The 62,021-nt window shown below is 36.7% G+C and overlaps 2 protein-coding genes, 1 long non-coding RNA gene and 2 pseudogenes across 19 annotated transcripts; 4 read left to right on the forward strand and 1 right to left on the reverse strand.

Moving 5' to 3' along the window:
- Positions 1-18,637: 18,637 nt before the first annotated feature.
- On the forward strand, positions 18,638-20,188 carry LOC133816607 (UDP-glucose flavonoid 3-O-glucosyltransferase 7-like; annotated as a pseudogene).
- A 6,654-nt stretch (positions 20,189-26,842) lies between these two features.
- LOC133797089 (uncharacterized) lies at positions 26,843-30,942 on the forward strand. Of its 7 annotated transcripts, none has more exons than XR_009875602.1 (8): positions 26,848-27,062; positions 27,755-27,852; positions 28,258-28,373; positions 29,594-29,678; positions 29,768-29,860; positions 29,954-30,040; positions 30,358-30,546; positions 30,656-30,942. It is a non-coding gene; the product is annotated as an uncharacterized LOC133797089 (long non-coding RNA). The 7 variants fall into 7 exon arrangements; XR_009875603.1 differs by having other exon boundaries at positions 26,849-27,062; positions 30,446-30,546; XR_009875599.1 differs by having other exon boundaries at positions 26,849-27,062; positions 29,957-30,040.
- Positions 30,943-45,022: 14,080 nt separating this feature from the next.
- LOC133797109 (uncharacterized) lies at positions 45,023-50,663 on the reverse strand. Of its 11 annotated transcripts, XR_009875607.1 has the most exons (11): positions 50,457-50,660; positions 49,672-49,765; positions 49,153-49,269; positions 48,584-48,679; positions 46,992-47,482; positions 46,770-46,877; positions 46,542-46,702; positions 46,151-46,243; positions 45,955-46,065; positions 45,380-45,593; positions 45,023-45,225 (listed from the first exon to the last, which is right to left on the reverse strand). XR_009875607.1 is itself a non-coding variant. In XM_062234925.1 (8 exons), exons 5-8 carry the CDS (start codon positions 47,001-47,003, stop codon positions 46,303-46,305), a joined length of 384 nt encoding a protein of 127 aa, XP_062090909.1. In that variant the 5' UTR covers positions 47,004-47,110; positions 48,584-48,679; positions 49,153-49,269; positions 49,672-49,765; positions 50,457-50,663; the 3' UTR covers positions 46,264-46,302. The 11 variants fall into 11 exon arrangements, 2 of the variants coding, with proteins under 2 accessions (XP_062090909.1, XP_062090901.1); XR_009875610.1 differs by having other exon boundaries at positions 45,023-45,593; positions 46,770-46,874; positions 50,457-50,661; XR_009875614.1 differs by having other exon boundaries at positions 45,023-45,593; positions 45,963-46,065; positions 46,173-46,243; positions 50,457-50,661.
- A 1,774-nt stretch (positions 50,664-52,437) lies between these two features.
- LOC133820101 (probable UDP-glucosyl transferase 73B6) lies at positions 52,438-53,691 on the forward strand (annotated as a pseudogene).
- Positions 53,692-58,995: 5,304 nt separating this feature from the next.
- LOC133820132 (uncharacterized) lies at positions 58,996-59,829 on the forward strand. Its single transcript, XM_062253439.1, has one exon. It carries the CDS (start codon positions 58,996-58,998, stop codon positions 59,827-59,829), a length of 834 nt encoding a protein of 277 aa, XP_062109423.1.
- The last annotated feature ends 2,192 nt before the right edge of the window (positions 59,830-62,021 follow it).

Below are 62,021 nucleotides of genomic sequence, written 5' to 3' on the forward strand. Positions count from 1 at the left end.
CCATAGTTGGATGTTTGCAACTGCACTAATCGAACTTTGCTCTCAATGAAAGCACCAAACTGTTGACGCGGTTCTTCGCCAACAGGTAATTTAAGAAAAGAAGAGAAAGAGATTAGTGCTAATAATGAACCGAAACAGATATGTGATCTTAGAAAATGAAATGGTGACTCAAGACACGGTTTTTAAGTGGTTCAAAGGTTAAAATCCTTCTACTCCACTAGTCAATATTATTGCTCTATTCTAAGTATATGATTACAGGGTATTTCTTACAAGAGATAATCCAACCTCTATCAACTCCCAGGGTCTCCATATTTATAGGAGAAGGCACCTGGGAGTTTGTAAGAAGGTCATCCCGTGACCTTCTTACCTATCATATCAACTCTGTGACATTCATGATTAATTCCTAAACCTGACACATAAGTGTGGTCAAATCAATAGGTAAGAAGATAATGGGTCGCACGGCCCAACCCAGTCATGGGTGTCTGAATACGCACGTTCCTGCTGCATGTCCGAGAAGTCAAGGGCATATCAGACATGTGATGCATGATATATGCACGTTTACCTTGCGTGTGTTGACTTTACAACGGGTCATAGCCTCCATATCCACCTCGTACCACGAGCTGGATACTTAACTCGACCTTCGGCCTTCAAAGACCGGACTCAAGTCTTAGGCAATCTTGGCGAACCCTTGGGTTACCGTGAGCTAAGGAGGTACGACCTTATGACGGCAGCTCCGATTTTGAGGGATGTCCACGAGATAATCATGATTAGGTCGCAGCTCAGCTCGCTAATCAGCCCGTGGGAAAATCAGGGCGTACACCTTATAATTTTCCATGTACTAAGAGAAGTCGATCAAGACTCGAATCTTCGAGACTCGAGCACAAGACCTAAGTCAACAACTTGGGACTCTCATGAGTTACATTACATTGAGTTGAATTAACGATCTAAGTGGCCTATTTACTAAGTGTCAATTTGGTGATAATAGTGTAATCATGGCAATAAAGTAGTGCTAGTTGCATATGTTTAAATGGAAAAATATTTACAATAGTGCTCGGAGGTTCAAGTATTAATTGTCTATACCCCAATAAACTATGGCACGCATGCCTACTAGGCTATAAATATACATGAAAAGAATAAAATTATTGGGGCCCTTGGCCTTGAGGAACCTCTGCCACTAGCTCGATCACAGGATCAGCTTCAGGGACGTGACTCGCTGCCACAGATTCCCTCTCCTGAGCCACCCCAGCCTCCTCCACTCAAGACACGCCTCAAGAATTGTCCTCATATTGGGCTCCTCGGTGAATGAGAGATCCATGTCTCTGTTGCTTTTCCACGTAACAAAGAGTGTATCATCGGCGATCACGTCGAGGTCCTTTTCTAGTTCCTCTACTCGGAGATGGAAGTCTTCAACCTCCCTCGTGGCAACTTCAGCACGATTGGATGCAAGGGCAATATCCTCCTTAGCCTTGGTCAGCTCCTCGGCGCGGGCCAAGGACTCTACCTGGCTTAGTCGGAGCTCCTCACAGGCCTTTGCCACCTCCTCCTCCACTTGGAGGAGGTGTCCTCCATAGTGGATATCTTTGACTACTCATTGGCCAACATAGTCTCCGTATCACGGACGTGGACCCTCATGTCCTCCACTTCCTTTTGGAGTCGCGATTGCTCCTCCAGCGGGACCACAGTTTCATGGAACCACTCTAGCTCTTCTCGAGCTTATGCCATCTCTTCCGAAGCCTCCATCAGCTCAAAGGAACGCATCATTACGATGCCCTGAGTTGTTGATTAGAAGCCGCAATCTGCCAAGTTAAATTATGAAATTAGTGAAAAAGAAATGATGAAATAACTTATACTGAGATAAAAGAATACTTACTCTCACGAATAAGTGGCGGCTGGCAGCTATCAAAGAAATTTCATTGTCATTGCCGCAATGAGCGAAGCTGCGAGATGGAATCTTTCAAAGGGACCCCGCTATCCCTGGAAGGAGCTCCGTGACGAGCGAAGCAGTCTTTCTTCCTACTCTCGACACGAGGAGAGGCTCCAGCTCCTCGTAGCTTGGAGAAACGACAGAATGTCCTCGCACAAGAACTCAGCAGGGAGTTTGATGTCCTCGCTGCCGTCATTGATACGGGCATTGTAGTAATCAACAACCCAATTATGCTTCTCCAAGTCTACCCCATCATAGTGCTCTGGGAAGACTATCAATTAAGTTGCCTTGACAGGAGGGGCGTCGAGCACCTTAGAAAAGATTTCCTTACCCTTCTTGGAGGATTCCCCATCTTGAAGGGAAAGGGGGGGTGGGAAACCTCGAGGCCATTGACCCCACATGGAGCAACCGTCCTTTGGGTGAGGACTGGTGGAGCAGCTGTAGGAATTGTTGGGGCCACGGGGGCTAGAGTTGCAGTAGCCGGAGGCATGGATGTCGTAGTTGACACTGTCGGGAGATCTATCTGAGTGGGTCCCGACACCCTCTAACGCTTCGACCTGACTAATTCGAACAAGCTCATGTTTCCTGCACAAAGGAAAAAACCCAGTTAAACCCTCGGAGGGGAAATAATGACAAATAAAAATGCATGAGAAACTAGTATACATCTCCTCAGGAGCCCCATCGCGATCAGGCTCCTCAGAATGGGCGAATTCATGGATGATCTGACCCGTCAAATTGGTCTCGTACTAACAAATCCAAGTGGCATACATATTCGTTATCTCGCCCAGAGGCACAAAACCTTGGGGGAGTCTCTTCCTCCTTGGATGACAGAGGAATATGTCGACGAGGTCCTGATAGTCTTGGTACTCCTCCTCGGACAACCGATGTCCCGAGATTTACCCACACTTGTGGACTGAGGGTGAAAATAAAGAATGGTCGGGACTAGTTCCCTCCCCTATGTGCTTAGCATAATGAATAACAATTGGGTATTTACCTTGGGGCATGGAAGATGACCTGATCCCCGCCTTAGGTTATGCCTCAAGCTCTTCATCTTCCTTTGCCTCTGTGACAGCCTTGATGTCGAGGATGCTCTCAGCATGCTCTTTCCGAAGGTGTTTCATATATTCGAATTGCGCCTTAACCGTCATATATTCCGTGTGGAGCCTCACCTCATGACGCGACTGCTTCGAGTCTTAAAATCTGGTGAGGACCATCAGGCTTATACTCTGCCCCTCCTGCAGTAACCCATACTACTGGAGATGGGCATCAGTGACAAGGAAGGTGAGGTCCAACTCCTCGTCGAGGAGGGAATTCATCGCCTTAAACCTTTCATCAAAAGAATCCATGAAAGGTGTACGGCGAAAAAGACCTAAAATGAGATGTTTCAAGACTAAGGATTAGTTATGGGCAGAACAATGTTAGATGAAATGACACGAGGACAAAAGAACTTACCAACTCTAGAAAAGTCCAGGAGTAGAGTGGGATTGATCCTCGTCAGGAAGCCATTCTCCCAGAAGAAGTGAACCTTGTCGTCTCGAGCGTGATTCTCATTTCTGCTCGAAGCCTTGTAACTTCTCGTGGGGATTGTGTGCTTCACTAGAGTGTAGTACCCATCTTGGTCCCTCTTCTTTGGACATTACCGAAAGCTGTAGACATATAGTATCTCATCTGGGGAAGGGGCAGGCCAATTTTGTCTCCTATAAAGAACATAAAGCCAGCCCAGCACCTGATATTCATTCGGGGATAGCTAGAATGAGGCTATACCGATGAACTTGAGGAAGTCGACATAGTACTGGTGCAATGGCAGCGTTGCACCAGCCTGAAGATGAGAGGCACTCTAGGGCCCAAGCCCGTGGATGCTCTCATACGCTCTCTCATCCTCCCGATACAAGCACACCAACATCTCATGAGTGTCCACTCCATAGTGGGTGAGAATCTTCTCCAGAACACCTCGATATCGAAGCTTGCTGGGCATGGCCTCCGGCTTAAATCCCATGGAGGTGTAGGTTTTGTTTATTGGCATCGGACCATCATTGGCTGCTTCCTCCGAGATGGCAACTCGAAGGGGTCTCATTGCTACCGAGGCAGAACCTCTTGCACCACGAGGGCTTGACTGCTGCTAACCACTCGCTTCCCTTTCTCAGGATGTTTCTCAACTTCTTGAACCATTTGCAGAATGTCAGTGTCGAAGGCATAAAACCCTTGTGTGAGTAGTTGGTAGAGCTCCTCGGACATTTGAAACAACAAACCAAGCAGTTAGTGTCTTGCCTCAAAGAAAGATGGGTCAAACTGAGAATCTCTAAGACAACTGCTCGAGGAGAAAAGTGAAGAAATTATAAGGACGAGGGGTGTACTAGGGGCCAAAGAATGGGCACCTGAGAACACCATCGGAAATTATGAACACTGCTGAAATCTGGGAATTTTCTAGATTCTGGTCGAATGCGCAGAAAGGCAAAAGTTTCCTAAGGTGTGCAATGAGCCATTTTGACCACTTCTAACTCCAAAATGTGCCTAAAAAGACCTATAGAAGGTCAAAACAACCCCTTAAATACCACAAAGGGCTCGTTCCTAAACACGCATCTAAACTCTCAAATTAAGCTCAAGGAAAACATAAAACCACTAAATACTTACTCGAGATGTAGTGTCGGTAGGTGCTGAAATGAGTTCGAACGCTGAAGAATCACTTTTTGTTCGCCTAGAAATAAGACAACTCGAGCCAACCATCCATAATTGCAAAGGAATCTCAAGAACGGTTGAAGGATTAGGAAGCTTGAGAGAGAAGAAAGAGTTTTGGAGATTTTGAATTTTGAATGGTAAAATTGTTTACTGAGAGGCGATTCTTGAGTTTTTATACTCATAGAACTTGGGGTGGAAGCAACCCCATCCCGACCGTCAGATTACCTATGGCATAGGTACTCGAGAACAATCCAACGGTCAAGATCCAAAAGGCATGGATCGCGATCATTAACATTGGAGAAGAATACCTCGGGTATGGAGAGAAATGAAACCTAAGGTACGAATTAGACATTTTAGGTAGTGGAGTGGACTCCTCATTAATTGCACGGATTGATGGACCCAAAAATAGGGAATCAACACGTGATGTGGCGTGGATTTCCAGAGTGATGTCAGGGAAGCTCAAATGTCTCCCCCCCCCCCCCCCCCAAGACCTTTTCAAATTACTCCTCAATCTAAGTCTCCAATGTCCGAGGACGAGCGAAGACTTGGGGGGCAAATGTTTTCAGTGTTTTTGCCACACAATACGTGGAAATTAGGAGTAATTAGTGACAAGTTATGAAGTTCTCGTAGTTTGGGCTCTTCTAGAAAATCCAATCGGGCCAAGTCATGAATGTCTCCACTTGAGGCCATGCCCCAGGGTCTACCCTCGAGGCGAGGATGTCTCCATGTGAGGACACGTCCCGAGCAAATGTCCAAGTCATGGATGTCTCCGAGTGAGGCCATGCCTGAGGTCTATCCTCGTGGGGAGGATGTCTCTAGGTGAGGCCACGTCCCGAGCCAATGTCCAAGCCATGGATGTCTCCTATTGAGGCCACCCCTCGAGATCTATCCTCGACGCGAGGATGTCTCTAGGTGAGATCATGGCCCGCGAGGCTCTCTTCACTCGCCCATCTCTCAGGTCCAGGATTATGGTCCTCGAACCTATAGTCGATGCCAGGTGTTAGTCACTACGGGTATGGGCCACCAGAGGATCATTTGACAACTTTTAGTGAGCCTCGATTAGTGGTGTCGAGTTCATACCCTCAACAATCAAAATTTCCCACAATGTCGCCTGACAAGGGAAAACATGCGCCGCATCCTGATACTGTTAGAGGCATGTCCCTCATAAAGCTAGTGAACAACTTTCTGCAATGAACCCTGAGCAATTTGCGTAGGTCGTAGTCTTTATTTAGTACAACCCTTTTTGTATTAACTCAACATTAAGACCCCAAGATGGGGGAATTTCGTATTAATGATGGATGACTAAAATTAATGACCCCAGCCTCTATAAATAGGGTTGGGGTATCTCTTTGTAAGGGGTTTGGATTTTTAGAGAGAAAAAAACTCAATAACTTAGTGCAATATATATGCTGCCTAAGAACCACCATTGAAGCTTGCAAAATCAAGCTTTAAGCTCACTAAATACTAGAGACACGTGGACTAGGGCTCTCTTATAGTCTGAACCACGTAAAACCGTTATGTTCTTCTACATTATTTTATTTATACTCCCAGATTAGGTTGATAGTAAAAAAGGCAGTCAACAGTGTTATATGAAGTTCTCTAAGTATATTTATACATACTTAGAGCACTTGATATAGAAATAATCCCATTGAGTGCAAAGCATCCCATTTTTGCAGAAAAATTAGTCTTTCAACAAAGAGAGAAAGGGTGTTTGAGAGAAAAGTGGGGTTTTTTATTAACAATTTTTCACAATTTCAATTCTATTTGGAAATCGATAAACGAGATTATTGAAATAAAAAAATAGAAATAAAAGAACAAAATAAATTAAGAATAAACACACAAATGTGAAATTCAATCTATTATTATGATTAATCAAATTTTATCATTATTCTTCTTATAATGATAGCAAGTTCACTAAATCAAATCTTATTCTTTCTCAAGTTATAAGAACTCAATTTACAGACGAATTTGTTACATCTCCATTATCATTTTAACATGTGAAAGACATTAAGAACAAAAACTCAAAAGCTACACAAATCATACAGGTATTCTCATCCAATATATATTTATGATTATTTAATTTTATTTATTTATAGCATATTCATTACCCACTTCTTAGATCTTGAATTAAAAACCGTAAATCATGTAAATAGTGATCAAGCATTCCAAAGCATTAAGCATAAATTAAACAATTTAACATAGAGATGAAGACGAAATCATAAAATCACCATAACTAACTATAGATGTTCAAGTGACTACATTTAAAACCATAGAATAGATGTTTAGTTCATTAGAACAATAAAAACAATCATTGAATTAAAATAAGAGTGCATAAAAAAGAAATAAGAAAGAAAAACTCTGAGATGAATCAAATTCTTTTCTCCAAAGGAATTCAATATGTTCCTCCTTGATTATGACTCCAAAAACTAACCTAAAACACATATAATTATGCTTGTATAGTGTTCCCACATTAAAATGTCAAAATGTCCATGTTACCCAAACAAAATTGCCCAAAACTCATTTTTCGGAAGATTTAGTGTGGTCACGCCCTTAAACTTTTGTTCCTCAAGAAAAGATAAAAAGAAAGATGAAAGATCTACAACTTCTATTTTTATGAGTTTTTCCAGAAAGTCAAGAAATCATGGTCAAATTTTTTTTTTTAATTTCAAACTTGCGTTACCAAGCATAAACGATGTGTGTTGAGCATCTTCAACTTAGTATTTTCTAAACATAATATCTTAAAACTCCACACACAATACTAAAGCCATCATATTCATATTATTTAACATGTTTCTTCTCATTTCACTTCATATTATATACTTGACCATTGAAACTTGAAACTAGTGTAAATCTGCATAAACTAAAATGAAAACACTCAAATGACATCTAAAATTACTCTCTAAAACTACTCTAAAATTCATCTAATGATTATTATTTGTGTTCTTCTTATTTTAATGATAAGTTATTATAATTCTATTGTTATAGTAAAATACAATGCACTTATTATTTTGTCTCAATTTATTTGAGATTTTTAATATTTTTATTGTCTCGATTTGAGTTGTAATTGAGTACCTAGTTAATAACATCCTAGCACCAAAGTCACTAGTGTGTGGTTGTGTGAGCTAGGAATGTCAATTTAATCAATGGGGTAGGGTCTCCACAGGTACCTGCCCCTAATGGGGCGGGGGCGAGGGACATGACCTCCGTCTCGAACATGCCATTTTTACATTATAATTTTATTTTAATTTACTTTATTTTTTATTATAAATATTATTAAAAATATATAATATAATAATTTATTTAAAAAAAAAGATATTTCTTGGTAATATAAAATATATTAATGATTCAATTTATTTTATCAATTTTAGAAAAAAAAAATTATGAAACGTGTTATGCAAACCAAGAACACACCACACCAGCTAACAGCTCCCAAAACAACCAAGAACATCAATGAATAATAACCTCCAGAACACAAGCACAATTAACATAGTTTCCTAGTGAGAAAATTAAGATCGCACTAGACTACTCCATGGCAGAAAACTCTATCTAGCTTTATTGATATATATATATATATATATATTTATATGAAAGTGTGTTTATAACTTAGTTCCAATCTTTACAAGAGACTAAAGGGTGCTATATATAGCCAACCCGAAAGTACAAAGAAAAAAATAACAATAATAACTGTCACTTAACTATCTAACTAACTCAAAGAAGGCTTAGGTACATTGATTGGTCATTACAACAATTCTCCACCTTGACCTATTAATGTACATTACCAATCAGTAAACAAATATAAAATATTTACAATTTAAACAAGAATAGGGATTCCTAAGATCACAATGCTCAAATATGTGTGATCTGTAGCAAGCCTAGACAATGTCTAAACTTGGTTGTTAGCAGTGATTTTGTGAGCATATCTGAGGGATTATCTTCTGTAGCAATCTTGTGTAATTGAACCCTTCCTTCTGCAATGATATCTCAGATGAAGTGTAACTTACATCAATATGTTTGGTCCTCTCATGAAACACTTGATTTTTACTTAGAGGTAAGCACATTGATTGTCACAATAAATAGTTAAATATTGTTCGTCTATGCCTAGCTCTCGAGTGATCCCTTTAAGCCATAAGGCTTCTTTAACAACTTTTGTACATGAAATATATTCTGCTTCTGTTGTTGAGAGAGCTACAATAGATTGAAGGTTAGCTTTCCAACTAATAGTATAGCCATTAAGTTAAAAAAAAAAAACCAGTTTGAGACCTTCTTGTGTCTAAGTCTCTTGCATAATCAGAGTCAACAAATCCCAATACACCTATTTTGTTGCAATCAGAACCATATATTAATCCTATGTCTGATGTTCCCTTTAGATACCTCATAAGCCACATAACAACTTTCCAATGTTCAAAACCTGGCTTCCCCATAAACCTACTCACAACAATAACACCATAGCATAAATCGGGTCTTGTGCAGACCATGATATACATTATGCTACCTACCACATTAGTATAGGGAATAGATTCCATTAACTTTTCTTCTTTATCAGTAGAGGGAGAATGAGAATTTGAGAGCTTAAATTGTTGAGCTATAGGGGTACTTACAGAACTAACCTTATCAAAACCAAACTTAGATAAAGTTTTAGAATATACCCCTTTTGAGATAGCTTCAATCTCCTTAGATTTATGTCTCTAGTGATCTCTATTCCAAGTATTTTCTGGGCATACCCCAAATCCTTCATGTCAAATTCCCTGTTTAACAGTTTTTTAACTTTGTCAATCTCAGTCATATATTTGCTAGCAATTAACATGTCATCCATATATAACAAAAGAAAGACAATTGACTTTTCATTTCTAACATACACACAGCTGTCATAAGCACTTCTTTCGAAGCTAATTTTAGTCACAAAATCATCAAACCGCTTATACCATTGCCTTGGTGATTGTTTTAAGCCATGGAAAGATTTTATTCATAAGAAAACTTGATTTTCTTTACCCTTTAACTCAAAACCTTCTCGTTGTTTCATCAGGATTTCTTCTTCAAGATCACCATGTAGAAACGTTGTCTTTACATCTAATTGTTCAAGTTCAAGATCTTCAGTTGCCACAAGACTTAGTAGCATTCTTATTGAAGTGTGTTTGACTATGGGTGAGAAGATTTCATTGTAGTCAATACCTTCTCTTTGTGTAAAACCTCGAGCCACAAGCCTTGCTTTATATCTTGGCTTTTCTACACCTAGTATTCCTTCCTTAAACTTGTAAATCCACTTGCAGCCTACAATTTTCTTCCAAATAGGTTTATCTACCAATTTTCAGGTGTTGTTTTTGTTTAGAGAATTTATTCTCTCATAGCTTTACCCCACTTCATCTTGCCAACTGACAGCTTCAGCATATGTCCTTGGTTCATCTTCATTTTGCTTGGCTACACTCAAAGCATAATGTACAATATCTGCAAAACCAAACCTCTATGGTGCTCTTATGTCTCTCCTTTTTCTATCTCTAACCAGTTGATAATCCTGAGTGTTGTCTTCTGTTTCCATGTGACTTTCTATTTTATCTTCAATTTCTTCTTCATGTTCTTCTAATGCAGCATGTTCCTCTGTAAAATGAATGAAAGGTATCTCCACCTCGACTTGAGTCTTCTCTTTTATTTCTAAATTTGTATGTGCATTAGATTTATCTGGTTTGAGTGTATCTCTATATAGTTTTCTTTCTTCAAAGACCACATCTCTACTAGTAAAATATTTTTGATGATTACCATCTTCAATACTCCACAACTTGTAGCCTTTAATACCCTCAGGGTATCCTAGAAAATGCACTTCCTAGCTCTAGGCTCTAACTTGTCCTGCCTAATGTGAGCATATGACATACACCCAAACACCCTTAAATGCTCATATCTAGCATTTGTAGCTGTCCAGACTTCAATTGGGGTCTTAAACTCTAATGCTGAAGAAGGGCATCTGTTTATGAGACAACAAGCAGTAACAACTGCCTCAACCAAGAAATTTCTAGGTAATCTTGAGTAATGAGCATGCAATTGGCCCTTTCTAGAATGGTCCTATTCATTCTCTTAGCTAGGCCATTTTGCTGAGGAGTCTTTGGAACAGTGAGATGCCTTCCTATACCAGCATTGTTACAGAACTGATTAAACTCATTGGAACAATACTCCAATCCATTATCAGTTCTAAGTTTCTTCACCTTTCCTCCTTTTTTGTTTTCAAGCAAACTTTTCCATTCGTTGAGCTTAGATAGAGCATCGTTTTTATTTTTCAGTATATATACCCACACAAATCTAGAATAGTCATCTATGATAGTAAGAAACTACCTTACTCAACCTCTTGAAATTGTTCTGGATGACCCCCACAAATCTGAATGCACATAATCCAAAATGCCCTTTGAAGTGTGTTTTCCCTTGCCAAATTTGACCCTTGTTGATTTTCCTAGCACACATTGTTCACAGAAATCAAGTTCTTCAATTTTATCCTTGCCAAAGACACCCTTCTTGCTCAAGAAATTTAGACCTCTATTACTTCTGTGACTCAATCATTGGTGCCAAATCATAGATACATTATTCTCATCAGCTATTGTATTGACTTGATTCTTCACAACTTCCTTCCTTAAAACATAGATGCCATTTTCTTTAATGCCCATCATGATGACCATGGATCCTTTAATCACTTTGAGTACTCCACCTTCAACCTTAACAGAGGAGCCATCTTGATATCAGGAACATGCCTCACTTGTTTCAATTCTATAACAAAACCTCCATCAAGCTCAATCTTTACTATCTCAATTCCAACAATAGTACATGCACGATTGTCTCCAAGCTTGACAGTCCCTCCTCTTACTGAATGATAGTCTTTGAATTGGTCTTTGTTTGGACAGATATGAAAAGAACATCTAAAATCAATAATCCAATCTTTGTGTGTTACTCCATTTGACACAACCAATACCCCTGCACTATCATATCCATCATTGTAATCACATTCCGAAACAACATCAACATTTCCAGATTGTTTCTGGTTGTAATTCTTCATAACAGGACAGTCCTTCTTCAAATGTGTTGTTTTGTTACAAATGAAACACCTCCTCTTACACTTTGAGTTTCCTTTTGCCTTGTTCTGTCTAGATTGTTCTTTGTTTTCTTTCTTGGAAGCTTTTCCTCGAACAAAGAGCCCATCTCCATTTGCCTTTTCCTTCAATTCAGACTTTTGCTTTAATTCTTTTGACATTAAAGCATTTTGTACCTCTTTCAGAGACAATGATTCTTTGCCATACATCATTGCATCGACAAAATGCTCATAACTCTCAGTAGGTAGAGAGTTTAGAACGATGATGGCGTGATCCTCATCATCAATCTCGATGTCTATATTTTCAATGACTCCCTACAATATCTTACACCAATGGTGTAAGACATTAAAACTTAGGAGGGATTTTAAATGTCTTATGTTGGGAGACATTGAAATTTTTTATTAATTACTACAAATGGAAGACATTAAAAGTGCTGAAAGACGTTGAAAATTTGGGGTCTAAACACGTGTCCAGTAGGGACATCCAACGTCTCCCAGTGGGAGAGGTTGAAAGTCTCCCCCTGATATATAAGGTTTTTCTTCTCCTCTTTCCTCTCAGACGCACGAAAGGCTAGACAGAGGCGATACAAGCTGCGACAATGACGAAAACTTGCGATTTCTAGGGCTTCTTTTGGTAAGCTTTCTCCCCATTTGAGTGGTTTTAGTTTTTTTTTTTTTTTTTTAAATGATAGGTTATGCATAAAAATGAATAATATAGATGATTTTTTATTAGTTTTACATTATTATGACATTTTTCATAGATTATAGGATTTTTCATAGTGGGTTTCTAAGAAAATTTTGAGCTTGTTGACAATGTAGAATTTTTTTTTAATTATACATATTATATTGTATAGATTTCATTAAGTATATATGTTTATGATTTTTTTAATTTTTATTATTATTTATTTCAAATTATAGCTATTTTGATTATATATAGTAATATTAAAATAAATTTATTCAATAATTTTAAAATTAGATATATATGAAAAATTTTATGTTTTTGTTGATTATTGAGTTTTTAGTGAGTTAGTTGTTAGAGTTTATAAGTCTAAGCTTTATATGTACCACATTTTTTGTTTAGGTTAATTAGTGCTCATTGGAATTTTTTTATTTTCTTAACAATCATTTATTTATTAGATGTTTTGTGATATTTGTTAATTTAGTGATATTTGTTTAGTAATATTTTATATATTAATTAATTTAATTTTGTAGGTTGTAATTTTGTTGGTGAGATTTTAGGGTATATTTTGCATCAAAATTTTTATTTCAAGCACACATTTGAGGTATTAATGTTTCTAAAATTACAAGAATAAGTTATATATTAATAGATATTTAGTGATATTTTATTTATTAATTATTAATTTAATTTTGTTGGTTGTGGATTTAATAGCAAAGTAGATTGCTAAGTAAAGTAATTTTGCTAGCTTTTGGATTATAAATTGCAAGAGGTACATATTATTAAACAAATGTTACAAGAGTTTGAATATCTTAAATATTCATGCATAGTGAAGTAGGTTCTAAGAATAATATTGTGTGTTGCGGTGATGACGAAAGGTTGAGAACTTGTGTGTTTTAGTGAAGTGGGTTCTGGAAAATTTGGTTGTGTCTTGCGGAGCTATAAGGAAGAAATTTATTTTATGTTTTTGAATTGTTTATTTTCCTATTCACATGCATATGGTTAAGTCACTATTATAGGAGAAATGATGTCCGATTTTATCTAGGATTATGTATTATTTTCTTGAATTTAAATTTTTTTGTGCTTGCTTAATTGGTTTGATTAAATCGATAGATAGTTATGTTAATAATATAGGGGGAATGCTTGATCGTCATCGCTTTTAATATATTTTTTTCTCTATGAACCTTCCTAATGTCGAGATCTCTGATAATCTACGCATTAAGCAACCCCACGTAAGTAATTTCAACTTTGATTATTGAACTTTTATAATAATTATTTTTATTTTTGTAATAATAATTATTTTATTAGTTATTAATATATTTTTTAATATTTATTTGATTAAATATTTTGTTGATTTTCTTTTTGATAAAAATCTTGTAAATTAGTTTGTCAAAAAATATATTCTAAATTATAAGTTTCTTTTATATGAATTTTTTTTAACTTTATAATTGTTTTAAATAATTAGTGTCCACATCAACCAGACAATGTGACATGTGGAAACTACATGATGAGGATGTTAAATGATTCGATTGACCATGGGAGTCCAGGACATTAATTGAGAACAATATTATTAATTAAAGTTTACAAATTATTTTTGAAACCATATATATATATAAATGTAATCAAATAATTAATTAATATATTTTGGTAACAACCCAAAATCACTAATAAGGCTCAAGGGCCTTGATTAGTGTGCCGAGAGGGCATAATTGGTTTATGTGTGAATTTATTAGTTTAATACATGACTCTGTGATAAGCATGCTTGTATGGTTATATGAATGTAAATGTGATTATATACTATAATTGTGAGGACCACATTATTATGTGGGTAATTCTGTAGCATGCGACTTGAGGCGATCCTAGAGAGCTAATTAGCGGAAAAGTCACAACGGGACCTAATGCTTGACTTGGAGCAAGTCAAGTGGTATTTTGGGTATTAGGTGGTTATCTGGGTTATCGGGTTATGGAAATAAATAATTGAAGATATATTTGAGATTAGGAAGCTTAGGTGGGAATACTGGGGAATTTTACCATTCTGCCCTCGGGGACATTTCTGGTACCCCGAGCCTCGGGATTGACTTAATTACCTAAGGATAGATTAAGTAAAACACAGAACACCGTGGAACAAAAAAAACTAAACCGACCTTCCCTCCTCTTGTCTCTCTCTGTCTCAAGGAAACCGCAAGAAACTCAAGAAAAACTTGGCTGGGATTCAGAGAATTGGAGCTGTAATCTAGGAGATTAGCTCAAGAATTAGCTGAGGATTCAATCAAGGATTAATGTAAGTTATAAGCTTTATTCATGGTAGTTAAGTTATGTGTTTATGGTTGAGTTTTGAGGTGTTTATGGGTTTTGACATTGAAGAACTGAATTGAAGCTTGGAACTTGGGAGTTAGCTCAAGAATTCCTTAGAGAATTGATTCATCAGTGAAGGTAAGCTCGAATTTATGATTTAATGTCTTAGTCTTAGTGTTTTCTTGACTGGTTTTGATGTTTTTAAGCTTTTGGGTTTCAGAGATTGAAGTGGGATTTTGGTTAGTTTCTAGGCTAAGTTTTTGCTGGGTTGTGTTGCTGGAAACGTGTTAGAAGTTTTGTGATAATTAAGTTGTGAAATTGGGATGGTTTTGAGTGAGGTTTGAGAGTCAAAAATGGTTATTTTTCTGGGTTCGAAGGGGGCGGGCCATGGCATGGTTCTTGGTGAGTCGCGACCCTCTGAAGCTGATGAGTGTTGAAGATGGAAGGCCGGCCGCGACATGGGGCATGTAGGGCTGCGACCCGTGTCTGGTTCTGATTGAGGATGAGCCTCTAGTTGGGGCCATGTCCCGACATAGGGAGCTTGAGCCACGGCCCTTAAGGAAATTTGTGTTTTTGGGATTTTAAACGTGGGAATTTAACTTAGGGTTCTCGGGATCGATTCTACTACCGTGTTTGGTTGAATTCGATGTTCCGGAGACTAGAACCTTGTCCGGAAGCCTCTTACAATTATTAATGGTATCCCTTATCTTGGTTGTGACTAGGTACTAAGCTAGGGCTCAGGAAGCGGATCGTGCTCAAGGGGCATCTCTCGTAATCAGTATACTTGGAAACTAAAGGTAAGAAAACTGCACTCGGTTATGAATTGATAATGGGACTAAGGGCTCCCTATCTTGTATGCTTGTTGAAGGGTGGTATTATGCCATGTGAATAATAAGTAAATGGCCTAAGAGTGCCAGAGTTTACATTGGCGCACAGGGCGCGGCTCAGCCACTGGTAGCTGAGGAGAACTTATTATGAACTGAGCTCGGTTTAAGCGGACCGGAGTTAGTGGAGTAAACAGAGGGTGTGACCTAAGGGCGTCGACCCTGATTATCATGTGATTTGATTATTATTATTTATTGATTGATGAATTTGTCATGCTAAATAGCTGAGTGTTGGTTTATTGATTCTCTGGTTATGTCTGTGGACTATGTGATTAATGTGGTATGCTAAGCGTGTGAACATGCTTTAAGAATTATTCAATTGTTCTTATTGTTTGTACTATAATGTTATGTTTTCTTGCTGGGCCTTGGCTCATGGGTGCTACGTGGTGCAGGTAAAGGCAAAGGCAAACTTGATCAACCCTGAATCAGAGAGCTCTGAGAGCAGAATGTACATGATCAGCTGCTCGACCGCCACAGTTGAGGGGAGAAAGGAACAGGAGAACCATAAACGTCGGTTTTTCCCTTAGAGTGGCCAGTGGTTGTTTGTACTCTGAAAATTTTGTAAACTGACTTTCAAACATTGTTTCTTTTGGGATCCCTTGTGTAAAACGTTTAATCATATGAAATGTTTATTTTATGACCAAAACCCCCTTTTAACCCTAGTTCATTAATGATTTCAGTGACACGTTTTTAATTAAATGACTTGATTAGCAAGTCCTGCACTTTTATAAATACACAGTGTATCAGTCTTGGCTACCCAGAACGTTACAATATTACTTTATATTTTTTGCAGCTAACAAGTACGCCATATACAGAGGCACAACTTGATGAGTTGCGACAAGAATGGGCGACATATATGTTACCGATAATCCAAAGTTACCGACCTCGTTGTTAGGTTTTCTTACTTTTTACCTCTTTCTTCATACACAATGTAATATTTGTTAATTTTGTATATGTCTAACAAATATTGTGTTTCTTGCATATTTTTATTTTATTAATTATGTCAATTTCAATTTAAATTAATATTAAATTGATTTCAATTTAATTAATTATTAAATCAATTTAAATTTAAATTAAAATAATTTCAATTTAATTAATTAAATCAAATTAAAATAATATTAATTATAAATTTTTTTTTTTTTTAAACCTAGGAGACTTTCAACCTCCCCCACTGGGAGACGTGGGAAGTCTCTCACCTCTCCCAGTGGGAGACATTGTAAGTGGGGGACAACATTGAAAGTGAGGGACTTTCAATGTCTCCCACTGGGAGAGGTGAGAGACTTCCCACGTCTCCCAGTGGGAGATGTTGAAAGTCCATGTTTTTTGACACCTTTCAATCTCTCCCACTGGGAGACGTGGGATGTCTCTCACTTCTCCCATTGGGAGACGTGAGATATACAGTTACAATGACTCCACCTACAACGTCTCCCCCCATGGGAGACATTGTCAACTTTCAATGTCTCCCAAATAAAGTCATAAAACCCATATTTTGTTGTAGTGTCCTTTGATACTTCTCGAAGAACTTTGTCACCCAAAATGAGAATGATGGCACTATGAGCTTTGTCCGGCAACTCAGTTTTCTCTTTTTCAGATAACTCAAAAGAGAGGCTCTTCTCTCCCAATAAGGCAGCTTTTAAACCTTGTTGAACCAACAATGCACGCATCTTCACACGCCATAGCCCGAAATCGTTTTTCCCTGTAAACTTTTCAAGATCAAACTTTGCATTCCCATTTCTCCTCCGGTTGTCAACCAAATCTTGAAATGGCAATCAAGACTCTCCTTCCAACAACCTGGCTCTTGATACAAGTTTTATGCAAACCAAGAACACATCACACCAGCTAACAGCTCCCAAAACAACCAAGAACATCAATGAACAATAACCTCCAAGAACACAGGCACAATAGACAATTAAGATCCCACTTGACTAGTCCACGGCAAAAAACTCTATCTAGCTTTATTGATATATATATATATATATATATATATGAAAGTATGTTTACAACTTAGTTCCAATCTTTACAAGAGACAAAATGGTGCTATATATAGCCAACCTGAAAGTACAAAGAAAAAAATAACAGTAATAACTGTCACTTAACTATCTAACTAACTCAAAGAAGGCTTAGGTACATTGATTGGTCATTACAACAAAACGGGTACTTGATAGCCCCCACCCTGACATAGGACATGGGTGGGGAGCCATTCTGGACCCCGCCTCGCGTCATTTACATCACTAGTTAGTCTGAATTAAGATCTTGTCACTCGTGAGATTTTGAATCTCCCTCCTCCTCTCCCCTGCGCTACCCAAAGGGTGTCCAAAACTCAAACACTGTTCTAACTTCTGCCATTTGTAAAGAATGCCTCTAATACTTCTATGAATTACAAGTCTTAGCTAAAAGAAGAAAATGGAATCCTTGGTCTGGGATTTTAACTCCAAATTCGAAATTACAGAGATAATGTGAGGCAAAAACTATCTAGAACAATACAACTTCTCCTAAACATGGCTAGATGTTTTTACTGACATACAATAATAGATTAAACAATTTATTTAATAGGCAATATGCTAAAAAAAACACTGAAGCAAAACGACAAAAAATCACATGACAAGCTGCATCAAATAATTTTCTTCCGGTAAAATTATAGGTACATTAATTTGAGTTTTTTTTTTTGTGAAGTTCTCATATTAGTCATTAACTTCGTAATTTTCTTTCAATATAAATGTATTTGGTAGGATGGAGAAAATGACTTCCCGAGTTTGATACTTTGTCTATTGGCTTCATTCATGTTGATCTGTTCTTTATACAAACTACAGAAACAGTTTCACTTTCTATTTAGATGATGTAATGTCTTTCTCTAGTCAAAACATGTATCCATTTATCGTTGGAAGCTTCAATAGTTTAAGGTTTCAAATAGTGATAGAAATATTACATAATTACCGAGCTTTAGATTTAAAAGGTTAGTCTAATTTAAATTTTAATGTTTTATAAAGAAATTGATTCAGCTAATTTCTAAACCAGGAAAAATTCTAAAACTTTGACTACTAAAACACTTGCATCCCAAGTAAAAAGGCCCTGTAATAATATATTGGAAGAACTTTTCGACTCCAGAAAGATAAGTCATCATGAGTGGTGCAACATCCCATCTTCACATTTTATTCTTTCCATTTATGGCTCATGGTCACATGATACCAGCGGTAGACATGGCCAAACTATTTGCTTCTAGAGGCTGCAAAACAACCATAGTGTTAACACCTGTCAACGCTATTTATTTCGCTGAAGCAATCGACAGAAGCATAAATCATGGTTTGGAAATTGAAATTGTGCTTCAAAAATTCCCTGCCGAAGAGGTTGGATTGCCTGAAGGTTGCGAAAACGCCCATTCGCTTACAACAGAGGAGATGGCGAACAAGTTTTTCGAGGCCACAACCTTACTAAAACAGCCACTCGAGCAGGTCATAAGTAAGCATCGTCCAAATTGCTTAGTCGCAGACTTTTTCTTTCCTTGGGCTACCGAAGTGGCGGCCAAGTTCAATATTCCAAGGCTTGTGTTCCACGGAACCAGTTTCTTTGCTTTGTGACAATCTACGAGCCTCACAAGAAGGTGTCATCTGACTCGGAATCTTTCCTGGTTCCTAATTTACCAGACGATATCAAACTGACAAAAAGTCAACTACCGTTTTACGTGAGAGAAGAATCTGAGTCGACTACTTTTGCTAGAAGAGCTGACCAATCAGAAATCACGAGTTTCGGTGTTATCGTCAACAGCTTCTATGAACTTGAGCCGGCTTATGCTGATTACTATAGAAAAGTTCTTGGAAGGAGGGCTTGGCATATAGGCCCTACAAGCTTGTATAATAAGGAAAAAGAAGAAAAGGCACAGAAAGGACTAAAATCTTTCATGGACGAACAACAGTGCTTGAAATGGCTTAATTCAAAGAAACCAAATTCGGTTCTCTATGTAAGTTTTGGAAGTATTGCGAAATTCAGCGACGCACAGTTGATGGAGATCGCAATGGGGCTGCAGGCTTCTGGCAAGGAATTCATTTGGGTAGTGAGGAAAGAAAAGCAAGGGGAAGGAAAAGAAAAATGGTTACCCGAAGGATTTGAGAAGATAATAATGGAAGGAAGAGGAATGATAATAAGAGGATGGGCGCCTCAAGGGCTGATTATGGAACATGAAGCAGTCGGAGGGTTTGTGACTCACTGTGGTTGGAACTCCGTTATCGAAGCAGTCTGTGCTGGGTTACCGATGGTGACATGGCCGGTGGCTGCGGAGCAGTTTTACAACGAGAAGTTTGTGACTGAAGTTTTAAGAATTGGGGTCGCAGTTGGGGCTGGAAAATGGGCTAGGTTCGTTGGGGACAGTGTGAAGAAGGAAGCCATAGAAAAGGCTGTGAATAGGATTATGGAGAGTGAAGAAGCGGAGGAGATGAAAGGCAGAGTTAGGGGACTTAAAGAAATGGCTAAAACTGCTTTTGAAGAAGGTGGATCATCTTTCAACGATTTGAACTCTTTGATTGACGAACTTAGGCTGCATAAGATTGCTTGAAAGATTTTAACTTACAAAAACTAGTATTTGTATAAACTTTTACTTGATGTTGGTGGAAAGATCTGTAATATATGTATAGATAGGATAGTAATAAGCAAGTTGATGTTAGTAATTGTTTGGAAGTTTAATGTACTTGAATAAGAACATAAATTATATGCTGTAGCAATCGACTCAAACCAGATGGTCCAGGTTATAATAAAAGCAGATACACACTTCTAATTTAAAGACAAACAATATAACACTATCAGCCTAAGTATAAAACCATCATCGATCAACACCACAAGAGAAGTGCCAACTCAGGATTCACCACATCTGTAGGGAAAGGAGAGGAGCAGTGCTCCTTTCAAGAACATGATCACGAATAACACATAATCACACAAAGCAAGAGATAAAGAACACAATATTAATTAGTTAGGATCAATGTGCTTCTACATTTAAGATAGGGACGGAACCCCAAGTCCAATCCGCTATGAAGCACAAGGATGCAGCCTTTCAGTGTAGTTTGAACACAAAATCTCTCAAACCCTTAGCCGCAAAACAAAACCTTTGCCATTGAGATCAAGCACTCACTAATACAATGAGAATTATCACTCAAATCTATAGCTCCATGAACACAAATGGCATCAATCTCGCATCGCATCATCTAGGATCAACTTTTTCAACTAATTGTAACTGTTAGCTAAGTCTGTTTTGTCAGTTCGAATTATTAGGATTATATGTAATGGTTGTTGTAACTGTTTTTATCATTGGTTTTTCTGTTGTGGTGTGTATTCGGTTGGACCTTATATATATAAGGGTCTTTCAGTAATAATAAAGGTACAGAGGTATTTTTCTCTTCAGGCTTGGGTACTGTAACATGGTATCAAGAGCCAATTCCCTAGCGGGCATTCGATCCACACCGATCCAAAAGAGTGAGCCAAGCCGCACGAGATCCGCATAGTGCGAAAAAACACTTGAGATCCAAAAAAAATAAGCGAGCTGACAAAATGGGCCACTTGTGATCAGGTGATTCAAGATTGGTGAGCGAAAAATCGCCACCATCTTGAGGGGGGATATTAGACTATGGTATCCCACATGGAATATGTGTAAGAATATTGAAAAACAAAACCGAAACCCTCTTTCTTTTCTGAAACCCTCCTCTGACACTCTTTTCTTTTTCTGAAACCCTCTTCTTGAAACCCTTCCTTTTGTCTTTTCTGTTAACCTTTTCTTGCATCTGAAACCCTCTTCACGAAACCCTCTTCTTGAAACCCTCAGCCGCCTCTTTGCTCAAGCCACGACCGGTGTCTCTGCTCAGTCGCGATCCTCCTCTCTGCTCAGCCGCCTGGTTCATCTCCTTCCTCACTGTCCAGTCGCCTGATTCCTTGCTCATGGCTCGCACCAGACAATCTCAGCCCCGAAGCTCCTCTGTTTCCAGCTTGCCCCCTGCGCCGGCCACCGTCCCTGGTGCGTCTCCTTCTGCTCCGACCTTGGCGCCTGGTCCTTCTCCGAACCCCAGTGTTGCTGCGCCTCTTGCTGGATCTTCTTCCTCGCCTCCTCATGACGATCTGCCAGCTGCCCCATTGCCTCCTTCTCCGGGTCCTCAGCCCCCTCCTCCGGCCGCTGTTCTCCCGAGGTGCTCCGCCCCTCCTGGCGATGGTGCTCCGAGTCTTGGCATTCCGTGTGCCTCAACAGCCCCTATATGTCAACCTTCTCAAGTTAATCACATCTATCACTTGGGAACCGGAGACAATCCCAACTTTATGATATCAACTCAGATATTAACGGGACAAGAAAATTTTCAGTCATGGAAGAGGGCTGCTTCCATCTCCATTGCTGCCAAAAATAAAACCCAGTTTATAAACGGGTCCCTGCCTCTACCTCCTCCCCATGACCCTTTTTTTCATGCTTGGATTCAGTGCAATAATATGGTTATGGCTTGGATTTTACAATCTGTTTCTCGTGAAATTGCAGCTAGCATTATGTTTCAAGATTCTGCCTCTGCTATGTGGAATGATCTCCATGAGCGATTTAATCAAGGCAATGGTCCTCGGATTTTCCAGCTTCAAACTTCAGTCCACACCATCAAACAAGGTGACTCAGATGTCAATTCCTACTTTACTCGTCTCAAAGGTATTTGGGATGAACTCAAGGAGTTTCAGCCAATTATCCCTTGTTCTTGTGGCTGTAAATGTGGTGCTGTTGAAAGATTGCTTGGATATTATAATAGGGACCAAATTATGCAATTTCTGGCTGGTCTCAATGACTCCTTTTCTTCTGTGAGAGCCCAGATTCTGCTCTATGATCCTCTTCCTCCGCTGTCCAAAGTCTTCTCCATGATCTCTCAAGAAGAAAGACAAAGAAGTCTAGGCCACACCATTCCTTTCATTGCGGCTACTGCGGGTTCACACACTTCTACCAAGCCTCCTTCATCAAGATCAAAGAAACCGAGACCCACTTGTTCTCATTGTCTCAAGCCGGGTCACTTAGTGGAAAAATGTTTTTTTCTTCATGGGTTTCCTCCTGGGTACGGTGACAAGCGTCGTCAAGATGAAGCTATCAAACCTTATGTTCATCAAGCTTCCGCTTCTCTTGCTTCTGGGTCGATTTTAGGCAAACCACCTGTGCTGTCCCAAACCGAGCTCAGTCAGCAGCTTATCTCCCTCCTAAGTCAGAATCTTCAACAAAATGTGGCTGCCACAGACACCAATATGCCGATTGCCTCACAAGTCTCTGGTAATCTCGTTGACTTCCCTTCATGTCTGTGGATTGTTGATAGTGGAGCATCTCACCATGTGTGTTACTCCCTTAAATGTTTTAAGACCATTGATAAACATCCTACTGCCACTTTAGTAACTTTACCTAATGGCCATATAATTCCTATTTCTTATTCTGGCACTGTTCAGCTTTCTAGCTGCATTATTTTGACTGATGTTTTATTTGTACCTGATTTTCAGCATAATCTCTTCTCAGTTAATGCTTTCCTGCAACATAGTCATCACTCCCTAATTTTTTCTGCTTCTGAATGCTTTATTCAGGCACCCTCTCGGACTTCCAAGATTGGGATTGCTAAGAAAATAGGCCGGCTGTTTTACTTTGAACAAGACCGTCAATTCTTACATGTTGTACATTCTGACAGCACTCTTAATACTTGTACTAAAATGGACCAATGGCATTTCCGCCTTGGCCATCCTTCTATGTCAATTTCAAATTCAATAAATAAAACTCTTGTTTTTTCTAACAAGATTTATGATCATGTTTGCTCTATTTGTCACTTAGCTAAACAAAAACGGCTTCCCTTTGTGTCTAATAATAATCGTGCTCCTAAGCCTTTTGATCTTGTTCATTTTGACATTTGGGGGCCCTTTCATGTTATTAGCATAGAGGGTTACAAGTATTTTTTAACAATAGTTGATGATCACACTAGATTTACATGGGTATATTTACTTAAAGCAAAATCTTATGTGCACACTGTTATTCCTCAGTTTTTTTCTCTAATTGCTAATCAATTTTCTATTTCTATTAAAGCTGTTAGATGTGATAATGCAAAAGAACTTAACCTCTCTTCATTCTATGCTTCCAAAGGGATTGAACAATTTCACTCATGTGTTGATCGGCCTCAACAAAATTCCGTGGTTGAACGAAAGCATCAACACATCCTCAATGTTGCTCGGTCATTATTATTTCAATCTCACATTTCTCTATCTTATTGGTCATATCTCATTACCACAGCTGTCTATCTAATTAATAGAACTCCATCTTTATTTTTAAAGAAAAAGACTTCATTTGAGCTGCTTTATCATAAATTGCCCTCATATGAGCATCTTAGAAACTTTGGTTGCCTTGCTTATGCCTCTACTTTAGATCGGAATAGACATAAATTCTCACCTAGATCTAAAGCTTGTGTTTTTATTGGTTATCCTCATGGAATGAAGGCCTATACTTTGCTTGATATTGATACTCATCAGATATTTCAATCTAGAGATATCATCTTCTATGAACATATTTATCCTATGAAGCATGATAACTCTACTGTATCTAATGATTCAATTCTCCTAACTAAAGTGTTTGATACAGGAACTACTCATCCTCAAGTGCCCTCTTCGTTCACTACCGCCCTTGAGGATCCCTCTCCTGCGGTTACCACTTCTAAAAGTGGCCGAACTATTTCTCGCCCCTCTTATCTCAAAGACTATGCTTGTAACTTTGTTATTTCTAAGTCTTCTACTACTTACCCCTTATCTGATGTTCTATCTTATGATAGGTTAAATGATCACTTTAGGGCGGCCATTTTGTCTGCCCATATGGTAGTAGAACCATCCAGTTACAAGCAAGCTTCAAACATTCCAGAGTGGCAGCAAGCTATGCATGATGAACTTCATGCACTTGACCGGAATCACACTTGGGAAATTGTCTCACTTCCTCCTGGCCAGAATGCTATAGGATGCAAATGGCTCTACAAAATCAAATATAAACCAAGTGGAGCCATTGATCGCTACAAGGCCCGGTTGGTTGCCAAAGGCTACAACCAAAAGCAAGGTATTGATTACTCTGACACTTTTGCACCTGTTGCAAAGTTTAATGCCCTTAAATTACTTCTTGCTGTTGCTGCCATTAAAAATTGGTCTTTATACCAATTAGATATCAACAATGCATTCTTACATGGGGACTTAAAAGAAGATGTCTACATGACAATTCCAAAAGGGTATCAATCCCATAGTCCCCTACCAAAAGATGCGGTTTGTAAATTAACCAAAAGTCTTTATGGCTTAAAACAAGCCCCAAGACAATGGTACTACAAACTTAGCACATATCTTATTTCTAGTGGTTTCCGTCAATCTCAATCGGACCACACATTATTCATTAAGAGCTCTTCTAATATCTTTATTGCTCTTCTAATCTATGTTGACGATATTATTATTGCTTCAAATGATAATATTGCTGTCTCTAATTTTAAAGACATGTTACACTCTGTTTTTCAACTAAAAGACCTTGGCCCTTTACGATTCTTCTTAGGCCTTGAGATTGGGCGTTCTCCCAAAGGTATATCTATGTCTCAACGCCCATTTACCTTACAATTATTGAGTGATACAGGTTACTTGGGGGTCAAACCTTCTTCCACTCCAATGGAGCCTAATGCCAAACTCAACAAAGATGAAGGGGATCTCTTAGCCGACCCCACCATATATAGACGGTTAATCGGTAAACTCATCTACTTAACGATTACTCGTCCTGACATATCTTTTGCTGTTAACAAACTAAGTCAATTCTTAGCTTCTCCAAGGACTCCTCACCTCAATGCAGCGCATCGTATCCTTCAATATTTAAAGGGCACTCCTGGCCAAGGCCTCTTTTTTTATGCTAAATCCCCTCCTCACATAAATGCTTATGCTGAAACTAACTTTAACAGTGGAGATCTATCTCTCAAAATTTTTACAGATGCAGATTGGGCTTCTTGTAGTGATACCAGACGATCTGTGTCTGGATACTGTGTCTTCCTTGGACAATCTCTCATCTCATGGAAATCTAAGAAGCAAACCACTGTCTCTAGATCGTCAGCTGAAGCTGAATACCGTGCTATGGCCAATGCCACATGCGAGATCACATGGCTTCTCTCCCTTCTGAAGGACTTTGACATTCAGCACTTGCATCCCGCCATTCTCTATTGTGACAACACGGCTGCTATACACATCTCAGAAAACCCGGTGTTTCATGAGAGGACGAAGCATATCGAGATTGATTGTCACCTTATTCGTGAAAGAGTCCAGGATGGCTCCATCAAGCTTATTCATGTTCCCTCAAAACACAACCTTGCTGATGTTCTCACAAAGCCCCTATTTCCGAATCAGTTTCATGAGTTAATCTCCAAGATGAATGTCCAAAATTTATACTGTTCATCTTGAGGGGGTGTATTAGGATTATATGTAATGGTTGTTGTAACTGTTTTTATCATTGGTTTTTCTGTTGTGGTGTGTATTCGGTTGGACCTTATATATATAAGGGTCTTTCAGTAATAATAAAGGTACAGAGGTATTTTTCTCTTCAGGCTTGGGTACTGTAACACGAATCTTTATTGTTATGATAGTAAATTGTTTTTATTAGTTGCATTAGTTAGAGCAGCTTATTTTCTCCATATAAGCTGTGACTAATGAGATCCATTCATTCAATTCATTCTCTTCTCTGTTTTTTATTCTCTCTTATTCATCTTCTTAGTCTTTTGTGTTCCGGTCTTTCATTACTAATAAATCTTTCAACAACTAGCATCAAAAGGCCCAAAGAGGCCTTTTGTAAACCAAAAGACCAGTGCCTAGGCGCTGGCGTCTGCCTAGGCGCTCACTTTCTCTGCCACTGTCACTGAAAGGGGCCCAGCACCTAGGTGCTGCCTTCTCTCCCAAAAGTCCCATTTGCACTATATTTGAGTCACACTCTTCACAATGTCAATGACACACATTCAAGAACACATAAATTTCTTTTAGCAAAAACAAAACTATCAGATCTTTCTTTCTGAGAGTTATTTCTCTGTTTTTCTGTCTTTCACGAGTGACAGAGCAGTCATAACAGAAATACAAAAGCTCGAAAATGTAATGACATTTACATTCTAAATTAACTAACTTGAGTAAAATTCACATAACCTCACACACACACACACTATATATATATATATATAGGAGATTGCTTATGTGGGGGCAACGTTTTTGCCCTCACACATAAGTGCATTTTTTTTAGAATTTGATTGGTTGAATTGGGAGGGTGCACAATGTTAAAATGGGTGGTCGAGTAGGTTATTAGTTGTTTTAATGTTATTTCATAATACGATTTCTTCATAACCGCTCCCCTCTTCACTTCAGAAATCGACAACCCAACCCACCAACCAAGCTTCCAAGCTTGACGAAAATGGCGCCCATCAACTTTCTCAGAGCAGCACGTCATTTTTCAGACTGAAAAAGCTCTCTGAAAACGCTGTTACTCCATCAAGATTCAAGAGGCTCTCCTCTCTCTGCGGGTTACGATCTCTCGAGGTAAAACCCATGTTTTCTTTTGCAATTTTCTCTCAAGTACTCGATTTATTTCGGTAATATATTTTCTGGGTCTCTAAATATATTTATTTCGGTATACCCCATTGTATTCTCTGAATTATTTTTGTTATATTTCTGTATAAGAATGATGCCTATAAATTGTTTGATGAAGTGCTTGTTTGAACAATTATCACTAGAAGTTTTAGGAACCCTTTCAATTCTTTGTGATATATTCATTTAAAGTTGGAGTGTTGGCTTCTAACCAATAGTCCCCATTTCTTTCTAACATTTTATTATTTAGATTCTGGGCTGAATTATTTATGTAATTTGTTAATGTGTTACTTGAAATTTTTCTGTAGGATGACTTTCGAAATCTTACAGTGGAGTAAATGGTTTATAATTATTTTATTTGGTATCTAATATTTTTTATCCGCCAATGATGTTAAGCTTGAGTTATAACTAATGGTGATGCATATTGAAGTATCCAAATCAATGTACTAGAAACTAAATGTTTTTACTTACTGATGTTATGTGTTAATTTGCAACATGCATGGAGAACCTATAGTAGTTGAAGTTTGGTGGGATATCTTGCCTATATTTTCATTTTTGACCTTTCAATTATCATGTCACTTTCATTTTAGATGTGAAGTTTTTGTCTGTCCCACACATTCTTATACTTGTATATATTTTGGCAGGAAGGTGTGGCACCAGTTCATCTAATTGTTGAGGATAATTTGCACTGTGCAACTCCAGGAGGTGCTGGGGTGTAAAGGCTATAGTAAACTATGTTGCGGTAAGATAGTCTTCTGTGCTTTGTTAGTAGTATAAGTTTGGACTAGTAGAGTCATCTCATATATTTTCATTTGTTGCATGTGTTCTTAGTGTTACAAGGTTTTTTTTTTCATAAGCCAGCCTTGCCCCTAAGTGACCCAACCTAACTCAGGAAACTGGGGTTGCCATGTGCACCCGAACACCAGGAAATCTTTTTAGTTTTCATTGTCTTAAATATATAGTTTTTGCATTTGACTCAAGCCAGACTGAGCAAACTTTCAACATGCCACCCACCTGTTTGAATGTGATTAGAGTAGACAAGCAGTTCTTTACTGTTTCTTAACTTGATAGTTTTGATTTTTGAAACAAAGATTGCCCTGTGTATTTACTGACACATCTCTTTTAACCATTGAATTATTGTTTTTAGGTTCTCAAGGCTAATCAGCTGCAAAAGAACAAGGGTATTCAAATGTTCTCTACCTTGATTGTGTACACAAAATAAATCTAGAGGAGGTCTCCTCTTGCAACATTTTCGTCGTCAAGGTAGTAAACATCTAGATTTAATTTTGTACTTTGCTTTGATAAAATAAAAAACAAATGTATGATTGCTGCTTTTGAGAGGTAGAAAATAATTTTAAAAGTTACGCTAGGGACTTTTTTTTTAACAAAAAAACTTGCACCAAGTAAGTTGTCATGATTTTCAACTGCACAACTTGAAATTATGGTTCTTAAGATGTGATTCAAAATTACACCACTTCATTTGGTACAAATTATTGTTGTAAGGAATAAGTCAGCATTGCTCCAATTTTGAAGAACTATATGTGCACTTCATATTATAACTATTTCTCGACTGTTCAAAGCAACTGAGTGTTAAGTTTCTTCTCTAAGGAGTGAATGATATGAGTGATAAGGGAGACTGCATGTATGACAGCCCTGTAATTGAATGTGATAAAGAGGAACATTTAATGTATGAAGAATGTGAACCAAAACAATGTAATTTGAATGTGAAGGAGTGGCCCGCTATTAGAATTGCAAGGAATTTTGCGGGTTCTGTGGAAACAAAGAAAGAGAAAAGTGTGGCAAATATAATTGAATAAAAAATGGCCAGTGATACAAACTCTAGTCATGTAGGTATTGATACTAATGTCGATTGGGTTTTGTGTTTGAGAAAGAGAGTGTTGTAAAAGTAGACAAGTTGAATTTTGAAGTAGAGTCTAGTGTTGTGAAGGAGCGAAGCAATGTTAATGCAGGTTTGAATGAGATGTCAGCAAAGTTGGATGCAACTTTTACGGTGATAAGGGGTTAGGAAATACTATTAGAAATAACAGTGTTCATGCTGATGAAGTAGTATTATTGCACTTTGATGATTAGCGGATGTTGTATTAAGAACTTGGGGGATGTCCCTTTGATATGGAATTGTTTGACCTTGGAAAAGATGAATGTGGTAGACTTGTTGAGGAGGTTAGTACTTTACTTTGTCACCCAATAAGTGTGTGTTTAAATGTGTTTGTGTATTTTGAGTAATAGAAGTTAATTTTGCAAGTTCGTAGCATTGAAAATGTGCTGCCGAAAACTATAATAAACCGTAGTTCTTTGAAAGACTTTTGTAGTCTAAATGAACATGAGGTTGTTCTCATGGAATATGTGATGAACCCAAACTTACCACCAGAGTAAATAAATTTTAATAACGTGTTATTTTATAATTATTTTCTAAAATTATTTTTGATTTATTCTTGTTTTATTTATATTTTTGTTTCTTGTAGTAAGGTTCTTTTCTTGGGGGAGAAGGTTTTTGGAAGGAGGGCTGACTTTCAAACATTAGGGGAGAACAAATTAGTTTCCCCAAGAGTAAGTTTTTTCCCTTAGCAATTATTAGATATTATTTTTTATTTTGATTTGAGAATATTATATCAATCTTATGTTAATGTTTGCGTCAGGTTGTGAATTGTTTGGTTGAGATACTGACAGCAGTTGAAAGATTTGAACGTGGTAATCAGAATAAATTTTGGTGGATTCCTACCAATTTGTCTGTAAGTTATTAAATTATGTCTAATCTATATTTCATTTATTATATAATTGGCTATTATTGTTATTGAGGTGTTAGAATTTGTTTATGTATCTAGTAGAGGCCTGATCCTACTAGTTTATTTACATTGAGTGAACCTACGAAGTGGATGGAGTGGTGTGGAGCACTGCGAAGATGTGAGAAGGTATTTTTTTTTCATGCTATACTGCAATAATATTTTGTAGTTACTTATTATTATTTTGATGTCATTGATGAGTTGTTATAGGTGTATGTTCCTGTGATGGCAAAGAGACACTGGTTTTTATCAGTATTGATTATGAAATATATAAGAGGGTGGATGTTTAGGACAATTTTAAAAAGTGTTCTTTTCAGTTAGGAACGGCTATTATGAGTCGCATGGTACTATTGTTTTGTTTGCGTGGGTTAAATATACTATTTTTAATTTTTTAATTAATTATACTTTTTCCCAACTCCAAATTTCATATATTGTTCCAAGTATAGTTGCTTTCTATGGATAATGCATTCAAGGATAAAATAATGAACACTTTTGGGTCCTCTTCGAATTTTTGTGGCTTCAATGTTGCCGAAGCACCCGACCATGACCGAAGATATGTTGGAAACTATGATAGCAGCTTGGAGGTAATCAAAACACTTCTTTGAGAGTATGTTGACGGTGTCTTCAATGAACAAGTAAATACTTTAGCTTATTGTTTTTTTTGACATATTTATTTGGTATTGTTATGTATATCGTAAGATTTTGGTTAATATTAATTTTTATATTTTTTTTTTAATTTTTAAGCTTTAGGTGCCTCAAGCGATTCAAGGATTATATATTGGATTACTAATTTTGGGTCTCAAGTGGATAAGGTTCGAGACATTACAATAAACAAAGTCGTTTGATGATAATGTGGCATATGATTTTTATTTTTTAAGTATTAATTTAAGGAGGTGGAAGCTAATATTGTTCTTAATGAAAGTGAGAGTGGAACATTGATTTACCTATTGATGGAACAATATTAGAATTTTGTTAGCTTGTACATATTTTATGTTTTTATATAAGATAATGCATACAAATATTTTGTTGTATTAGTTTTTAAATTTATGCTTACAAGCATATGTAATTTGGTTTGTTAAATATTAATTCTTTTATATAAATTTTGAGAAATTTGTGGAAATAGCCTATTTTTATGAGAAATTGGTGAAAATGTCCTATTTTTATGATGTATTTTGCACTATGGCTTACTTAACATAGATTTTAGTTAAATGGCATCTTTTATTAATGAAACTTTGTTATTACTCTTTTTTCCCTTAGAATAATATAATATTAAATTAAACAAAAATACTCTAAAATTATCTTCTTCTTCCTCACTCATCTCACCCATCCACCCACAACCACTCTCCCCCATCCCGCTGCCACCACCACCACCACCACCACCACCACCTGGGATAGTCGCCGGGGATCACTGCCATTTGCAGCCGCCACCACGCCTCTCCACAAATCTGGCCAACAAAGTTAGTTTATATGAGCTTTTATTAAAAATAAGATTTTATGTTGTTTTTGTAGATTAAAAGTGTAAATAATTTTTTCAGTTGAACATATTTATGAAGTTACAGAAATCAATCGCAACTTTTTCGATATAGAATTAACTTACACGGTAACGACGATGGTGCGAATTGAACTCATTGCAATAAAGAATAGTAGAGACGTTGTTAGTTTCTTTACATGGCAAGAACGTGATCTGATTCCATTATGTGTGGGTTTGATAAAGAAGATGGAAAATGCATTCACTAAGGATAAACTTGTTACTAATATTGATTCTATTGCAAAGGTTAATTCTATTGCAGACCTTTCTAGTGATGATGATTTTGATGATGCTGGTTTCAACTCGATCATATGTCTTACTCATATCCAATTTCATTACTGAGAAACATTTCTTTCCCTGGTTAAGTGCACGTAAGTGCACATGTGGTCTAAAATTAATGCAAATTATGCAAAGAATGTCCCAAACTAGAGATTTGTATTTTTCATCTAATGCTCTACGGTTCAATGCAATATTATTTTGTATGTATGTGATTTTGATGCTTCAAAATAATCCTAAAATAGTCAAACCTACTACTTTGGATGGTTGAAATTATATCATAACCTTTCTTAGTAGTTTTGCTAGGATATCCACCACTGAATCCTTAATCATCAAGTGATGGTTGGTTAACAAAATTTTATTTGAAAAATATTAATTATAATCCAATAATGATGATATGCACTTTATTTAGCTTTAATTATTAGACCTTTTTTTTTTGAACATTTTCACAATTTTAGACCGGCAGTCGAAATTTCAGACAACCTGTCGAAATCATTAGACATGCAGTCGAAATTTTGGACAGCCTGTTGAAATATTGATACAAGTATTCTAAATTTTAGATTGTATGTCGAAAATGATACAGAGCCTCTCAAAATTAATAATAACTCGTCGAACTATAAGATGATTAAGTGGCATAAGCATCTCCTAACATCAACAAATCCCATCTTCTCTCAAGAAATTCCACTAAATTCAAAAGACCTTTGAGAATTCCTTAAGTGTGTTCTTTAGAGTGACCAAAAGTGAGAGGGAGAGGGGATGAACGTGAATCTGCTAGAGTGTTTACCCCATCTTGACTCAGTCCCAAATCCAAAAAGACCTTCTTGCTCCTAAGAAAAATCAATCCCAAGTCCAAACTCGTCTGAAATATCGACAACTAGTCTCAAATATGACAGCCTGTCTAAAAATTTTGACACCTCGTCTGAAATTTCGACAGCCCATCTAAAACTTTTGACACCTCGTCTGAAATTTTGACAACCTGTCTAAAACTTTCGATAGGCTGTCTGAAATTTTGACAAGTTGTCTGAAATGTTTGAAATGTCCAAAAAGGCTCCAATAACACAATAAAACAACATATATCTTAATTAACATTTTATAAACTTAAACAAAACTTAATCTTAATGAGTGGTAAATATTTCATTCACAATACTATGATGATCAACTATTATGATCAATGGATCTAATGGATTCTAATCTTTATCAAACTACTATGATGATCAAGGATTGGGTGGTAGATATGCTATTGAGGTACTACTATGATGATTATCTTTATAGTATTAGAACAACACTTTATCATATAGAATTGGATCTTAAGTATACCTTTTTGACAATTAGTCGTGAGTTTCGACAACTTGTCTAAATATTTTCGACCACAGGTCTATATATATCGACATGTTGTCTTATAATTCAACAACCTATCTAAAAATGTTTACCACCTGTTTGTATATTTCGACAGGTTGTGTTATGTTTCGACAATTTGTCTAAAATTTTCGACCACCAGTTAAAATTTTGATATGCAGTCTAAAACTATCAACAACCAGTTTCAATATTCAGACAACCTAGTTAAAACATACATATCAAACCAAGTCCAAAATATGAAATCACACAATATTATCAAAACTTTACATATCAAACCAAGTCCAAAATAAATCAAAAAATAATCATTTCTTGCATGTGGTTTTGTTGTGTCCATAACATCCACAATTGGAACACTTATGTTGCTTTTTTTCCCCATCAACATCAGAAACCTTACCCTTTACTTTCTTTGATGACGATTCAGGTGTAGAATTAGTCTTCTTCTTTGGAAACTCTCATCTCGAAGGAATTCGTTTATTCTTTGGTCTCCCTGGGGGAATTAGCATCACTGGTTTAATAACAACTTGATACTTAACCTCTTTTGGAAGATGCCATTCTATTTCAGGTGATAAAGGGTAAATAGATTTTGCAAAAACCATCCCCCAAAATTCAGTCGTGTATTTTGAGCATAGACTATATACATCTACTCCACGATACATTGCTGCAGCAACGCCTTGAGCACATGGAATCTTATCAATGGAAAACTCTCGACATGTACAAGAATTTTGCGATCATTGTCGTTATCTTGCGATTTCCATGTAAATAAACTAACAATGTCTCTACTATTTTTTATTGCAATTGGTTCAATCTCCACCATTGTCATTATCTTGTAAGTTAATTTTATATCGAAGAGGTTGCGATCGATTTCTGTAACTTCATAAATGTGTTCAACTAACTCCTTATAAGTTAGGTTAGTTTGTACCAAACTTGATCTTGATTGTGAGCCATTTGAAATCCGTTTCCATGAGTCTTCATTCTTTTTCCACATTTTGTCACATAATATTACAATATTTTGGAATGAGATCTGAAAAAAAATAATACAATAAACAAATATAAATTATTGGTATTACTTTGATTGAAAAGTTATATAAAAAAATGAAAATCAAGTTGAAAATCTTGAAATTCGACAACCTGTCTAAAAATTAGACAACTTGTCTAATAATTCGACAATCCGTCTAAAAATTCGACAGGTGGTTCAAAATATACGGCGATCTGTCTAAAAATTATACTATTTGTCTAAATTCGACAGATGGTCTAAATTTTAGACAGGTGGTCGAAAAAATATGACCACTGGTCTGAAATTTAGACAACTAGTCTAAAATATTAGACTCCTTGTTGAAAAATTAGAGAAGCTGTCAAAAAATTCGGGATTTCTCTATCTCGAAAATAGCTGAATCCACTATTAATTTTTTCAGATTTTCAAGGTTAACCTCCATAAAACTCCATAAATAAACCTAAATCCTTGCTTATACTTTAAATATAGTAAACCAATCCTTTAACATTTTAAATCTACAAAAATATTGTAACGACCCAAATTCGCTAATAAGGCTTAAGGGCCTTGATTAGTGTGCCTGGAGGGCATAATGGGAATTATGTGTGACTTTAATGAGTAAATTGCATGATTATGATTTAAAGCATGTTATATGACTATTTGAATATTTGAGATGCATGACTATGTGTATTAGTATGCATGTAGGCCCTAATTAGGTTAGAAGGGCATAATCGTAATTTTGGCCATTATGGGGATAACTGTATTGATATATGTGATAATTGTTGAGACCACATTATTATGTGGATATATCTGTGATCTGTGACTCAAGACGATCCTAGTGAGCAGATTGGAGAAAAGTCATGGCGGGGATTTATACCCGGCTCGGGGCGAGCCTGGGGGTATAAATGGGAATTTAGTGAGTATATTGGAGTCTATTTTGATATCGATGAATATAATTGGTGATTAATTAGGTATTGGGAAGTAAGCAGGAAAATATTAGAGACACTCGAGGAATTAGCGGGAATTTGGTAAAATGACTAAAATGCCCCTAAATGGATTAAAGGGTTTAGAGTTAATAGGGAGGGCATTTTGGTCAATGGGTATCTCAGAGATAAATAAGTTAAGGCTTTATATTTAGTGGGAATTGTAGAAAAAGGGTAGAAGGATGTGGAAAGAAAGAAAAGAAGGAAAAAGAAGAAAAAGAAAAGGGAGAAAACAGAGTTATTTTCCTAGGAGTCGGTTGGTGATCTCCTTCATCATTCCTGGGTGTTTTCTTGGAGCAAAACTCAGAGGGGAGCTGGGTTAGGATGAGCAACAGAAATCCTAAGCTAGGCTTGAAGAGTTGGAAGGGCTTAGCAAGAACACACCATCACTTGAGGTAAAACTTTGTAGTTCCTTCAGTTCTGGTTTTGGTTTTTAGCTAAGATATCTAAGTTGTGTTGATGGGGAATTCTAGGGAAGTTGGAGCCAAGGGTTGAGGAAAATCAGACCAAGGAGGTCTAGAGGCAACTTGAGGTCGAAGTTCCATCAAAGGTATAAATTCTGAGCTTTTAACTTTGATGTTTTGACTGGTTTCTGCTGAGTTTTGAGGTCTAGAAGTGGCTATGGTGGATTTTGAGATTAGGGATGCATGTGCTTGGGTTTTGAGTATTTAGGGTGCTTGGGATGAGTGGAATGTGTTAATAAGCTTGTTTTTGAGTTTGGTGAAGGTTTGGAGAAGTTTTGGTTGAGTTTGGTTCGAGGAAATCGCAGGAGGGAAAATTGGGAGGTTGGCTGTCTGTGACTAGCGCTACAGCGCTAGCCTTTGGGCGCTGTAGCGCTAGGCCATGCTTCCTGGGGGATTTCGCTTCTGCTTGTAGCGCTGTAGCGCCCTCCTAAGAGCGTTGTAGCGCTGCCCTGTTTCCAGAAAGGGATTTTAGGGTTGTTTTCAAGGGTTTTTGACCAAGGGTTTGGGGTTTGATTCCACCACCTTGATTGGTGGAACTAGAACTTCCTGGGGGCTCGGGATTGGTCCCGAGGCTAGGTTTTGGACTTGAGGTTTGGTGATGACTTTGACCTATGGTTGTGTTTAGGTGAGCGCTAGGGCTCGAGAGGGATCGTGCTCAAGGAGTCAAGTGATCAAAGCTAGCGAATCGAAAGGTAAGAAAACTGCACCCGGTTATATGTTTGTGATGGGACTAAGTGCTCCTGATATTTGTATTATGTCAATGATGGTATTATGCCATGGGACATGTGATAGCAGCCTAAGGGTGCCGTACACAATATTTGCGCACAGGGCGCGACTTGGCCACTAGTAGCAGAGGACAACTTAATATTCACTAAGCTCGGTTTAAGCTGGCCGGAGTCAGTGGGATAACAGAGGGTGCAACTTGAGGGCGCTAACCCTAGCTATCATATGTGATTTGGTGTGAATTGATATGTTTAGTATGCGGAATACTTGACTATTATGGATATTGATATGAATAGGAATATGTGATGCAATATGAGATACTGAATTGTCTGTTGATTGCTTATGCTCTGTTGTTGTGTTTTCTTGCTGGGCCTTGGCTCACAGGTGCTACGTGGTGCAGGTGAAGGCAAAGGCAAGTTGGTTCAATCCTGAGATGGAGGGCTGCGGGGTGGAATGTACATAGCCAGCTGTTCGGTCGCCATGGCCGAGGAGTGGATCAGGACAGAGATTGCCTAATTGTCTGTTTTTCCTCAATATGGCTAGTACTGTATTTAGTCCTTGAATCTTTTGTAAACAATTACAAACTTAACATTTTTGGGATCCCGTGTAAACAGGAAATGTTTCCTTATGAAAATGTGACTTTTGAGACCAAAACATTTTAACCCTAGTTCCCTTGTAGTTTCAATAACACGTTTTTAATTAAAAGACTTGATTAGCAAGTCTAACACTTTATAAACATACAGTATAACGGTCTTAGCTATCCAGGGCATTACAAATATCATATTTTATGTAAAAAAAAAAGCTTTATAGTTATTATGGTTTTTATTTTAAGGGTAAAATAGATAATACAAAAAATTCATTAATAAATTCATTAATGTCATATATGGCTATTCAAGCAGGTGGATACGAGAAAATGCGTTTCACAATTAGGGACTTGTACAACATGATTTCAAATATTGGTCAAGTGCAGCTAAGAAATTCAAATGCAAGGCGGGCAATTGGTTACCTGGAGCACAAAGCTGACTACGACGAAAAAATTTTTGGTCGATATTCAGTTCATAAGGGGAATAGACTTCAACACATTTTTTGGGCTGATGCTCGAGCACGATCTGACTATGAGTACTTCGGCCATGTTGTTGCTCTATATTCAACTTACAAGAAAAATGCATATGGGAAGCCTTTATTAGTATGGGTGGGTGTTAATAACCATTATAGGACGTGTATATTTGGTTTCAGTTTACTTGACAATGAATCGGCACCGAGCTATATATGGGTAGCACAACAATTTCTTTAATGCATAAGAGGGGTTCATCCTAAGACTGTCATTACGGATTCAGATCCAACATTGAAGACAATGATGGAGGAGACGATGTCGAATACAATTCACAGACTATGTTATTGGCACATCAATAATAAAGCCATTATAAAGGTGACTGACCCTGGCTTCGCATAGAAATTAAGACAGTTGGTGTTCAAATACCTCGAAGAGGAAGTGTTAGAGGAAAAATGGGCAGCTATGGTGAAGGAATATGGTTTGCAGAATGCCCGCTACACCAATGACTTGTACGAAAGATGAAGAAATTGGGGTGAAACTTTTCTTAGGGGAAATTTTTTTCTGTGGGATGTCCACTACGCAGCGCAATGAGGGGATGAATGCTATATTAAAGATAAAATTGAATCATAGCTTAAAGCTATATGAGTTTATAAGAGCAGTTGACTTGTCAATGCCTTGGATGCGACACATATTGGCGAAAGATGATTATGACTCTTTATATACAAGTCCCCAATTGGGTAAGACCAATATGCCACAAATTGAAGAGGAAGTATCGATATTGTACACGCGGAACATGTTCTACAAAGTTAGAAAGGAGATGCAAAGGGAGGGAAGATATTTGGTGGAAGAAAATTCTGTTACAGAGAAGGGAGTTATATTACACTTATACAAATGACTAGATGCAAAGGTGAGGCGGTCAATGTTAGTAAGTTCCAACTCTAAATTCTTTGTGTGCGAATGTCAATACTTTCTTTCTTTTGGGATACCATGTCGGCATGTTTTTGTAGCTATGAAGCATAGGAAGGTGATGAAAATGCCAAAGTCGCTTCTAGTTACACAATGGACAATAAACGAATATGAATATGAGAAGGTGGACCCGAATAATTATTGTGCTTGTGAGAACACATCAACTGTAGTATGGTCTTGGTTTGGTAGAATCATGACAAAGATGACCGAGGTTGTGCACCTAGCTGCAAGAACTGATGAAGCTTATAATGAAACAATGAAAATGTTACAGAACATGAATATATGCTTGCAGAAACATGCCACTGTCATTAACAGCAATGCCATGGAGGAAGATAAGATTGAAAGGCAAGAGAGAACAGTCTTAGACCCACATATATCAAAAACTAAGGGTACAGCAAAGGTTCGCGATTCAAAGGGTCCTATGAAACGAAAGTGCACAATTTGCAAGAAGTCAGGACATAACAAGAAAACTTGTCCAAGTAAAAGGAGTATAAAGGTTGAAGGAGACGATGACTTGTATGAAGAATGTGAAGAAGAACTAGAACAATCAGAAGATGATGGTGACAGTGACAATTGCCAACCTGTTCAAAGTGAGGAAGAAATAATTGACATACCAAAAAGAAAAACAAGTTCATTCCGATCAGCAGCTAATGAAAACACTCTGGAGAAGGTGGGTAGTAGCACTCCTACGTCAATGGAAGATGTGTCACAGTGGTGGAGAAGTCCATATGGGTGTTGAAAGTAAGTTTATTTTTCTTTTTCTCATATCATGATTAGAAAAATATAAATACAGTTGTGTTCTACTTGACTTTAATAGTGCCCATAACAAACATAACTAACTATGTGTGCTAAAATTATATAACCTCTAGTTGTCTTGTAAAAATCAATCTACAATAAATTAAATTGGTTAAAAGAGAAATTAAAGTGCGTGGGAGGAGACACAAGAAAAAAAACTAGTGGTAGTTTTCTATCCTCATTCTTTGTCAGCTTTCTGTGTGCATATAATAGTGTTCTATGTACTAGATTTATTTTGAATTGTAATTTTGTCTAATTTTTCTTTTCTTTTTCTTTTATTTTTGGCAGCCTTTCAGAAAGGATGGAAAGTCTCTTGCATTTGGTGGAGTTTAAGTCACAAATAATTAGTTATTTGGTGACTAGTTTCAAGTCACTAAAGTGTTGTTGTATAGTTTTTGGAAGTGAAAGTAGATGCTATTGTGACAATATATTATTCTATTAAATTGACTATAGCGACTAAATTTAATAACATTTACGACTACATTTTAGTATAGAAAATAATTCTATTCAGTGACTAAAATATATTTAGTGTCAAAAAATATTTCTACGGTTTTCTGTGACTTAGGAACGACAAAAAACAATTGAGTCCTAAAATGTTTTGCATGACTAAATAGTCAGCTTTTGTGATTATATGTATGCATCACAACTATTCTCGTGCAAGCAATTCATACGCCACTAAATCAAGTAGACTAAAACAACCTTAATGTCAATAAACATTCCCATAGAGCACCATGTTTTTTAATTTTTCATGTATGTTACCAAAATTAATTACTTCACCTTCAATATAACAATATGGTAAAGTAGGCCTCCCATTGTTGAGTTCATGATGGTATAGTTCGACAAAAAGAAAAGAAAATAAAAAATAAAATAAATAAAAGTTCGTTCGTTCTGTTTGATAAGCGAGTTTTAGACTCGTTTATCCATGTGTTTTTCAGGTAAAGTATTAGGTGCTTTGTTTTGTTTTATTCTATTTTACGCTTGTTTTTCTATATTTTCAAGTGAAGAAGGGCTTAGGTGACTTAGGTGTGGAAACATGGTTGAAAAACTGGCAAAAGGACAAAAATTGGTGGAAACGGTGTTTCAGAGCGCTTTCTGCGACCGCAGGAAGGGTGTCTTGCGCCGACAATTCCATAATAGATTTAGCATTTCTAGGGCATCCCTGCGACCTCAGGAATCACTTTCTGTGGCCGCAGGTCCAGAGGTCCATTTAATATGAGTGGATTCCTGCGACCGCAAGAACTACTTTCTGCGGCCGCAAGTCCAGAGGTCTAAGCATAATGGGGTGATTCCTGCGACCGCAGGAACCACTTTCTGCGGCCGCAGGATCACGATTTTCTTTTTAAAATAATAATAATAAATAAATAAATAAAATCATTGTTTTTTAAAATTCTTCTTTTCAACCTCTCTCTTTCTTCTCCCTTTCATTTTCTCACTATCATCTTTTCTTCATCCCCTCATTTCATTTTCTCTCATTCTTCTTCTCTTTTCAAATTTTTTTCAAGGGGCCATATAAATCCAAGGTTTTGTAAGTTTATTTCTCTTTTAATCATTGTCAACTTTCCATCATCATCATCATCATCTACTATTGTAAGTTTCGTTCATCTTTTTCCTTTTCCATTCTACATTGTGTTCTTGAGGAATTTTCCATAATAAACTAGTGAATTCGAAATTTGTGTGGGGTGTTTGATAAATATATGTTAGTTCCAGATTCTTAAGCTATCTTTGAACCCATTGTATTGAATGTTGATGGATGTGCATTTGTGTTGAGTTTGCTTGATTTTGAAATTGGGAAATTTTGACCTAATGTTCGGTTCGAATTTTTTTAGATGATTTTGTGAAATTAAAGTGACATTGGTAAAATTGAGAATTATAGATGCTTATTTGTATGTTCAATTTCATTGGGTCGTCAATTTATTTGGAGAATTTTTCTATTTCCCTATTATAAGCTATAAATTTGGGGATTTTGCATTTTGAAGGAATTGATCATTGTTCTTATGCTTGTTTTGATTGTGGAAAATTATAAATTGAACATTGATTATAACATTTGAAGTGGTGCTCTTTAGTGAATTGTTGGTGGTGTGTGCATTCTTTTGAGTAGTTTTGGTTATTGTGTAATAATGTCCACTAGTAGAAAAAGAACTAAAACTAGAAAAACGAAAAGAAAAAAAACAACCACCACCCCCAACCATAGAGAATGAGGAAGACCTAAATTTTGAGGATGTGCCAAGGTTTCTCAATCCCATGGATAATTCTAGGTACATTCAAGATAAGGAGCGTAGCCTTATTAGGGAAAGAGGGTTTGCCACCAATTGGAAAGATGAGTTTATTGTCCCTGAAGAGTATAAGTCTGTGATTAGAGCCCATAAGTGGGAGGTTTTCTGTGTTCCTCAAATTGCTGCTATCATCCCCATAGTTCGAGAATTGTATGCCAATGCTTTTCACCATGACTATACATGGGAAGTCACTGTTAGGGGAAAAATTGTGAAATTTCACAGAAGTGATATCAACAAATTTTTCAAATTGCCTACCCTAGAATCTGATGAGTATAGGGAATTATAGGACCAACGATGTGAGGAGAGCACTTGGGACACTATCCTGCAAGCTTTAACCCTGCCTGGAACTGAATGGACCTTTAATGGCACTCACAGAGTTGGGTTTCCCTTCAGTTTGTTGACGAGGGAGAAAAGAGTGTGCCTGTATTTTACCTGTTCAAATTTGACACCCACCGAAGTGTTTACCATTGTCACTCCTAGTAAGGCGGTCTAGCTCTATGCTGTCCTACATGGGAAATTCGTAGATGTCGGCAATATTATTGCTGCCAATTTGAATGAGTGTTGTGTCACTGGTTATGTCGGGCTGTATTTTCCTAGTTTTATCACCAGTTTATGTCTAAAAGTAGGGGTCCCTGTTAATGAACTAGAGGAGAAATTGCCTCTTTTAGTTTATGATTTGGTCAAGATTAATAATGTGAAAACTTTTTCAGCTGTTCCTAGTGCAGGTACCTCAAGACAGTCTGATCGTCCACCGCAAAGAACTCAGAATGTCAACCAAAGGCTGGACACTTTGGTGTCATAGTTCCAGTAGCACCACTTGTAGAGTGTCAATGTGGCGTAGAATCAATATGCCTACAACCAAGCCTTCACTACTCATTTTGGCATTGACACTAGTGGATTTCCACCATATCCACAACCACCCAGCTTTGGGTATCCTCCACCTAATGGGGATGACGAGGCATGTCCTTCATCGTGAATCGAGTCAGGTAAGGTTCCTTTCCTTAGCTTTTATTTAAACATTGGGGACAATGTTTTTGTTATGTTTGGGAAAGGTTGTTTTATTTTAGTTATTTGTATCCGGTTAGTTGAGTCAAGTTTCTGTTTAGTTTGGTGTTTTGTTAAATTGTGTTTTGTTTTGTGTGTTAAATGTGTTTCGTGTTAGGGTATCTAAAGAGTCTGTCGAATCAAGATAACAATGATTAGCCGATGATAATACATGAATGACTTGTAATATAGTTCAAGAAAAATATATTTGATTGTAAAAAAAAAAATATGTGTGCTTGGTTTGACCACTTCGTTGGGTTACTTTAATTCATTGTAAAACTGAATATTTGATCATGATTGGTAAATTCTTGCATTTAAATGTATTTACACTTGCTGAATTTTGAATGTGGAAATAGTGTATGAACAATTCTAGAACTTGCTTGCTTACTATTTGAGGCGAAATCATAGACAATGCTTCCGTTAGGAAAATGATTTAGGCGATTTTTGGAACGTTTGAACCTTTCAAGCTAACCTTGATTAATTTATCCCTAGTTACCCTTTTTGAGCCTAAAAGAATAACTTTTTTATAGTTAAACACTTATTTTGAGCCTAATTGAATAATATATTATTTTCCATTCCCTTGATTTATACCATAAGCATATAAATATATAAATGAGGATTGATTTGTAATGGGTGTTATTTTTTGATTCGGTTGTGACACTAGAAAAATAAAAGGAAAAGATTGAAAGAAAATTCGGAAAAGAAAAACAAAAATTTGAGATTGAAAATAAACTACACTTCTTATGTTTGTTCACATCGAAAAACATAAGTTTGAGGAAGTGTAGTTAAAAATAATAATAATAATAAAAAAAAAGATATATCTAGTGTGAATTTTTCTCAATCTTCCAAAATAAAAAGAAATTTGGAGTTGTTTGGATTACAATGTGGATATCAGGTTTGGTTTGTTTGGAGTATATGCTTATGCTATTTATGAACCTAAATGACTATCTTATCCACCATTACCTAAGCCTCTCAATACAAGCTTTAAAAGACCTTTTGATTCTTGAACATGCATTGATTTATATTAGTGGAGAATAATAAGTTAGCAAGCATATGGAAATGTGGGATTTGATGGATTGATGGTGAGAATTCAGCATGTGTAAATTATTTTAAATTTGTGTTATTTACTTTTTATGATTGAGTAGACAAAATTGATCAATGGGTTAGGGTGAATTGAAGAAGTGGTTGGATTGAAAATCTGGATTACTTGTCAGTATTTTTTTTCGAAAATTATATATGCTTGTCATTCATTAATTTTGAGGCTTAAAAATTGTGGTTATCTTTATTCATTTGTTTAGTGTATGTATTTATTTGTTTAGTTTATCTTGAGTCTTGTTTTCTTTGCTCGAGGGCGAGCAAATGTTAAGTTTGGGGAAGTTTGATAAGCGAGTTTTAAACTCGTTTATCTATGTGTTTTTCAGGTAAAGTATTAGGTGTTTTGTTCTGTTTTTTTCTAGTCTACGCTTGTTTTTCTATATTTTAAGGTGAAAAAGGGCTTAGGTGACTTAGGTGTGGAAACATAGTGGAAAAACCGACAAAATGACAAAAATTGGTGGAAAACGGTGTTTCGGAACACTTTCTGCGACCGCAGGAAGGGTGTCTTGTGGTCGCAATTCCAGGAGAGTTTTGGCATTTCTAGGGCATTCCTGCGACCGCAAGAATGACATCCTGCGACCGCAGGATATGTCTAGAAATGTGAAAACACAGATTTTTAATGAAGGGTGTTTTGGTCATTTCATGTTTAAAAAAACACTAATTAGGTTTAAATTACGATTAAGGAGAGGAAATGAGGCACTTTTGTAGATCTGGACTGGGAGAAGAGTTTTAGGAGTGTTTTGGAGGAAGATTGGATTTAGCATTTAGAGTTCTTTTATTTTCTTTTTACTTTTAGTTTATGTTAATTTCATGTTTATGGATTTCTTAGTGATAAACATGAACTAAATTCTATTTAAGGTTTTTAATTGAATCTCTTGAAGCTTTATTATGAATTAATGCAAGTTTTCTATCTCTTCGTCATCTAAGATCTATTCAATTTGTGGTTATTATGTATGTGATTGATTGCGCACCATTTACATGTTATTTATGAATTTGAATCAAAATCTGAGAAGTGAGATTTGGATATGCTAAAATTGAATAGATATAGATTTCAATTTAGAACGAGATTATCAAATTGATCTATGTGATTTAGGGCTGAGTTCATTGCTTCCTATTGTTTAAATTTCTCATTGAAATATAGAGAATTTGCATTAGGTCGAGTTTTATATTTCTTAACCTGAATATTTAACACTTTTACATGTCTTTCATCTTAATGAGAAAAATTATCTTTGTGATTGCATTAATGAATAATAAAGTGGATAGTAGAGGAGATTAGAATCCCTAATTTCTCATATATATATTTGAATCAAGTTTACTGCAATATTATTGTTCTTTGTTGTTTTTCATTTAATTCTTTTATTTATTATTTTAAGTTTTAAAAATTTCAATTTTTATTACCAAATAGAAAATAAAATAAGTTATTGGTAATTGATAATCAGTCTCCGTGGGAACAATATCGATCTTACCGAAATGAACTATAAAAGTGATTACATATACTTACGTAACATTAAATTTTCGCAACAGTGTACGACCGTTTAAAGGTCTCCAAATACTATTGAAGAGATATAAACTAAGTTACCAACCCATGTATCTCAAAAGACTATAAAATCCATAAATTGTAAGAAAACATCCTTTCTTCAACAATCACTCGCCTGACTAATAGGCTTTTTGTGTTCTAAAGCAGCAACCTTCACAATATCTTTTAATTTGTCGACACTAGACATCACTATATTAACTGCAATACATGCCCCCTCATTTTGAGAATGAAACTGCAAAAGTTTGAGGCAATTGTCATTGCCCTTGTTAGGATAATGGGGGGAGGGGGGTTATGAAGAAATAATATGAATACAACGCATAGGATTGATCTAATAATAGATAAACACACGACTCAAATTATAACTCGATAATTATAATTAAAAAAACCTCTGAATCATTCAAATACTGTCTTTGGTGCTCCTCCAACCAATTCATAACAAATATTCCAGTCATAAGAATTAGATTGTTGAGGTGCGCTGGTAAGTGTCATGACATGAAATTTGGCAAATGAAAAATCAGCCCACTTCCATCTTGTAATCTCTTCACGCGAGGATTTCAAACATGCAATGTCAGTTGCCAATAATGAGTCCAACTTCACTAACTACAAAGATAATAAAACAATATTAAACAAATATCAATTTATAACTCGACCATAAAAAACCAAAAAGAAAAAAGAAAAAAAAAAACTTCATCATTTTATAACACAAACATGATAGAAATATACAAAATTGAGAACTAGCCACTGGTTTTACAAGGTCCTCCCCATTGAATTGACCCTTATGAAGAAGAGAATCACAAATTTCAACCTCTCCCTTCTCCACACATACCACAAAAAGGAGAAAATGCATAATACTTACCTTGTGAATTGGTATAAATATCTGTAACATGGCAGCAGAATAAATCTCATAAATGTATATCTTCAAATTAATAAAATGAATATACTACAAGTACAACTATCTCACCTACTTACAATTACGAAGATCCCCAATGTAGAATTGTCTGGCAGACTCTTTTTCTCCATCATGATTTCCTCTAACAGTACTTGGAAATAATTTTTCAGCGGTTATGGAAGACTATAAATAAAATACATCAAAATATTAACTTCATTAACAAGCTTGAATTTTTTAATTACAAAACAAAAATAAAATAAAAGCTTACACTCATCCATGTGTTTAAATACCACATCTTTCGCTCTCCTTTTGATACCAATCTTTCAGTCTTTGTTAGCATATCACAAACGACATTAATAACCTACAAATTATAATAATTTAAAAATTAGTGAACGTTCTAAATATTAACACCCACATCATTTAATATACAAAAGTCACATCGCCAGATAGCATAACTGCAGGAGACAAAGTTGAAAATAGTTGTCGGTCAAGATGATGGAAGTTTGTGTCAACAATATGCTCACTATAAAACCAAAAATCTAAGTAAAGTCCATAAAAAATAAGTTCCACCATACAAAAGTATACATCAATGCCAGCCTCCAAAAAGACCATTTACAAAACATACAAGAAATTAAAAATAAATATAACTTAAAACATACTCTGCATCCAAGTCTTCATGAAATATGTACTCTAGTAGTGGCCCATAACTAGAATCTTGAAGTGGGATAGAAATTGTAAAAGGGCCTAACTTTTGCACCCCACATGCAACCCTTTTCACACCTACTCCCAAATCGTACTTAGATTGGAATTTTCTGTAACCCTGTTATACAGAAATACTATAAGAATTTATAATAGGTAAATTCAATTTTAAAATAATAAATATCTACCATATCTCCTCCAGCAATCTTAGTACGACCAACTCCGACTGAAGCACCAACTGACTTCTTTTCACACGCTAATTTCATTGAATGTTTAATCGTGCATCCTTGCGACTGCTGCATAAAGATTTTTCAAAATATTCACAAAGCATTATAATAGAAATTAAACTTAAATGTTAAGTTAACCAAAAACATAAAATTAATCATTACATCATTGCCTTATTCACATACCGCCATTGTCATCGCACGTTCTAGAAAAGTTTAACCAAATTGCATGGTCTTTTGGAACACTGTATCATCAAAGCTCAATCATTTCCCACAAATATAACCGCCCTTCAACATACTACCACCTGCAGCAATAGAAGTATGACCATTTATACTTTTACAAGCTCCACTGTCGGGTGAAGGTGTCGGTAAATTTGAGTCAGCGTCTCCTAATTTACCCTTCTCACATTCACCTTTGTGTAATCTTCCTTTCTCATTAGGGTCTACACATGAATCTTCTTTCAATCCAAATTCTATACACTCATCAAAACTCCCAACATAAAATTTAAGAATTTTGGCCCGAAAAATTCTCTGGTCCTCCTCAGCTAAAGAACGCATGTCAGACTGTATTTTACAAACATTCTCCTTCAACTCAGAACAATACAATTGCATACTCTGTAAAGCTTCCAATATGTGTTTCAAAGCTAGAGCTTCCATAATGAAACACAATCCTACTACTGTGGTAGAAAATATTAAATATTCAGAAGAATATATAAAATATAAAATAAGTGAAACTCAGCATAAAATATTCATAAACACACATTATTAGCTCTTTTTTTTAAAAAGCGCAATATTAGCACATCTAAAAGTCATACTGAATCAAAGTGTCCTTCGATACATATATCTCCTTGTGTTTTAATTAATTGTATTATCCATTCAAACTGAAATGATATAGTCTTGCATTACTGAAAAAAATAATTCATATAAAAAATTGACAGCCAACCCATACATATAGTCAAGCAACATAAAAGAAATAAACTTTAGTAAAAATACAAATCAAACAAATACAAACAATAAAATGAGTTTTAATTGGATATTAACTCAAAAAGCATTCTAATATTGTGAAGCAGAGTAGTTATAATAGACTTCTGCAGACCAAATCTTCATCGTCTCTATACAATGCACAATTAAAAAAAAACTTTGACAAGGGTCCAAACCACAAAACAAGACATAAAATATTAGTATAATCTTCACAAAAAAAATTAACAAAACAAAATTGATGTTATGATATTTAGAATCAAGATAGCCCAAAAATGATAGTGAACCATATGCAAGTAGACATTAAAACATGCTATAAACTAGTAATGATAGTGGTGTAATTATAAACTTAAGCACCAGTGCCTTAAAAACATCCTATCATAAGAGACTAACATCATCCAGAAAATAACTAACTACACAAATGCTATATATGAAAAAATACGAATGCTGACACGACACTCTTTAGTCTTTAATGAATTGTCCTTTATGCTTTTCTTTCTACATGGACATTTTTGAATTATTTAACATGTTAAAAATATCATAAACCATCAATAAAATAGAGATATCATGAATTGATTTAAAGAAGAGCAGAAGAAAGTTCTCTGAAGACCATGGACGGTGGACCCTTCAAAAGTATAACAGATAATCATGCTTATCTCTAAACATCACTCTGACATTGAAGTCAACCTAACTCCATTATCACAAAGAATTGAAACGGTTCCTAAAAATTCTAGTGATAATTGTTCAAACAAGCACTTCATCAAACATTTTACAGGCATCATTCTTATACATAACGTTACCCGCAGAGAGAGGAGAGCCTCTTGAATCTTGATACTCTTTCGAGTAATACCAGGTAAGATCTTCCCTTTAATTGCTGGAGTATAGATAACGTTACCCTGAGATCGGATAAAAAATGAGTTTATAAGCGAAAATCCCTACTTATGAGAAAAGGCAAAGCACTTGCCTTGAAAGTACTTATTACATACAAAAATGGGTAAAAAATTTACCCATTCACTGCATATTCCTTAGAGAAGAAACTTAACACTCAGTTGCTTTGAACAGTCGAGAAATAGTTATAATATGAAGTGCACATATAGTTCTTCAAAATTGGAGCAATGCTGACTTATTCCTTACAACAATAATTTGTACCAAATGAAGTGGTGTAATTTTGAATCACATCTTAAGAGCCATAATTTCAAGTTGTGCAGTTGAAAATCATGACAACTTACTTGGTGCAAGTTTTTTTGTTAAAAAAAAAGTCCCTAGCGTAACTTTTAAAATTATTTTCTACCTCTCAAAAGCAGCAATCATACATTTGTTTTTTATTTTATCAAAGCAAAGTACAGAATTAAATCTAGATGTCTACTACCTTCACGACGAAAATGTTGCAAGAGGAGACCTCCTCTAGATTTATTTTGTGTACACAATCAAGGTAGAGAACATTTGAATACCCTTGTTCTTTTGCAGCTGATTAAGCCTTGAGAACCTAAAAACAATAATTCAATGGTTAAAAGAGATGTGTCAGTAAATACACAGGGCAATCTCTGTTTCAAAAAGCAAAACTATCAAGTTAAGAAACAGTAAAGAACTGTTTGTCTACTCTAATCACATTCAAACAGGTGTGTGGCATGTTGAAAGTTTGCTCAGTCTGGCTTGAGTCAAATGCAAAAACTATATATTAAGACAATGAAAACTAAAAAGATTTCCTAGTGTTCGGGTGCACATCGTAACCCCAGTTTCCTGAGTTAGGTTGGGTCTCTTAGGGGCAAGGCTGGCTTATAAAAAAAAACCTTGTAACACTAAGAACACATGCAACAAATGAAAATATATGAGATGACTCTACTAGTCCAAACTTATACTACTAACAAAGCACAGAAGACTATCTTACCGCAACATAGTTTACTATAGCCTTTACACCCCAGTACCTCATGGAGTTGCACGGTGCAAATTATCCTCAACAATTAGATGAATTGGTGCCACACCTTCCAAAATATATACAAGTATAAGAATATGTGGGGCAGACAAAAACTTCACATCTAAATGAAAGTGACATGATAATTGAAAGGTCAAAAATGAAAATATAGGCAAGATATCCCACCAAACTTCAACTACTATAGGTTCTCCATGCATGTTGCAAATTAACACATAACATCAGTAAGTAAAAAAATTTAGTTTCTAGTACATTGATTTGGATACTTCAATATGCATCACCATTAGTTATAACTCAAGCTTAACATCATTGGCGGATAAAAAATATTAGATACCAAATAAAATAATTATAAACCATTTACTCCACTGTAAGATTTCGAAAGTCATCCTACAGAAAAATTTCAAGTAACGCATTAACAAATTACATAAATAATTCAGCCCAGAATCTAAATAATAAAATGTTAGAAAGAAAAGGGGACTATTGGTTAGAAGCCAACACTCCAACTTTAAATGAATATATCACAAAGAATTGAAAGGGTTCCTAAAACTTCTAGTGATAATTGTTCAAACAAGCACTTCATCAAACAATTTATAGGCATCATTCTTATACAGAAATATAACAAAAATAATTCAGAGAATACAATGGGGTATACCGAAATAAATATATTTAGAGACCCAGAAAATATATTACCGAAATAAATCAAGTACTTGAGAGAAAATTGCAAAAGAAAACATGGGTTTTACCTCGAGAGATCGTAACCCGCAGAGAGAGGAGAGCCTCTTGAATCTTGATGGAGTAACAGCGCTTTCAGAGAGCTTTTTCAGTCTGAAAAATGACGTGCTGCTCTGAGAAAGTTGATGGGCGCCATTTTCATCAAGCTTGGAAGCTTGGTTGGTGGCTGGGTTGTCGATTTCTGAAGTGAAGAGGGGAGCGGTTCTAAAGAAATCGTATTATGAAATACCATTAAAACAACTAATAACCTACTCCACAACCCATTTTAACATTGTGCACTCTCCCAATTCAACCAATCAAATTCTAAAAAAAAATGCACTTATGTGTGAGGGCAAAAAAAATCAAATGCAACATGTTCTATTGTAACCAAATAAATAACAGCCATGTGATGAAAAATTAAGGTCTACAAAATTGCCCTTACAAGTGAGTTGCAAAAGTGATGCCCTCACTTAAGCATTATCCTATAAATATATATATATATATATATATATATATATTTAGCCTATTTCCAGTTTTGCTGACTAGTAAGCGAGCAAAGTTATTTTAGATTGAACATAACTTGTACATTCGAAGAGCATATGAAATGATGAAATTAATGTATAAAAGCACAAATAAATTAAAAGAAAAAATTATCATACTTTTTCTTTCTTTGACGGAGTACCCTTCTTTAGTCAACACATATACCCATCATATGAAGCTTCGATTAACAAGGTTTTAACTAGTGCAAGAGGATATTACTATGAAGCAAAATTATTATTTTGCAAATTAAATGATAAGGTAATCTAATGATAAAGTCAATGTCATTAGTTCAACTTTGACAATCTAAGCCTTGCCTCCCATGTATCAAGGTCCTTATATTCGACAACTTTTATTTTCTTCAACTCATTAACAAGTCTTAGAAGTTAGTCTTCCTGCTTCCTCGTACACCTTTTTCTTGCGAAAGATCAATTTTCTAAAGAAGTCCACATGAGTGATGAATCAACTCAGCCTCACATGTTCTTCTTCCCATTTGTGGCTTATGGCCACATGATACCAGCCGTAGACATAGGAAAACCATTTGGGTCTGTCTGACATTATTTTTAGTGTTTTATTTTCAAAATTGTGTTCTCAATAATGATAACAGAAAACCGTTTTTGTAGTTTAAAAAAAAAACAAGAGGTGTTTGATTAATATTTTCTAAAATCAATTTTTTAGTTTTAATTTTTTTTAAATCTTAAATAAAAAACTAACAAATATATTTACAAAAAGAAAAATCTTTTAAAAGTTTATAATAAATAATGAGATAAAATAATTTGAAAGAAAAAATGATGAATAATAAGGAGTGAGAAAGTAAGGAGAGAAAATTTGAATAAATATAAATTAAGAAGAGAGAAATTGATCTAAGAAAAAATGAGAGAGAAAGTGATGAGAAAGAAAGTGAAGAGAGAGAAGTGAGTAGATAAAAAGTGATGAGAGAGAAAATGAGGATATATTAAGTGATGAGAGAGAAAATGAGGATATATTAAGTGATGAGAGAGAAATTGAGTATATAGTAAGTAATGAAAGAGAAAATGATGAATTTATAAGTGATGCAAGAGAAAATAAAGAGATAGAAAATGATTAAAGAGAAAATGAAAAGATAGAAAATGATAATAGAGAAAATAGCAAGAGAGAAAGGGTAAGGAGAGAAAAAGTGATGTGAGAGAAAGTGAAGAGAGAAAAACTAATGAGAGAGAAAATGATCTGATAATAAATGATGTTAGATAATAATAATTAAAAAAGTGATGTGAGAACAACAGAAAATTACTTTTGTTGTTCTCAAAATTTTCTGTGTTTTGTAACATTGTTTTTAAAAATTATTTTCTGAAAATAAAGCCAAACACCTAATTTTTTTTTAAAAAACAATTTTTAACTTTTAAAAACAAAAAACTATTTTTTATTTTTTAGTTAAGGAGCCAAAGACCTTATTAGCTTCTCGAGGCTGCAAAATAACTTTAGTCATGACACCTACCAATGCAAACATTTTCGCAGAAACAATTGAAAGAAGCAGAAGTTGGGTTGCCTGAAGGATGTGAAAACACTCATTTCATTACAACAGGTGAAATGGCGATGAAGTTTTTCATGGCCATAATCATACTTGAGCAACCACTTGAACAACGCATAATGGAACACCGCCCTAATTATCTAGTCACCAATCTTTTCTACCCATGGGCTACTGGAGTTGCAGCCAAGTTTGGGATCCCCAGGCTTGACTTCCATGGAACTAATTTCTTTGCTTTGAATGTGTACATATGTTTGAATAAGTACCAAACACACAAGCAAGTGTCCTCTTAATCTAAAACTTTCGTAATTCTTGACTTCCCAGACAAGATCAAATTAACAAGAAGTAACCCACAATTTTTTCTGACAGAAGATTCCAAGTTGAGTGTTTTTGCAAGAATAGTAGAAGAATTAGAGCTGACAAGCCATGGAGTTATTGTCATCAGCTTCTTCGAACTTGAACTAGCTTAGGCTGATTACTACACAAGGGCTCTCGGAAGGAAGGCTTGGCATATAGGCCCAGCTTGTCTTTATAATAAGTGCAAAGAAGACATGACACAGAGGGGACCAAAAGCTTCTATTGACGAACACGAGTCCTTAAATTGGCTTAATTTGAAGAAGCCAAAGTCAGTTGTTTACGTGAGTTTTGGAAGTAACGCCAACTTTAACGACGCAAAACTGATGGAGATTGCCATGGGACTGGAGGCTTCTGGGAAGGAATTCATTTGGGTTGTGAGGAAAGAAAAACAAGTGAAAGGAAAAGAAGATTGGCTACCGGAAGGACTTAAGAAGATAATAACAGAAGGAAAAGGAGTGATAATAAAAGGGTGGGCATCCCAAGTGTTCATTCTTGAACAAGTAGCAGTTGGAGGATTTGTGACTCATTGTAGTTGGAACTCTATAATGGAGGGAATCTGCGCCGGGTTACCCATGGTAACGTAACTGGTTGCGGCAGAGCAGTTTTACAATGAGAAGTTTGTGACGAATATATTAAGAACCGGGGTTGTTGTTGGTGCGAGAAAATGGGTTCGGTTCATTGGGGACAGTGTGAATAAGGAAGCCGTGGAAAATGTTGTGATTAGGATAATGGATGGAGAAGAAGCAGAGGAGGTGAGAGGCAGAGCTGAGGGACTTAAAGAAATGGCTTTCACAGTAGGTGGGTCATCTTACACTGATTTGAACTATTTTATTGAAGAACTGAGGCAGCATAGTACCACTGCAGTTTAAAACTCTTACAAAAACTAGTTATGTTTCTTTCGACCACACTTTAAATATGCTCGTTGTATCAATCATATAGTTATTTATCACATAACGAGTGAGAGTTTTAGATGGGAAATTATTTAACGTTCAACGTTAAAATTCAATTTGGAGCCTATCATATAACCTTTATTTCTTTTAACTCAATTGGAAAGTGTGTGGGTATATTCAACAATTTATAAAATCATGAGTTACCCTACTCATCACCAATTGGTTTTGAGAAAGAACCACATGCTTCTTACCATGCACCATATTCTAACACCAAGGCATAAAGAAGAAGACACCCCCGAATCTGAGAAATATCTATTAAAAATTCAATATTAACACTCAACACTCCACTTGTGATATAAAGTTTGCAACGTGATTTTGCAACATAGTTAATGAAGGTCGAATATATGATAGCCAAGACTCACCATCAATACACCCCATAAAAAATAAAAATCCATAATTTTAGAGTTGTAATCCACTTTAAAATAAATTTTGTTATGTTAGTTAGCATCAGTCGAGTACACCTAAGACTTTAGTTTGTATTCCCATCCAATATATATACCTTTTTTCGGGTATGATTAAAATCAAGGGAATTAGAAATAGTTTTGAGAGACTAGTGAGTTGAGTGTCTCAGAGAGAGGAGGTCTGAGTTTTGTATTCAAAACTTTGAGTCTTGGGGAAGAGTGAGATTATCACACAGAGAAAAATAGAGTGTTCTTGAATGGGGTACTCAGCAGATATTGTATTTGTAACAAGTCAATAAGATTTGTGGAACACCTAATTGGGAAGAGTTGGATTAGGCCACTACATTGGTGGCTGAACCAGGATAAATTCCTTGATCCATTGTTCTTTTATGATTACCATTTATTCTTGTTGATTTCTATGTTTTATTATTACTGAAACTTAATATTGTTGATCATTCACAATTGTTTGATCTATTGTATTTCAGGCATAACACCTATGAGTAACAACTGTCTAATTCCTACAAGTGGTATCAAAAGCTCAAGCTTGACTAGGAAGTAATTCGATAGAGGTGCTTACGTACAAATCAAGAATGGCCTCCACATCCACAAAATTTGATCTTGAGAGATTCGATGGTTTCAGAGATTTCACTCTTTTGAAGGAGAAGATGATGGAGATACTTATCTATCATAAATTGGACTCGGCATTGGAGGAGAAAATTGAAACAAAATTAGGATCTGAAAAGAAGGAAGATGATGAGACTATAGTGAAACAAGCAAGGTCATTCATTATCATGAATCTATCTAATAATGTACTAAGACAAATAATAAGTGAGAAGACATCCATTGGAATTTGGAAAAAGCTAAATCATCTCTACATGGCCAAGACAACTACAACAAAAATCTTTATGAAAGGGAAACTTTATGGGTCCAAGATGAGCGCTTCAATATCTTTAAAACAAAATCTTGATGATCTAAACAAGATTGTTTTGGGTCTTTAAAACATGGGAGAAACCATAAAGGAGGAAGATCAAGTCGTCATATAATGGACTACCAGATCAGTTTAAAGAAGTCAGAACAGTAATAATGGATAGCAGAGATACTCTCACACTTGAAGATGTCATGAGCCCTTCAGTTAATTGATGCCGAGCTCACATGGCAAAAGGCAGCTAAGCATGAAATCAGACAAGAAGAGAGCCTATTAGTGAGAGGACGACAACAAAAATGAAGCTATCATTCAAAGAATGCAAATCGTGGCCACTCAAGATCAAAATCAAGGAATAAAGAAACTCGAAGATGCCATCACTGTAGAAAAATTGGTCACCTGATCAAACATTGCTGGGAATTGAAAAAGAAGAAAAGAAAGGATGAAGATGAGAAAAATGAAGAGTCATCAACTGTAGGAGACAATGCATACAGCTCAGATGGGGTTGTTTTTACAGTCACAATATCTGAAGGAGAAGTATGCACTAGCTCGAGTGAGAAGGACTTCAATGAGTGGATATTGGACAGTGGTTGTACCTACCACATGTGTCCAAGAAGGGAATGATTTATTGACTATTCATAAACAAATAGTGAAAGTGTTATTATGGGAAATGACCAAAAGTGCAAGGTAGTGGGTATAGGTACTATTTCAATAAAGGGATCAGATGGGACCATAAAGACCTTGACAAATGTCAGACACATTCCAAATTTAAAATGGAATTTAATTTCCTTAGGGACATTGGATGATGAAGTCTACAATTATCGGATAAACAAAGGGAGTATGAGAATAACTAAAGGCTCTTTGCTGGTGTTTAAGGGAACCAAAAAGCATGGTCTATATTTTTTGGAGGGAGAGACCTTACCACCAGCCTATGCAGCCACAATTGACAGATGCAATACAAATACAAAGCTTTGGCATTCTCGAATGGGGCATATAGCGAACAAGGTTTGGTAGAGTTATCAAAGCAAGTCTTATTTGGAAACTATACTCATGTAAATTTTCCAAATAAGAGAATGAATCGTACCTTATTAAATTAAGCTAGATGTCTGCTAATAGAATCTGGTTTAAAGAAACACTATTGGGGGAAGCTTTGTATACTTCTTGTTATATTTTTAATAGGAGCCCAAGTCGAGTTATTGATTTGAAGACCCCAGAGGTGTTGTGGATAGGTAAACCTCCTTCACTTTCTCATTTAAGGGTATTCGGTTGCACTGCCTATGCCCATCATGTTGAAGACAAACTTGATAAAAGATCTATAAAGTGTGTCGTCTTGGGATATCATAGTGGGGTTAAAGGGTACATATTTTTGTCTCTATAAACTAACAAAATAATTGTTAATATTTTGATTGAGATATTAACAAAAGATGTTATATTAAATGAATTTGATTTACCTTTTAAAAGGAATGAGGACGGTGTTTTCAGATGTTTCAGGTAACAAAAGCACTGCTGGAGGAAGTGGACAGATTGAGATAGAAACCAAATTGAATCAGCAAAATGTTGAACGAATAGACACTTCATAACCAGAAGAAGAAATGGAACATCAAGAAAGAGAAGATTTGGGAAACTACCAGCTTGCTAGAGATCGAACTAGGCGAGAAATTAGAGCCCCTGCCAAATATGGTGAAGCTGATATAGTAGCCTATGCGTTGTCTATGAAGACAGAACCTACCAAAGATGTGCCTCAAAACTATACTGAAGTTATTCATAGCAAGGAATCAGATCACTAGAAAAAGGCAATGTTAGAGGAACCAGATTCACTTAAGAGAAATAACACTTGGGTTTTAGTGCTGAAACCAGAAGGACAAAAAGTAGTAGGCAATGAGTGGATCTTCAAGGTCAAACAAGGTGTCACAGAACAAGAAAGGAATTACAAGGAGAGATTGGTAGCCAAGGGCTACACATAAGTTGAAGAAATCGACTATTTCGAGATTTTTTCACCTATTATTAAAATTAAAACCATTCAAATAATGGTAGCTTTGGCAGTACAGAGGGACTGGGAGACAGAACAAATGGATGTTAAGACAACATTCTTAAATGGAAAATTAGAAGAAATAATATACATGAGCCAACTCGAAGGTTTCAAGGTGGAATCTAAGAAAGGAAAGCTAGTTTGTCTGCTGAAAAGATCCATGTATGGACTGAAACAATCTCCTCGACATTGGTAAAAATGATTCAACTCAACTGTAACTAAGTTTGGATACATCAGATCAAAGTACGACCCTTGTCTCTACTACATAAATTTGAATACTCAAGCTGAAACTATCTTACTGATTTATGTTGATGATATGCTCATAATGAGCAAGGGCATGAATCAAATTAGAAAATTAAAAGATATTCTGAAATGTGAATTTGAGATGAAGGATCTCGATGCTGCATAGAAAATTTTAGGAATTCACTTACTAAGAAATAAGAGAGAGGGCTCTCTAATGTTGTCTCAATGCAAGTACTTGAAGGATCTCTTAAAGAAGTTCAATATGACCAATACAAATGGAGTAAATGTACCTCTCGCTGGACACTTTGTGTTCTCATCAAATTAGTCACCACAGACAGAAATTGAAAAGAAAAGGAAGTCAAAGATTCCCTATGCTGAAGCTATTGGCAGTATGATGTACTCCATGATAAGCACTCGACCGGATTTAGCTTATGCAGTAAGTGTTTTGAGAAGATTTATGGCTAACCCTGGTGAAGAACATTGGAAAGGTATAAAATGGTTAATGAGGTATTTGAAAGCTACTCAGGATCATGGGTTATGGTTCAAAAAGTCAGGAAGGAAGATTAAGTTAAAAGGCTATGTTGACTCTGATTATGCTTCCAACAGGGATACACGAAAACCTATCACAAGCTTTTGTTTTCTATTAAATAATTGTCATGTCAATTGGAAATCGCAGCTCCAACCTATTGTGGCACTCTCTACTACAGAGGCTGAGTTCATATCCACGATGGAAGCTTTTAAAGAAGCTGTTACACCCAGATTTTGAACATGAGAAGTTATGACCCCGAAATCTAGGCTCGTTAGGTGTAAGCTCAAAATATGCACGATCGTCATATGATCCTTCAGTCAGATAGATTTGTTGTAAATAACGACCTCAAAAAGCTCGAGTGTGTGTAGCCTCGAATATTCTCTGAGCTCGCAATAGCCACAGTTTGACACATGTTTCCCTGGTGCATCTCTTGCCTTCAATACGAGATGGTTCGAGCGCAAGAAGTGTAAGCTCGAATGTAACAACTTCGTCAATGGTTACTAGTTCTGAGCATAGGCGAAGCTAGACGACGAGCTCGTGATTGATGGATAGCCTCAGAGATGTAATGAACCACGTATATGAGCTAATCGGTTACATATGAATGTATATATTGTTGTAAAATCCCAATGTTTAAGGGATATTATTTAATTTGTTATCCAATCCCACATATTATGGGATGTTTCTGTGTACGTAGGAAATAATGCATTAAATAGCATTGTATTATTTGATTCGCAGAATATCTTCCCGAAATATGTGGGAACAAATTCTGAAACCTTCTCTATAAATAGAGAAGGAAACTCCATTTGTAAGGGACCGAAATTCTAAGATTTTGAGAGAAAACTCTGGGCAACTATTCTCTGAAAAGTTTCCAGAAAACTCTCAAGTGATAATAACACAAACTCGTGGACTAGGCAGATTTAACTACTGAACCACGTAAAAATCTCCTGTATTCATCTTTTTTCATTTCCTCTGATATCTTCTTGTTTAATTGCTCTCCTTTTTAAGTTGACGGAAAATGGCGTCAACAGTTTGGTGCTTTCATTGAGAGCCATTAAACAGTGCGTGAATCTGTTTAGTCAAAGAGCCTCTCAAATTAGCAATGTCTACAAATGATCCCAACATTTCTGAGGAGGAAATTCTGCAGCCCATGGTGAATTCTGATCTTGATGAGAGGAGTGGTTCATCTGAATCTCATCCCAAGGCCGACGAGGATATGTACTACAATCCTGAGAGATATGTCCCAATCGTGGAACTCGAAAATCACCAACTGCGTAAACAGTTGGCAGAAGCTAAAAGGCTCAACGAAAAGCTAGCCAGACTAGCTTCTGAAGCGCAGGTGGCTCAGGCCCCACCTTTGCAAAATGCCCAAGCTCTGCCTCCGCGAGACGTTCACGTCCCACCTCGTAGGCCTCGGGGACGGCCACGTAAAAACGCAGCCACCAGAAGAGCGGAGCAACCTCCGCCACCAGTAGAGCAGCCTGTCCAACCCAGACCCCGAAGAGGTAACCAGGTCGATGGTGCCGCCAACCCAACTGCAGAGGCGCCAACAGGAATAAGGAATAACCGAACCCCCTCAGAGGCCCGAACTCGAAATCCTAGTGCCACGCAGAATGTAATAGAGCCTGACAGAGCGAATTCAGGGCCTTCTAGGCCCCATAATGGACGACAGCCACCTTCTCCAATAAGGCACCCTCCATTTCCAATAAGGCACCCCTCACCAGTTCGGAGGGATGCACAATCGACCCATCGTGATAGGGAAAGGCAAGCTGGGCAAAGACATGGGAATGAAGAAACTGCTAAGGAGCGTAGGGGTCCCCATCCCATGAGGAGCCAAGTGTCTCCATCTCAAACTATTGAGACAAGGAGACCAACAGGAAACCCATCTTGTAATAATCATGCAACGAGCCATGTTAGTGAAACTCTAGATCCGTGAGTATATATAACCCGGAGCCTAGAAACACTAGAAATTGAGGAGATCACCCAGATTTACGGGAGCATTTAAACCATAATCGGCGACGTGATAATCCCCCAAATCCAGATCTAAGAGATCATCTCAATGGGCGCAAACATCCCGCGCCGAGGCAGGGAACTGGAGTTGTAATCAACGATAATCAGTTCCCCCTGGTTCAAGCCAGACCTCCCATAGATCCAGTCCAAGAAAGGATTGAGCAGTTGGAAAGAGCATTCTGGCTCTTGTAGAACGAACGTAGCCGGGAATGGCATGAAGAGTTCGATTAGGAACTCAAGCCCTTTGCCCCGCATATCTCCAACACACTGTTTCCTCAAGGATTTAGAATTCCCCATGTCCCGCCATTCGATGGAAATTCAGATTTGTTGACTATGTTTTTAGCCAACGACGTGAGAACGTTAAAAACGATATAGCCTTCAAGAGAATTTAAACAACACAGACAGTTCAATAAAGAAAAATAAATAACACAGGAGATTTTTATAGTGGTTCAGCCCCGATTGTCGGTAATAGCCTAATCCACTTAGAGTTGTGATTTATAGATATGTACTCAAGATCAGATGGACTGAGCCAACTGAGTTTCTTCAGTACAGATTACAAAAATACAAGAATTCTCTCAAATGCCAGCACTTTCTCTCTTTAGAATACTCAGACCCAAATTTCTCTCTCTAGATTACTCAGACCTAAATTTTCTCTCTCTAGAAAGAAGAAGCAGAAGAAGCCCCTCTCTCATCCCATAAGCCCCCTATTTATAGGCTTAAGGTCATACATACGGTATCCCCTAGAACCGGGATATTTTATTATATTTATTACATTTAAATTACAAAGAAACATTCAAAATTCAAAATGTAACAAACCCCCCATTTGTGGGAAGAATGAGAGATTCCCTCATATCTTGTTGGAGTTGTTTCTGGGAATCTTGACTTAGTCTCCTCTAGCTAGTTGATCCACCTCCTACTGACCACCCATGCAAGTGCTGGTCGAACATGTGCATGGTGGTAGGACATACACTTGTTGGTCGGACGTGCATGGTTGTAGAACATGCACTTCTCTCCTCTAACATGGAACTCTCCTCTAGCATGCCATGTTTCTCCTCGAACCAATCTCCTTGGCTTCTCCTCGGACCAAGGTGGTCCGAGGCAACCTCCTTGGCATCTCACCTCGGATAGGTCCGAGGCAACCTCCTTGGCATCTCACCTCGGATAGGTCCGAGGCAACCTCCTTTGCACCTCACCTTGGATAGGTCCGAGGCAACCTCTTTGGCATCTCACCTCGGATAGGTCCGAGGCAACCTCCTTGGCATCTCACCTCGGATAGGTCTGAGGCAATCTCCTTGGACTTCTCCTCGGACCAAGGTCCCTTGGGCTCACTTCGGACCACATCCTTGGGGTCTCCTAGGACCACTCTCCTTAGCTCTCCTAGGATGCACTCTCCTTAGCTCTCCTAGGATGCACTCTTCTTAGCCTCCTAGGATGCATTCTCCTTAGCCTCCTAGGATGCATTCTCCTTAGCCTCCTAGGACCAAGGTGCACTTGGCTTGGTTATGACATCTTTCAAGCAGTCCAAATTCTTCGTCAGTCTACCGGGTCACTTTATCACAACTCTGAGGAGTCAGTGTATTTATTGACTATTTAATGTGTCTTTTACTGACCATGCACTGCCACTTGTCACCTTTATTGCCACGTCATTTGATCTCCAATTTTTGGGTATAACAAGATCCATACAGCCACTTAAGCACGTTCAACACAATTATGCGAGCTAGTAATGTGGGCTACGAGCTCAGGTGTATGCTAAACCAGCCTCCCTCACGGGACCAACAAAAAACTGGTTTGAAAAATACAAAAGACATTCGATTACTTCTTGGGATCAACTATCGAGAGATTTCAAGAAACAACTCAAAGCCATGGTCGACATTAGGCCCGAGGCTTCTGCCTTGACCAATGTCCGACAGCAGCCAAATGAGTCACTAAAAGGTTATCTCACAAGGTTTAACTTGGAAGTCACTCAAGCTCATGATGTCGACAGTAGTGGCCATTTAATGGCTGCTTGAGCCGGAGTAATGCCTGGAAGTCCTCTCTGGGAAGATTTGCAAAGGAAGCCTGTAAGGTCCTTAACCGAGTTCAATCGATGAGCTCAGAGGTTTGTTAATGTAGAAGAGG

The sequence above is a fragment of the Humulus lupulus genome, chromosome 1, assembly GCF_963169125.1.
Source record: "Humulus lupulus chromosome 1, drHumLupu1.1, whole genome shotgun sequence".
Lineage (NCBI taxonomy): Eukaryota > Viridiplantae > Streptophyta > Magnoliopsida > Rosales > Cannabaceae > Humulus > Humulus lupulus.

What these genes read in the sequence shown, in the direction of transcription:
- LOC133820132 (XM_062253439.1), top strand. Translation starts at nt 58,996, where the DNA reads ATGTCTACAAATGATCCCAACATTTCTGAGGAGGAAATTCTGCAGCCC.
- LOC133797109 (XM_062234925.1), bottom strand. An exon ending in AGATTGCTGGAGGAGATATG is followed by an intron (nt 46,703 to 46,769) that starts GTAGATATTTAT and finishes TCTGTATAACAG; the next exon opens with GGTTACAGAAAATTCCAATC. An exon ending in CATGAAGACTTGGATGCAGA is followed by an intron (nt 46,406 to 46,541) that starts GTATGTTTTAAG and finishes TTGGTTTTATAG; the next exon opens with TGAGCATATTGTTGACACAA.